At 37.1% G+C, this 72,089-nt stretch overlaps 4 protein-coding genes across 5 annotated transcripts; 3 read left to right on the top strand and 1 right to left on the bottom strand.

The window, feature by feature from the left end:
- The first annotated feature begins 41,639 nt into the window (after positions 1 to 41,639).
- On the top strand, positions 41,640 to 44,341 carry LOC110879705 (probable arabinosyltransferase ARAD1). The gene is made up of 3 exons (XM_022128219.2): positions 41,640 to 41,908; positions 42,008 to 43,123; positions 43,667 to 44,341. Exons 2-3 carry the CDS (start codon positions 42,254 to 42,256, stop codon positions 44,186 to 44,188), a joined length of 1,392 nt encoding a protein of 463 aa, XP_021983911.1. The 5' UTR covers positions 41,640 to 41,908; positions 42,008 to 42,253; the 3' UTR covers positions 44,189 to 44,341.
- A 5,443-nt stretch (positions 44,342 to 49,784) lies between these two features.
- On the top strand, positions 49,785 to 50,972 carry LOC118481835 (protein ANTAGONIST OF LIKE HETEROCHROMATIN PROTEIN 1-like). Its single transcript, XM_035977135.1, has one exon. The coding sequence runs from the start codon at positions 49,785 to 49,787 to the stop codon at positions 50,970 to 50,972; it is 1,188 nt and encodes a 395-aa protein (XP_035833028.1).
- A 3,179-nt stretch (positions 50,973 to 54,151) lies between these two features.
- Positions 54,152 to 55,475, top strand: LOC118481834 (protein RKD3-like). Its single transcript, XM_035977134.1, has 4 exons — positions 54,152 to 54,255; positions 54,350 to 54,510; positions 54,592 to 55,061; positions 55,146 to 55,475. The coding sequence occupies exons 1-4, from the start codon at positions 54,152 to 54,154 to the stop codon at positions 55,473 to 55,475; spliced, it is 1,065 nt and encodes a 354-aa protein (XP_035833027.1).
- A 289-nt stretch (positions 55,476 to 55,764) lies between these two features.
- On the bottom strand, positions 55,765 to 65,029 carry LOC110879704 (MADS-box protein SVP). Of its 2 annotated transcripts, XM_022128215.2 has the most exons (9): positions 64,873 to 65,029; positions 64,562 to 64,771; positions 58,675 to 58,756; positions 57,226 to 57,287; positions 57,024 to 57,123; positions 56,891 to 56,932; positions 56,630 to 56,677; positions 56,393 to 56,538; positions 55,765 to 55,986 (listed from the first exon to the last, which is right to left on the bottom strand). In XM_022128215.2, the coding sequence occupies exons 2-9, from the start codon at positions 64,747 to 64,749 to the stop codon at positions 55,968 to 55,970; spliced, it is 687 nt and encodes a 228-aa protein (XP_021983907.1). In that variant the 5' UTR covers positions 64,750 to 64,771; positions 64,873 to 65,029; the 3' UTR covers positions 55,765 to 55,967. The 2 variants fall into 2 exon arrangements, with proteins under 2 accessions (XP_021983907.1, XP_035833785.1); XM_035977892.1 differs by having other exon boundaries at positions 64,562 to 65,025.
- Positions 65,030 to 72,089: the final 7,060 nt, after the last annotated feature.

Below are 72,089 nucleotides of genomic sequence, written 5' to 3'. Positions count from 1 at the left end.
TAACTAAGGTTATGATTCTTTCACATGTCCGAAATTCTCGTTTTAAATCAAAAAGGGCGTTACGGTCAACTTTTAAGCATTTAACGGAAATGTGTAAAAGACTCGGACAAACAACGAACCGGCCACAGAGGGTCAACTTTCGGCTCCGAACCGGGTCAAAACAATAAATGGTCGGATCAAACAAGCTTAGACTAGTTAGTATACTTATTATCATGTTTTATGAGTGGTCAAACGGGTTACATATCATTTACATTACAGATTATGCAAGAAATCGCAAAATAACATTTCTGTTGACTTTTTCTAAGCACGTTTGACTCGACATTTGGACTAGTTAGAGTGGGAATCAGAGGGTGCCCTTTTAGGGGTTTAAAGCCCACATGATTACCAACATATAACCATTTTTATTCGACAAACCACTTGTCACACCCCCAAAATCCACCTGCGGAATATCACCGCTTGGGAGCGTGACTGACCAGGATCAAGCCACCAATCATATTGAACATGTAACTAATATCAAGTAAAATAAATGTAAACCAGTCATTTAATACGATAGGTGTTCAAAACATAATTATAGTTTCAAAGTGTAGCGGAAGCATAAGTATGAAAACCCGATGTGAATTATAAGTTCAAATGTTTAAATGTTTTAACATGGCATCCACGATCCATGCTCCATAACGACCTGCTCCTCCCTGTGCAAGCTCCATGTATCTACCGACCTGCAAGGCATGTAACAGAGGATCAACAACTAGTTGAGCGAGTTCACAGTTTATAGTTCGGTGTATGTAATAGTATAGTAAGCCTTGTATTCGTTCATTAAGTCATGTATCGTAATAGTTTGTATCGCGGCCCTTCAGGCATGTATGCGAAGATTAGGGAAAGTTCTAAAGTATTCTAGACTAGGTATGTTCGTATCGCGGCCACCCGGCACCTGTGCGAAGTTTTAGTGTATAGTTCGCAGCCTTCCTAGGCATGTGTGCGAAGATTAGTCATATTATCGCAGCCAACCCTGGCATGTGTGCGAAGATCAGTCATATTATCGCAGCCAATCCCGGCGTGTGTGCGAAGATCAGTTCTATAAGCATCACTAGTCTAGCAGTATCTTAACCAATCACCTTCCTCACCCGAGGATCATATCACTACGTTCCATTATCTAGAGAAGTACAAATAAATATATCAATCCCATTCCCACCCTGGGAACCCCATGCCTTGGCTGTGTGAACTCACCTTGGTTTGCTCGGTATGTTATTGCTTCTAGGGTTAATTAACTGTCTAAGTCCGTTACACACGACCTAGGATACATTGCACATAAATCCGAGATAAGTGATTGCAAGCAAATAGGGTTTACAAGTCTTTGTTATTCAAGCAATTGTGTTATGTGCGTTCATTGTGTACGGAATGATATGATAAAGGTTGTTCGTGCATGTGGTATCATTCAGTCAAGTACAGTATCATATAATCACATACAGGTAGGGTATAGTAGCATATTGTTTCTCATACAGGTTTCTGGACTTGACATCATAACCACACAATCATTTCATGTCGGTCAAGTTTCACATACAATCTAGGTCATAAAGTGCTTGATCGTTAATCTCATGAATTGTAATAGCAGTTGATTCGATTCATGTTATACATACTTCACATCCGAGTCTCTCACAGTTTCTCACGTATTCATTGTTCACATAAAACACATTGTCGTACATGTAACGCACACATGCAATCCCATTCATAATAGTTCATCCATTCATCTAGTGCCATCTAATCATCGTTTAACATGTATTTAGCTCAAATGTACAACATACGGACACACATAATATACTCGCATACGCTACAAGTCTAGTTATTAAACATGTGCAGCCCATTATCTATGCAAGGCCCAAACAGGTAAAGCTTAACCCAACCGGCCCAACTAAACTCGGACCCTAAGCTTACCATTCATCAAAATTCGGACAAGAAGTGAGGGGGGGTTCCCTGTTCAAAAAGTCGGACTAGAGGGGAGAGGGGCCATAAACTCGGACCTTAGTGGTGTAGTTAAAGGTCGGACAACATGTGGAGATAAAACTCGGACCATGTGTGTTTAAGAACTCGGATCTCATAAACTTCACAAAGATCGGACAAACAACATCATGAAACTCGAACTTCATGCTAGCATCATAAAGTTCGGACAACATCCATATATACAAAAATTCGGACTAGATCTTAGGTAACAAATTCGGACATCACTATTACAAGCAAAACTCGGACCCTATGCAATATATAAAACTCGGACAAGGTTAACAAGGCAGAAACTCGGACCTTTTGATATCCCATGCTCAAAGTTCGGACATTATTACCAGGCAAAAGTCGGACAACACTTTTATTATCAAAGCTCGGACATATACATTGATAAAAACTCGGACCTTTGTATGTTGTTAAAGGTCGGACTAGCATGATATAATAAAACTCAGACAAGCTCATTCATTCACAAAACTCTGACTTACAATCATGCGTGAATTCCAGTCATTGCACAGAATCAAAAGAATCAAATCAGTTAAGTTCTTGTTTTCATACGAACAAAAAACCCTAATTACAAACACTGGCAACCATTGAAATCCAATTATCAATCACAGTTCTAGCATATCATGTATCTTGACAACAATCAAACCATTACACAACTAATCACCATCATATTTCAATAATCAGAATCAATTAAACAAAGAATAGCATAAGAAGAACTAGGGTTTTCAAGTATTACAAGATTCAAGAATTGATAATAATCAAGCAATCAATAATCAATTACCTTGTACTAATTCTAGAGGAAATGTGGAATCAAGAGTGATGAATATCTTGCCAATGATGATGTGATGATTGCCAGAGAAAACCAAAGAATGAAAGTACGTGCCTTGTTTCTTGTGTGAGGTTTAGTGAAGGATTAGGGTTAAGTATCATATAAGTTTCACTAATAACTCTACACACCCTTAATTACTATATCTTACACAAGCACACCATCTCACATCAATTTCACAGTTTCACCACCAAGTTCATACATTTAACAAATTTATCACAATTAACACATAACCAGGTATAATCACACAATACACCTCATTGTATCAAAACGTATACAATTTCCATAGCAATTAATTGTGCAAATAATTAACTACACAAACAATGAACGTGCAATAAATGCGAAATAGAATCTTGGAAATTCGAGTTGTCACATTATCCCCAACTTAAAAGAAATTTCGTCCCGAAATTTAGCATGCGGTTACTGAGGAAGCTAGGTAAGTTATATCGTTCACTGGTTTTCCTGGGGTGTCACATCATCCCCCCGTTGATTTGGAATTTCGTCCCGAAATTCAGTAGTAGTAGCTTCAGTCTCAGTAGTGGTTGCATTGGTTCCGAATAACTGGGGGTACTTTTCTGTCATCTGGTCTTCGCGTTCCCAGGTGTACTCTGGGCCACGTTTGGAGTTCCAATGAACTCGGACAAGAGGGATTCTCTTGTGTTTGAGGACCTTAACATCCCGGTCCGTGATTTCTACAGGTTCCTCGATGAACTGCAACCGCTCGTCGATGGTGAGTTCCTTAAAAGGAACTATGAGGGTCTCATCTGACAGGCACTTTTTCAGATTCGACACGTGGAATACGTTGTGAACTGCCCCGAGTTCAGCTGGTAAGTTTAGTCTGTAGGCTACCTTGCCTATTCTTTCAGTGATTTCGAATGGTCCAACATACCGTGGATTGAGCTTGCCTCGTTTACCAAATCTAACCACACCCTTCCAGGGTGAGGCTTTAAGTAAAACCCGGTCCCTGACCTGAAATTCCAATGGCTTCCTACGCTTATCCGCGTAGCTTTTCTGGCGGTCGCGAGCTGCCGCCATGCGTTGTCGTATTTGTGCTATTCGTTCAGTAGCGTCAACTACCATTTCTGGTCCTGTAATCTGACTATCCCCCACCTCTGCCCAACAGAGAGGTGACCGGCATTTACGCCCGTACAATGCCTCGAATGGAGCGGCTTGTATGCTGGTGTGGTAACTGTTATTGTACGAAAACTCCACTAACGGGAGGTGCTTTTACCAGCTGTTGCCGAAATCGATAACACATGCCCGAAGCATGTCTTCTAGAGTTTGGATCGTGCGCTCAGACTGCCCATCCGTCTGAGGATGATAAGCTGTGCTCATGTCTAATCGAGAGTCAAAAGCTCTGTGCATTGCTTGCCATAGTTCTGAAGTGAATCGTGCATCCCGATCCGAAATGATAGAGGTGGGCACCCCGTACCTCGAAACAACTTCTTTCAAGTAGATGTCTGCTAATGTAGAGAACTTATCCGTTTCTTTGATAGCCAAGAAATGAGCAAACTTTGTGAGTCGATCAACGATCACCCAAATAGTATCATTCCCACGTTGGGATCTAGGCAGGCCAGTAACAAAATCCATGGAAATTTCTTCCCATTTCCACTGTGGTATCCTGGGTTGTTGCAGTAGGCCTGAAGGTTTCTGGTACTCTGTCTTGACTCTCGCACAAGTCAAACATTCGCCGACGTAAGTTGCAATGTGGGCCTTCATGCTAGGCCACCAATATGTAGTTCTGATGTCGTGATACATTTTATCCGAACCTGGATGTACCGAGTAGCGAGACTTATGAGCTTCATCCATCACAAGTTCTCGTAAACCGCCGTATAGTGGTACCCAAATACGCCCTGTTACATAGTAGGCGCCGTCTCCCTTTTGTTCTAATCGTTGCCTTGAGCCGCGTAAAGCTTCAGCCTTTACGTTTTCTGGTTTCAATGCTTCCACCTGAGCATCTCGTATTTGTGCAGGAGGATCAGACTGAATAGTGAGCTGCAAAGCTCATACACGCCTAGGTAGAGTGTCCTTTCGACTGAGAGCGTCGGCCACAACATTGGCTTTGCCTGGATGGTACTTGATGGCGCATTCGTAATCATTAAGCAGTTCGACCTATCGTCGTTGACGCATGTTCAATTCCTTCTGCTTGAAGATATGCTCGAGACTCCTGTGATCGGTGTAAATTGTGCACTTGGTACCGTACAGGTAGTGTCGCCATATCTTAAGTGCAAAAACAACAGCTCCCAGCTCTAAATCGTGCGTCGTGTAGTTCCGTTCATGAACCTTGAGTTGCCGCGAAGCGTAGGCAATAACTTTATCACGCTGCATCAATACACAACCAAGCCCCTGTATCGATGCGTCACAATAGACCACAAAATCATCCGTGCCTTCTGGCAATGAGAGAATAGGTGCGCTGCAAAGCCTATCCTTTAAGTACTGAAAAGCGTTTTCCTGGGAATCTCCCCAACGGTAGGTGACACCTTTCTGTGTCAGTAGCGTAAGCGGCTGCGCGATCTTTGAGAAGTCTTTGATAAACCGCCTGTAGTAACCCGCCAAACCCAAGAATTGGCGTATTTCCGTTGGAGTGCGAGGCGCTGGCCAATTCCTGATCGAATCTACCTTGGATGGATCGACATGAATCCCATCCATGTTCACTACATGGCCTAAGAAGTGGACTTCACGAAGCCAGAAGTCGCATTTTGAAAACTTGGCGTACAGTTGTTCCTTTCGAAGAAGTTCCAAGATAAGACGTAAGTGCTGCTCGTGTTCCTCCTGACTCTTGGAGTAGATCAGAATGTCGTCGATGAAAACGATGACGAACTTGTCTAGATAGGGTTTGCACACCCTGTTCATAAGATCCATAAAAACGGCGGGCGCGTTCGTAAGCCCAAATGGCATGACAAGGAACTCGTAATGACCGTAGCGAGTTCTGAATGTTGTCTTGGAGACGTCCTCCTCGCGGACTCTCAGCTGATGATACCCTGACCTCAGATCAATCTTGGAGTAGTAACTCGACCCTTGCAATTGGTCGAATAAGTCGTCAATACGAGGAAGAGGATAGCGGTTCTTCACTGTCACCTTGTTCAGTTCACAGTAATCAACGCACATCCTGAAAGTGCCATCCTTCTTTTTCACGAATAATACTGGAGCTCCCCAAGGCGAAGAGCTTGGACGAATGAAGCACTTATCCAAGAGCTCTTGTAGATGCTTTGAAAGTTCTTCCAATTCAGTTGGAGCTAAACGATACGGTGCGCGAGCTATAGGTGTTGCTCCTGGAGCGAGCTCGATCTGAAATTCGACTTGATGATGAGGCGGTAAACCGGGTAAATCTTCAGGAAACACCTGAGGAAATTCGCGTACAACTGGAATATCCCCTATTCTCTTCTCTTTCGTCGATGCATCTGTAACTAATGCCAGAATAGCAGTGTGCCCCTTTCGTAAACATTTCTGTGCCTTCAAGAAAGAGATGATGCCAACCACAGCACCACTCTTGTCGCACTGAACTTCAAGAGGTTCTTGACCAGAACGGGGAATACAAACAATCTTGCTCTTTGCATAGGATCTCCGTTTGCTGTTGGGATAACCAATCCATCCAAATGACGATGTCGAAACTACCCAAGACTAGGGAATGAGGTTGATGGAGCGTGTCTGACCAACTAAGACGAGGTTACAACCCTTGACTACTAGAAGATTGCTGACCAGTGCTCTGATAGTCATCGATCTTTCTCTTGTTGTCACTGGGAATAGCAGAAGTAGTAGTAGTAGCACCAATGCGTCTAGGCAGCTTGTTCTGTTCCACTGCCTGATCTGTGAGGCGATGAGCAAGATGAGTAACATCCTGGATAGTAGCAAGGTTGGCCGATGTCACATAACTTTGAATCTCCGAGGCTAGACCCTTGAGATACAATTCGATACGCTTGATCGGAGGGTCCACCATGGTTGGACACAAGATGACCAGTTCGTTCGACCGTTTCGTATAAGCTTCAATCTCTGACCCCGTCATCTTCAAATGATAAAGCTCTACTTCCAACTTGTGGATGTCATCGCGTGTGCAGTATTCTCGTTTGATCAGTTCCTTGAAATCTTCCCAAGGTGTGGCGTTAGCAGCTGCCAACCCTAGAATCTGTACTTGCGCGTTCCACCAAGTTAGCGCTATTCCTTCGAGAGTGCCAGTGGCGTACTTCACCCTGCGAGCCTCAGGGCATTCACACATTTCGAATACTGACTCGAGCTTCTCAAACCAATGGAGTAGTCCCACTGCTCCTTCCGTGCCACTGAACGTGCTTGGTCGACAGTCCATGAAGTTCTTGAATGTGCAGACAGGTGGCTGAGCGTGTTGACCTGTCGCGTGCGTAAGAGTAAACATACTTGAGCACGAGTGTTGGTTTACGAGAGTAGAATCTAAAGATCCTAGAGTAAGTGGTGATGGCAGGTTACACCTCCTGCCTGGGCAACTGCGAGTGCTGCAGTAACTTGTTCAGTGATCGAAGCCACCAACTGGGCTTGAGTTAGGTTAACGCGTCCACTCATGATCTTGATATCAAGGAGGACATGAGTGAGAGAGGTTTGCGAATAGTGCGATGACAGAAGAGAGTGAGCACACAGGTGTTTCAAGCAATAACAAGTAGTGAGCAATGAAATCTAAGCATACTACGAGCAAAGTTCTATGCAATTCTAGCATGTAGGCAATAAACATAAACCTTATTACCTAGGATGTTGAGTCTTGCACATGGAGCGAAGCGTCGTTGTGGATCGTTGAGAGCACTGTTCTGGTTATAGTCTGGTTTTAATAAAAACGTTTTCCCATTTTAAAACCAAGTTCTCTATAACCAATGGCCCTGATACCAATCTGTCACACCCCCAAAATCCACCTGCGGAATATCACCGCTTGGGAGCGTGACTGACCAGGATCAAGCCACCAATCATATTGAACATGTAATTAATATCAAGTAAAATAAATGTAAACCAGTCATTCAATACGATAGGTGTTCAAAACATAATTATAGTTTCAAAGTGTAGCGGAAGCATAAGTATGAAAACCCGATGTGAATTATAAGTTCAAATGTTTAAATGTTTTAACATGGCATCCACGATCCATGCTCCACAACGACCTGCTCCTCCTTGTGCAAGCTCCATGTATCTAACGACCTGCAAGGCATGTAACAGAGGATCAACAACTAGTTGAGCGAGTTCACAGTTTATAGTTCGGTGTATGTAATAGTATAGTAAGCCTTGTATTCGTTCATTAAGTCATGTATCGTAATAGTTCGTATCGCGGCCCTTCAGGCATGTATGCGAAGATTAGGGAAAGTTCTCAAGTATTCTAGACTAGGTATGTTCGTATCGCGGCCACCCGGCACCTGTGCGAAGTTTTAGTGTATAGTTCGCAGCCTTCCTAGGCATGTGTGCGAAGATTAGTCATATTATCGCAGCCAACCCTGGCATGTGTGCGAAGATCAGTCATATTATCGCAGCCAATCCCGGCGTGTGTGCGAAGATCAGTTCTATAAGCATCACTAGTCTAGCAGTATCTTAACCAATCACCTTCCTCACCCGAGGATCATATCACTACGTTCCATTATCTAGAGAAGTACAAATAAATATATCAATCCCATTCCCACCCTGGGAACCCCGTGCCTTGGCTGTGTGAACTCACCTTGGTTTGCTCGGTATGTTATTGCTTCTAGGGTTAATTAACTGTCTAAGTCCGTTACACACGACCTAGGATACATTGCACATAAATCCGAGATAAGTGATTGCAAGCAAATAGGGTTTACAAGTCTTTGTTATTCAAGCAATTGTGTTATGTGCGTTCATTGTGTACGGAATGATATGATAAAGGTTGTTCGTGCATGTGGTATCATTCAGTCAAGTACAGTATCATATAATCACATACAGGTAGGGCATAGTAGCATATTGTTTCTCATACAGGTTTCTGGACTTGACATCATAACCACACAGTCATTTCATGTCGGTCAAGTTTCACATACAATCTAGGTCATAAAGTGCTTGATCGTTAATCTCATGAATTGTAATAGCAGTTGATTCGATTCATGTTATACATACTTCACATCCGAGTCTCTCACAGTTTCTCACGTATTCATTGTTCACATAAAACACATTGTCGTACATGTAACGCACACTTGCAATCCCATTCATAATAGTTCATCCATTCATCTAGTGCCATCTAATCATCGTTTAACATGAATTTAGCTCAAATGTACAACATACGGACACACATAATATACTCGCATACGCTACAAGTCTAGTTATTAAACATGTGCAGCCCATTATCTATGCAAGGCCCAAACAGGTAAAGCTTAACCCAACCGGCCCAACTAAACTCGGACCCTAAGCTTACCATTCATCAAAATTCGGACAAGAAGTGAGGGGGGGTTCCCTGTTCAAAAAGTCGGACTAGAGGGGAGAGGGGCCATAAACTCGGACCTTAGTGGTGTAGTTAAAGGTCGGACAACATGTGGAGATAAAACTCGGACCATGTGTGTTTAAGAACTCGGATCTCATAAACTTCACAAAGATCGGACAAACAACATCATGAAACTCGAACTTCATGCTAGCATCATAAAGTTCGGACAACATCCATATATACAAAAATTCGGACTAGATCTTAGGTAACAAATTCGGACATCACTATTACAAGCAAAACTCGGACCCTATGCAATATATAAAACTCGGACAAGGTTAACAAGGCAGAAACTCGGACCTTTTGATATCCCATGCTCAAAGTTCGGACATTATTACCAGGCAAAAGTCGGACAACACTTTTATTATCAAAGCTCGGACATATACATTGATAAAAACTCGGACCTTTGTATGTTGTTAAAGGTCGGACTAGCATGATATAATAAAACTCAGACAAGCTCATTCATTCACAAAACTCTGACTTACAATCATGCGTGAATTCCAGTCATTGCACAGAATCAAAAGAATCAAATCAGTTACGTTCTTGTTTTCATACGAACAGAAAACCCTAATTACAAACACTGGCAACCATTGAAATCCAATTATCAATCACAGTTCTAGCATATCATGTATCTTGACAACAATCAAACCATTACACAACTAATCACCATCATATTTCAATAATCAGAATCAATTAAACAAAGAATAGCATAAGAAGAACTAGGGTTTTCAAGTATTACAAGATTCAAGAATTGATAATAATCAAGCAATCAATAATCAATTACCTTGTACTAATTCTAGAGGAAATGTGGAATCAAGAGTGATGAATATCTTGCCAATGATGATGTGATGATTGCCAGAGAAAACCAAAGAATGAAAGTACGTGCCTTGTTTCTTGTGTGAGGTTTAGTGAAGGATTAGGGTTAAGTATCATATAAGTTTCACTAATAACTCTACACACCCTTAATTACTATATCTTACACAAGCACACCATCTCACATCAATTTCACAGTTTCACCACCAAGTTCATACATTTAACAAATTTATCACAATTAACACATAACCAGGTATAATCACACAATACACCTCATTGTATCAAAACGTATACAATTTCCATAGCAATTAATTGTGCAAATAATTAACTACACAAACAATGAACGTGCAATAAATGCGAAATAGAATCTTGGAAATTCGAGTTGTCACATTATCCCCAACTTAAAAGAAATTTCGTCCCGAAATTTAGCATGCGGTTACTGAGGATGCTAGGTAAGTTATATCGTTCACTGGTTTTCCTGGGGTGTCACATCATCCCCCCGTTGATTTGGAATTTCGTCTCGAAATTCAGTAGTAGTAGCTTCAGTCTCAGTAGTGGTTGCGTTGGTTCCGAATAACTGGGGGTACTTTTCTGTCATCTGGTCTTCGCGTTCCCAGGTGTACTCTGGGCCACGTTTGGAGTTCCAATGAACTCGGACAAGAGGGATTCTTTTGTGTTTGAGGACCTTAACATCCCGGTCCGTGATTTCTACAGGTTCCTCGACGAACTGCAACCGCTCGTCGATAGTGAGTTCCTTAAAAGGAACTATGAGGGTCTCATCTGACAGGCACTTCTTCAGATTCGACACGTGGAATACGTTGTGAACTGCCCCGAGTTCAGCTGGTAGGTTTAGTCTGTAGGCTACCTTGCCTATTCTTTCAGTGATTTCGAATGGTCCAACATACCGTGGATTGAGCTTGCCTCGTTTACCAAATCTAACCACACCCTTCCAGGGTGAGGCTTTAAGTAAAACCCGGTCCCTGACCTGAAATTCCAATGGCTTCCTACGCTTATCCGCGTAGCTTTTCTGGCGGTCGCGAGCTGCCGCCATGCGTTGTCGTATTTGTGCTATTCGTTCAGTAGCGTCAACTACCATTTCTGGTCCTGTAATCTGACTATCCCCCACCTCTGCCCAACAGAGAGGTGACCGACATTTACGCCCGTATAATGCCTCGAATGGAGCGGCTTGTATGCTGGTGTGGTAACTGTTATTGTACGAAAACTCCACTAACGGGAGGTGCTTTTCCCAGCTGTTGCCGAAATCGATAACACATGCCCGAAGCATGTCTTCTAGAGTTTGGATCGTGCGCTCAGACTGCCCATCCGTCTGAGGATGATAAGCTGTGCTCATGTCTAATCGAGAGTCAAAAGCTTTGTGCATTGCTTGCCATAGTTCTGAAGTGAATCGTGCATCCCGATCCGAAATGATAGAGGTGGGCACCCCGTACCTCGAAACAACTTCTTTCAAGTAGATGTCTGCTAATGTAGAGAACTTATCCGTTTCTTTGATAGCCAAGAAATGAGCAAACTTTGTGAGTCGATCAACGATCACCCAAATAGTATCATTCCCACGTTGGGATCTAGGCAGGCCAATAACAAAATCCATGGAAATTTCTTCCCATTTCCACTGTGGTATCCTGGGTTGTTGCAGTAGGCCTGAAGGTTTCTGGTACTCTGTCTTGACTCTCGCACAAGTCAAACATTCGCCGACGTAAGTTGCAATGTGGGCCTTCATGCTAGGCCACCAATATGTAGTTCTGATGTCGTGATACATTTTATCCGAACCTGGATGTACCGAGTAGCGAGACTTATGAGCTTCATCCATCACAAGTTCTCGTAAACCGCCGTATAGTGGTACCCAAATACGCCCTGTTACATAGTAGGCGCCGTCTCCCTTTTGTTCTAATCGTTGCCTTGAGCCGCGTAAAGCTTCAGCCTTTACGTTTTCTGGTTTCAATGCTTCCACCTGAGCATCTCGTATTTGTGCAGGAGGATCAGACTGAATAGTGAGCTGCAAAGCTCATACACGCCTAGGTAGAGTGTCCTTTCGACTGAGAGCGTCGGCCACAACATTGGCTTTGCCTGGATGGTACTTGATGGCGCATTCGTAATCATTAAGCAGTTCGACCTATCGTCGTTGACGCATGTTCAATTCCTTCTGCTTGAAGATATGCTCGAGACTCCTGTGATCGGTGTAAATTGTGCACTTGGTACCGTACAGGTAGTGTCGCCATATCTTAAGTGCAAAAACAACAGCTCCCAGCTCTAAATCGTGCGTCGTGTAGTTCCGTTCATGAACCTTGAGTTGCCGCGAAGCGTAGGCAATAACTTTATCACGCTGCATCAATACACAACCAAGCCCCTGTATCGATGCGTCACAATAGACCACAAAATCATCCGTGCCTTCTGGCAATGAGAGAATAGGTGCGCTGCAAAGCCTATCCTTTAAGTACTGAAAAGCGTTTTCCTGGGAATCTCCCCAACGGTAGGTGACACCTTTCTGTGTCAGTAGCGTAAGCGGCTGCGCGATCTTTGAGAAGTCTTTGATAAACCGCCTGTAGTAACCCGCCAAACCCAAGAATTGGCGTATTTCCGTTGGAGTGCGAGGCGCTGGCCAATTCCTGATCGAATCTACCTTGGATGGATCGACATGAATCCCATCCATGTTTACTACATGGCCTAAGAAGTGGACTTCACGAAGCCAGAAGTCGCATTTTGAAAACTTGGCGTACAGTTGTTCCTTTCGAAGAAGTTCCAAGATAAGACGTAAGTGCTGCTCGTGTTCCTCCTGACTCTTGGAGTAGATCAGAATGTCGTCGATGAAAACGATGACGAACTTGTCTAGATAGGGTTTGCACACCCTGTTCATAAGATCCATAAAAACGGCGGGCGCGTTCGTAAGCCCAAATGGCATGACAAGGAACTCGTAATGACCGTAGCGAGTTCTGAATGTTGTCTTGGAGACGTCCTCCTCGCGGACTCTCAGCTGATGATACCCTGACCTCAGATCAATCTTGGAGTAGTAACTCGACCCTTGCAATTGGTCGAATAAGTCGTCAATACGAGGAAGAGGATAGCGGTTCTTCACTGTCACCTTGTTCAGTTCACAGTAATCAACGCACATCCTGAAAGTGCCATCCTTCTTTTTCACGAATAATACTGGAGCTCCCCAAGGCGAAGAGCTTGGACGAATGAAGCACTTATCCAAGAGCTCTTGTAGATGCTTTGAAAGTTCTTCCAATTCAGTTGGAGCTAAACGATACGGTGCGCGAGCTATAGGTGTTGCTCCTGGAGCGAGCTCGATCTGAAATTCGACTTGATGATGAGGCGGTAAACCGGGTAAATCTTCAGGAAACACCTGAGGAAATTCGCGTACAACTGGAATATCCCCTATTCTCTTCTCTTTCGTCGATGCATCTGTAACTAATGCCAGAATAGCAGTGTGCCCCTTTCGTAAACATTTCTGTGCCTTCAAGAAAGAGATGATGCCAACCACAGCACCACTCTTGTCGCACTGAACTTCAAGAGGTTCTTGACCAGAACGGGGAATACAAACAATCTTGCTCTTTGCATAGGATCTCCGTTTGCTGTTGGGATAACCAATCCATCCAAATGACGATGTCGAAACTACCCAAGACTAGGGAATGAGGTTGATGGAGCGTGTCTGACCAACTAAGACGAGGTTACAACCCTTGACTACTAGAAGATTGCTGACCAGTGCTCTGATAGTCATCGATCTTTCTCTTGTTGTCACTGGGAATAGCAGAAGTAGTAGTAGTAGCACCAATGCGTCTAGGCAGCTTGTTCTGTTCCACTGCCTGATCTGTGAGGCGATGAGCAAGATGAGTAACATCCTGGATAGTAGCAAGGTTGGCCGATGTCACATAACTTTGAATCTCCGAGGCTAGACCCTTGAGATACAATTCGATACGCTTGATCGGAGGGTCCACCATGGTTGGACACAAGATGACCAGTTCGTTCGACCGTTTCGTATAAGCTTCAATCTCTGACCCCGTCATCTTCAAATGATAAAGCTCTACTTCCAACTTGTGGATGTCATCGCGTGTGCAGTATTCTCGTTTGATCAGTTCCTTGAAATCTTCCCAAGGTGTGGCGTTAGCAGCTGCCAACCCTAGAATCTGTACTTGCGCGTTCCACCAAGTTAGCGCTATTCCTTCGAGAGTGCCAGTGGCGTACTTCACCCTGCGAGCCTCAGGGCATTCACACATTTCGAATACTGACTCGAGCTTCTCAAACCAATGGAGTAGTCCCACTGCTCCTTCCGTGCCACTGAACGTGCTTGGTCGACAGTCCATGAAGTTCTTGAATGTGCAGACAGGTGGCTGAGCGTGTTGACCTGTCGCGTGCGTAAGAGTAAACATACTTGAGCACGAGTGTTGGTTTACGAGAGTAGAATCTAAAGATCCTAGAGTAAGTGGTGATGGCAGGTTACACCTCCTGCCTGGGCAACTGCGAGTGCTGCAGTAACTTGTTCAGTGATCGAAGCCACCAACTGAGCTTGAGTTAGGTTAACGCGTCCACTCATGATCTTGATTTCAAGGAGGACATGAGTGAGAGAGGTTTGCGAATAGTGCGATGACAGAAGAGAGTGAGCACACAGGTGTTTCAAGCAATAACAAGTAGTGAGCAATGAAATCTAAGCATACTACGAGCAAAGTTCTATGCAATTCTAGCATGTAGGCAATAAACATAAACCTTATTACCTAGGATGTTGAGTCTTGCACGTGGAGCGAAGCGTCGTTGTGGATCGTTGAGAGCACTGTTTTGGTTATAGTCTGGTTTTAATAAAAACGTTTTCCCATTTTAAAACCAAGTTCTCTATAACCAATGGCTCTGATACCAATCTGTCACACCCCCAAAATCCACCTGCGGAATATCACCGCTTGGGAGCGTGACTGACCAGGATCAAGCCACCAATCATATTGAACATGTAATTAATATCAAGTAAAATAAATGTAAACCAGTCATTCAATACGATAGGTGTTCAAAACATAATTATAGTTTCAAAGTGTAGCGGAAGCATAAGTATGAAAACCCGATGTGAATTATAAGTTCAAATGTTTAAATGTTTTAACATGGCATCCACGATCCATGCTCCACAACGACCTGCTCCTCCCTGTGCAAGCTCCATGTATCTAACGACCTGCAAGGCATGTAACAGAGGATCAACAACTAGTTGAGCGAGTTCACAGTTTATAGTTCGGTGTATGTAATAGTATAGTAAGCCTTGTATTCGTTCATTAAGTCATGTATCGTAATAGTTCGTATCGCGGCCCTTCAGGCATGTATGCGAAGATTAGGGAAAGTTCTCAAGTATTCTAGACTAGGTATGTTCGTATCGCGGCCACCCGGCACCTGTGCGAAGTTTTAGTGTATAGTTCGCAGCCTTCCTAGGCATGTGTGCGAATATTAGTCATATTATCGCAGCCAACCCTGGCATGTGTGCGAAGATCAGTCATATTATCGCAGCCAATCCCGGCGTGTGTGCGAAGATCAGTTCTATAAGCATCACTAGTCTAGCAGTATCTTAACCAATCACCTTCCTCACCCGAGGATCATATCACTACGTTCCATTATCTAGAGAAGTACAAATAAATATATCAATCCCATTCCCACCCTGGGAACCCCGTGCCTTGGCTGTGTGAACTCATCTTGGTTTGCTCGGTATGTTATTGCTTCTAGGGTTAATTAACTGTCGTACATGTAACGCACACTTGCAATCCCATTCATAATAGTTCATCCATTCATCTAGTGCCATCTAATCATCGTTTAACATGTATTTAGCTCAAATGTACAACATACGGACACACATAATATACTCGCATACGCTACAAGTCTAGTTATTAAACATGTGCAGTCCATTATCTATGCAAGGCCCAAACAGGTAAAGCTTAACCCAACCGGCCCAACTAAACTCGGACCCTAAGCTTACCATTCATCAAAATTCGGACAAGAAGTGAGGGGGGGGTTCCCTGTCCAAAAGTCGGACTAGAGGGGAGAGGGGCCATAAACTCGGACCTTAGTGGTGTAGTTAAAGGTCGGACAACATGTGGAGATAAAACTCGGACCATGTGTGTTTAAGAACTCGGATCTCATAAACTTCACAAAGATCGGACAAACAACATCATGAAACTCGAACTTCATGCTAGCATCATAAAGTTCGGACAACATCCATATATACAAAAATTCGGACTAGATCTTAGGTAACAAATTCGGACATCACTATTACAAGCAAAACTCGGACCCTATGCAATATATAAAACTCGGACAAGGTTAACAAGGCAGAAACTCGGACCTTTTGATATCCCATGCTCAAAGTTCGGACATTATTACCAGGCAAAAGTCGGACAACACTTTTATTATCAAAGCTCGGACATATACATTGATAAAAACTCGGACCTTTGTATGTTGTTAAAGGTCGGACTAGCATGATATAATAAAACTCAGACAAGCTCATTCATTCACAAAACTCTGACTTACAATCATGCGTGAATTCCAGTCATTGCACAGAATCAAAAGAATCAAATCAGTTACGTTCTTGTTTTCATACGAACAGAAAACCCTAATTACAAACACTGGCAACCATTGAAATCCAATTATCAATCACAGTTCTAGCATATCATGTATCTTGACAACAATCAAACCATTACACAACTAATCACCATCATATTTCAATAATCAGAATCAATTAAACAAAGAATAGCATAAGAAGAACTAGGGTTTTCAAGTATTACAAGATTCAAGAATTGATAATAATCAAGCAATCAATAATCAATTACCTTGTACTAATTCTAGAGGAAATGTGGAATCAAGAGTGATGAATATCTTGCCAATGATGATGTGATGATTGCCAGAGAAAACCAAAGAATGAAAGTACGTGCCTTGTTTCTTGTGTGAGGTTTAGTAAAGGATTAGGGTTAAGTATCATATAAGTTTCACTAATAACTCTACACACCCTTAATTACTATATCTTACACAAGCACACCATCTCACATCAATTTCACAGTTTCACCACCAAGTTCATACATTTAACAAATTTATCACAATTAACACATAACCAGGTATAATCACACAATACACCTCATTGTATCAAAACGTATACAATTTCCATAGCAATTAATTGTGCAAATAATTAACTAAACAAACAATGAACGTGCAATAAATGCGAAATAGAATCTTGGAAATTCGAGTTGTCACATTATCCCCAACTTAAAAGAAATTTCGTCCCGAAATTTAGCATGCGGTTACTGAGGATGCTAGGTAAGTTATATCGTTCACTGGTTTTCCTGGGGTGTCACATCATCCCCCCGTTGATTTGGAATTTCGTCTCGAAATTCAGTAGTAGTAGCTTCAGTCTCAGTAGTGGTTGCGTTGGTTCCGAATAACTGGGGGTACTTTTCTGTCATCTGGTCTTCGCGTTCCCAGGTGTACTCTGGGCCACGTTTGGAGTTCCAATGAACTCGGACAAGAGGGATTCTCTTGTGTTTGAGGACCTTAACATCCCGGTCCGTGATTTCTACAGGTTCCTCGACGAACTGCAACCGCTCGTCGATAGTGAGTTCCTTAAAAGGAACTATGAGGGTCTCATCTGACAGGCACTTCTTCAGATTCGACACGTGGAATACGTTGTGAACTGCCCCGAGTTCAGCTGGTAGGTTTAGTCTGTAGGCTACCTTGCCTATTCTTTCAGTGATTTCGAATGGTCCAACATACCGTGGATTGAGCTTGCCTCGTTTACCAAATCTAACCACACCCTTCCAGGGTGAGGCTTTAAGTAAAACCCGGTCCCTGACCTGAAATTCCAATGGCTTCCTACGCTTATCCGCGTAGCTTTTCTGGCGGTCGCGAGCTTAATTACTATCCGAAAAGCCTTAACTTTCATTGTTGACGCTTTTAACCCCTCGCATACGAATTTGATCATAACTTTCTCGTTTTAAAACGGAACTTCGCAAAATTTACATAGTATATTCTAGTGAGCGTATTTTACTGTTACAAAGCCTCGGGTTCGTCAAAGGGTCACTCAGAGGTATAAATTAAACATGTTGACACAATTAACCCCTGTAGCTTGTAATCTCTCACTTTTTCCCGCGTTTCGCTCCGTACGATCCATGATTTATTCGTTTGAAGGTACGAGCATCATTTAGGGTTACTATACAGTATATTTACCCTTCGTTGACATTTATAACCCTCGAATTTACATACTTTCAAGGTTTGTCAACTTTAGTCCTTTATTTAATATTTAATGCCACGTGTAAACTTATGACACGTGTTAACACATTATTGGACACAAAATTTCGAGGTGTTACATGGATTTAAGTTGGGTTCCTAGATAAACACACAATGTAACGCATATTAGTGTAAGAAACCAAATCAAAATTCAACGATAATCACGAGATCAAAACCGCAACGTATAAAGTCTCACCTTATTTAGGCGGAACTTCAGCTTTTCGTTGCTAGGGTTTTGAATCAATCAGACATGGTATTGTTTCAGCGATTAGGGTTTCGTACACGGAAATCAAGACAGAGGTTCGAGAAAACGGTTTTTTGAAAGCAAAATGAGAAACGAAGAAAGCCCTTGGCCCCCTCTATTTATATCTGGAAAACCTCATCATTGCGCCACGGACGGGACAAGCTTTCATGGTTGTGACACGCGACGGGGCTAGCTAGGGCATAGGTGGCATGAGTCAGTGGGCCTAGCCTTGCCATGTGGTGAGACGTGGCAAAACATGGCATCCGAAGAATCCGACTTTGTCGCGCCACACGCCGAGGAACAAATAATTTTTTTAACTTTTTTTCGTTTTGATTTTTCGTCGGCGTGCGTTCGGGGTTTCGATTACGAGTCGTTCTAGAATCTTTTTGAGAGTTGTTACAGTGAAAAGGTAAGCTATGTTGTTATGGTTCATCATGATGACTTTTCAGTGCATGAGGTAAATGTTATGATACAAGATTTAGGTTATCCAAAAGAGGAAGAAATATTGGCATTTTTAGGATTCATGAGCAAGATCTTGATGTCGATCTAGACAATTATGATAGTTAAGGTAATGATCATGATCATGATGTTGATGTTGATTTAGATGATAGTCAAACTGATTCTTATAATGACCCCTTTAAAAACATTGAAGAACAAAGTAAGGATATAGTAGCAAAACCCTTTATGTTGGGAAACAGTTTTCAAATTGAAGAACAAAGTAAGGATATAGTAGTAAAACCCTTTAATGTTGGAAAACAGTTTTTGAAATAAAGATGACATGAAAGCAAGAGTAAAAACTTATTCCATTAAGATTAGAAGACAACTTAGCATTATAAGAAATGACAAATCAATTTTTCGTGTAGTGTGTGGGGAATAAATTGAATCTTTGTAGGGGTGTCTCTAGTGAGGGAAAAATTATAAATACCCAAAAAGTAGGTGGATCCCAAAGTGTAACTGAGTCCCAACAAGTGAGTGGATCAAAGTTTTTAATTAAGAAACCAAGATAAAAGAATATAATGCCTTGCTTGCACTCAGTCTTTTCACATATCCAACCACAACAAGAAGAGTTCATCATTTGTGAAGACATGCATAAATGAACATAATTATCTTTAAACAAGAGATGTAAGGCCATGCAATAGGAGTTCCCTTATAGAGGCAACAATCATTCCATAATTTGACAAAATAATGAAAGAAGTATGCACCTAAGATCAAACTTTATATGATTGGTTAAACAACTTCCATCACAACTTTGGTTTAGAGCTCATTTTAGTGGTATGGTCCTTAAAATTTAAGTCACTGTGTAGTAGTTAGCAATCTTAGTACATGTATACATTTATACATTTAACTTATTCCAAAGATCAACAAGTGATGCACTTTTAAACAACTTATGTGAGGTAGTTAACAAACAACTAACAAAAGGAAGATATAAGCTTATTATCACGTGTTTTGAGTACATTAGAGAGTACTTGATGAAGTGAATTGTGCTTACGCACAAGTTAATCACTAAGTGTGATGAACCTTTAATTCCTAATGTTACAAAATTATTCGAAACCATAAAATCTAAAGTGTGACAATATTCAGTCATATGGAATGGGTTGAAGATACATTAGATTAGTTTGCCTTTCTTAGACTAATGTGTAGTTAATGTTGAAGTCCATTTAGAAGGTGGGAGTTAAGTAGCATACCATGCCTTCTAAGCATGTAGTTGCAACAGCTAGAACATGGCCTAACATGGCATTAATGTTGGTTATCTAGAAACATTGTTTTGCGGTTTTGTGACTAGAAACTTGGAAGAAAATTTATGCAAATACAACTGAGCCAATCAACAATGAAGTTACGTGGATACCATATGCATGCCCAATACCACTTACATTATAAAACACCACACATGGACACCATAAAACACCACAAACGAGTTGGAAGGCCAAAGAAAAAAAAAAGGAAGAAACATGTTGAGGAATTGAGATAAACGATTGCCAATAATTGGAAAATGGTCAGGCTTGGATACACAACTACATGTGCTAAATGCAAGAACAAGGTACATAACAAAAGATCGTAAAAGGGACAGTGTGCTTCAGAGCTTGCTTTACAAGCGACTCCATAACTAGTATCAGAACCATTATTGTTTTCTCTAATTTTCATGTAATGACGTTTTTGTTATTATTGTTTTCTCTAATTTTCATGTAATGACGTTTTTGTTTGTAATGGTTACGAAGAATGGGCTAATGTCTTTTCAGTAGTTCTAGAACTAATGTTTGTTGTGGTTAAGAACATAAACAGGTATGCCATCATGGTCTTTTATGTAGCTTTAGAACTGATGTTTGTATGCTTCTTGTATTTTAAATGGATGTTTTAAGGTTGAATAATGGTTGTTTTATGCATATAAGTATGCTAATTTTATGCATGAACAAAATAATGAACAAACATTATCGAATTTCATTAACATAAATTTAGTATATGAATAGGAAAGAATGACCTTTACCACATTCCAGGTCCTTTTTTAATATAATATATGACAAAGAACACCCAACTAAGACCTAAAAACAAATCTTAGTCTTTGATTTTGGTTCGATCATTCATTATTTCTTGCCACTACTTAATGATCATTAATGGACCTCCCTAGTCCCATGTATGATTACAACAAACTCTTGGACACATTGGAGTATCCGCACAACCACCCACAATTTTATCTAATCCTTGCTCATGTTTTCCAAAACATTATGTTAAAAAAAGTAAGAAACACACTTATAATTCTAGTTCGCAACATTAGAATCGTCACCCAGGGTTTGATGATGATGTTGGCCTTTGTCGACCAATGCTGAATTTATCATGACTAACTAACTAGGTAACGTCTTTTTTCTATCTTTGATTACAACGTTTAATAAAAGCAGCACTTCTCGTTCTGGTTGCTTAGTTTTTTTGTGGATAGTAATCGGCTCCTTTACTAGAGGTAGTTTAATCAATCTATAACTCTTTTAGAGTAAGCCTTCTACCTTGAGTTATGAGGGGTTTCTGTATCTCCTGTAGCTCTGTTGCTAGCCTGTATAGTACGATCAAGGGGATGTAACGCCTGTTGTCGAGTGTCGAGTTCTGCTGAATTTCTAATCTCATGATCGGGTAAACAAATGTATACGTAAATATTAGTGTTGATTCTTTATTTAATTAATCTATGAAATGAGAATCAATGTTAGAGAAACACATAAATAAATCACCATTTGTTTAAGGATACTCATGGAGTAAATTGGTGTACCTTTGCAAATCAATGTTGACGAATATATAAAAGTTCGACTTAAAATGGAGTAAAAAGTTTGGTGGAAATGTTTAATTTTAGAACGTAAAATGACTAAATGCTCCTTAGGTGAGAGGCACATGGATGATGTTAGATAATATAAATGAATGGTATTAGATGTCTGGCTTTAATTGAGAAAATATGAAACCATGATGATAAAAAAAAAAAGGTCAAATTGAAAACTCAAGGCCTAAAACAATAAATTTGGCCAAATCACATGATTAGAAACCTAATTCACTATATTTACAAGAGTAACTTAGAATTTTTGTCTTTGTGGCCCGACTAAAATCACCACTTTCATTATTATTATTATTATTAATATTATTATATCTTTTTGCATGAAGGACACCGTGATTTCCAATTTTTGTCATTTTAGTTTATTACACTAACACTATTCTACCTTGTGTAAGGTATCAACAAACACCCGTTTCAATGTCTACCCATAAAGAGGAATAGAGAGAAAAATCCACCAAATTGCCCCACTCCATATTCCACATTGACTTGGAGTGATTAATGCCTTTACTCGTCTTTATTTCTAGAATCAAGTTTAGTCATCGAACAGAGAGAGTGAAAACAACTAGTAAACTCATACAGTTTTATAGGTTTTTCTTATGATGGTAAAAGCAATTGATTTACTATTTAAGAATCTTTAAAATTCATGTACATCACAATAGGGTAGTTAAAGATTGGGGATCAATCTATGGAGGGTGAAGATCGATTTGCAAATGAAGACAAAATATTAAGGGAAGAGGTGGGCGTGATGACGATGACAGTAGGGGAGGGGATGGAGTTAGTTCCAAATAGTGATGACGGTGGTGTGAGCCATCAGGAGGGTGAGGTTGGCCATACATGTTTTGGATGTGGTGATGGCTAGGACACGTGAATGAACAAGGGATTAGTTTTTTTTTTTTAACTTTTTTTAGTTTCTTTTTTTACTTGATAAGGGTATTATGATCAAATCACATAACTTTTAATAGAACAACAGAAGGTGCTAGCCAACTCGACTAAAATGACAACCTTTAAAAACCACAATACCTCTTAGGCAAAAATAATAATAATAAAAAGGTTATAAAAGTGAAAATTACGGGCAAATCAACACTAACCATAACATATTGTTTTAACAAAGTTTATTGAAAAATGTTTAATTAATAAATCAACGGATTCACAATTAAACCATATTGATAGTTTACGATTTTGAAATCTTATGTTTACAAAAATCCAACATATATTTTCGTCAAACAACATTGTAAATTAGGATAGGGTCTTAATATCCTAGTTGGATGCACCATTTATTTATTTTATTATTATTTTTTTTAACGGCAAATTTGAATCACTGACGGACCACTGGAGTATTATCGTGCCACCAGCGGAACCACCCGATCATATCCATCTCCACTAGGGATAATGCCTATACACCAATTCAGAAGGAAACCCAATAAATATGGGAAAAACTCCTTTTGTGGGAATCGAACCCAGGACCTATTGGTCTCAAAGTCTTATTCCACCCCCAAGATGCCACTAGGCTATACACCATTTAATTAGCAAGGCTTTCGTGTCACAAACACATTACCTTTACCATGGTGAATGGTGATTGTTTTGTGCATTGGTAAGTGAAGTATTAACTAAGTCGGACAATATCGTTTTTTTTCCTCTTCGGCACTGGGCTTTGCTAGGGCTTTAGCCCATTCCACGTATCATGCTGATTAGAACGAAATGGACCTGTATATAAGCTTACCTGGCCGAGGGTTTAGTAGGGTTTATGTTATTTATAAACTTTGTGTTTTTTAAGTATTAATTAAATATAAGGTTTTATTGAGAGGGAAATTTATATAGTTCTTAGGGTGTAAGGGGTGCTCACCTCTTAGGTGAGTCCCCCCTCTTACACACAACCAATCACATAGTTCCATGTCAACTCCCCTAATACACTCCCCTAATACCGATTTTTGATGGCGGCACTCCCCTATTAGGTGAGTTCAAAATTATTTTTTTTTTTTATTTTTTTTTTTGGTAAAATTATGGATGTTTAAAAATTATATAAAAGACATTTCATTAAATTTAAAAAAAAAATACATCTTCACTAGAAAAAAAAAACACATTGAAAGTAGAAAATAAAAAACACATTCAAAGTAGAAAATAAAAATTACATTAAAACTAGAAAATTAAAATTTTAGAAATCACATGGCCACCCGTACTTGTTAGCGATTTCTCGCTTTCGGGCGAGGATGATCGGCAACATACTTGGCGGAACATCGTCGTGCGGCTTAAGGAAGGTTTTCATATCTCGATCGTAATTGTAGTTTTTCATTGTCTCGAGTTGTGCCGATATGAGCTCGCGAGCCTCCGACTCTCTTTTTTTCCTCAATTCGATCGCCTCCAATTCTACCGCATGCTTCGCTTCTTTCATGGCGGTGTACACTTTGAATTGTGCCGCCAACTCGGCCGAGCTTCCCTCGGACGATGTAGCTTGACGCTTGTCTCGCCGTTGTGCTCTTTGTGGCGAGGGATCTTCGTTCATATCCGGTATCGAAAAGTCCACGTCAACGGGCTTTCTTTTATGTGCCGAACCTTCACCTTCCTCACCCATCAATGGGACTTGGGCCCATTTCTCGTGTTTTCGAACGACCTCCCACGCCTCGATGTGTTGAAAACCGCTTGGAAATCTTTCTTTAAATTCTTTTAACGCGACTTTCATCACGTCGAGATCTTGACATCCGCTTGCTCGTGTGCGATCCTACATGTTATAAAATAAAAAAAATTATAAAGTGTTAAAAAAGTATGAACTTAGAAAAAAAATAAAAAATATGCAATGTTAAAAAAAATATAATTTTTATCGCTTGTTGGTATAGGCCGTTGAAAAAGTTTATTTTCGAATGCATCGGGTTCCATTTAGACCGTACTTGATGAACGGTCCGGTTACTTCCACCGATAGTTTTGTTAAAGTGCTCTAAAATTTTACCCCAAAAACTTTCGCGACTTTGTTGATTGCCCTTTTTTTTGTTGGTAGAACAATGTACCCACGCCTTCGCCAACGCCTCTTCTTGTTCTTTTGTCCATTTTTCGCTCACCGTTTTCCCTTTTTTTTCTCGAGCCTCGTCTTCTTCGTTGCCCGCGTCTTCGTCCACATTATATTCATCTTCCTCGTCGTCGTCGCCCAAATTTTGAGTTTCGGGCACTACCTCATCGTCCTCGTCGTCCTCGTCAATAGGTAGAGGACGTTCGACATTTCCTCGTGTAGAAGGAACTTGTGGAGAACGATAAGCATATGGGTCGAAGGCGGGGGATTGAGGAGGAGCGTCCATTGATAGCAAATTTTGAAAATAGCCGAAATTGGGTTGTTGGGTGTTGTAAAACGAGGGGTGTGGAGGTTGTTGGAAAAAAAACGGGGGTTGTGAAGTGTATCCGAAAGGGGGTTGTGGTTGAGCATTTGCACCGCTCGAACCATCTCGAGACGGTTTCGAGACCCGTCCCTTAGTTTTTTTCTTGGCCTCGCGGGGTCGGTTCTCCATTGCTCGGTGTATAAAAAATAAAAAGTGGAGGGGGTTTGGTTGGAGAGTATAAAAAATAAAAAGTGAAATGGTTGTGGTTGGAGAGTTTAAAAAAATATAGAGAATGAGATGGGTTGTGTATAAAAAAAGGGTGAGAATGAGTTGGGTATTTATATTAGTTTAAAAAAAGTGATTTTTTTTTTTATTAAAAAGTCGACCGTTGTCAACGGTCATCTCCTCGATCCACGCAAAATTTACATCGGTGAACCACCACCCAAAATCAACCCCGATTCGGGACCCCGCGGGGATGGCGGCGGTGTTCCCGATCGGGGAAAGCCTTCACCGAACACCCTCACCGAAGACGCCCCTTAGTTAAGTAGAGAATTAATGTTTGTTAAATAATTAATGTTCCATTGAACCAAAAAGTTTGTTTTGGAAGTAAAATGTTTTTTTTAACTAATTAGAAAATGTTCTAAATCGTAAACTATCAATATGGTTTATAAACGGCAAATTTAAATATAAAAATATCAAGTGTTACAGGGGCTCTCTAGCGCGGACCCTGTAACACTTGATATTTTTATATTTAAATTATCATTTAGTTTTTTTTTTTTTTTTGAAATGTGTGAATTATTCGCGAATGCCGGGAGATCTAGCATATGTTGTCTTAACAGGGTCCGCGCTAGAGAGCCCCCTTGCACAATAGATCCTCAATTTAAACCCCTCAATGAGAAACTCTTATCACGCAGACTCGAACTTGAGACCTGGAGGGAAAAATTCACCCGGACGTATTATAGGTGGAACTTAAATACCCGTGGCCAACACTGTATAGCTTTAGATAAGTTTAAATTTATTGTATAAGATAATACGTACGTACACATATATGACGGTTTCTATGAAATTTAGTTTTTAAATATAATCTCTATATCTCTATATTCATAAATGAAAATCTTTTTTTGGACACGTGTCACTTCCTGATGCTTTCTTATTTTATTTTCCTATTTATCTTTCTTATAATTAATAATAAAATAATAAGAGTTAATAATTTTAAACAAAAATTAGATAAGAAGCTAATATTTTTATTCTTTGACTTTTCTTATCTTATATTGAAACCTGTTGTGAAACAACGATATACTAGCAACCAGCGTATAACTATAAACATAAAGAACAAGTATTATAGAAAGTAAGAGAGAAAGAGAATAGGAGAACCCATTCTTATTCATGTGTATAATACCAATTACATGAAACCTCTATTTATAGAGGCTTAACATTAATATAAAGGTAATAAATATATGGAGGTTACATATGTGGAGAGTCACCACATTATGATGCATTCATTCACCACATTATGATGCATTCATAACACTCTCCCTTGACTATCCACGTGTTGAAATATAATAGTTTATTGTTCTTTTAATACGCTAGGTGATGCTGCCTCGTTAAAAACCTTGCTAGGAAAACCCGGTGGGATAAAACCATAGCTAAGGAAAAAAGAGTGCAGCGCGTATTTCCCCCTGTTACTTTTGGATTAGGTGTGTTGCCTCATTAAAATCTTACTAAGAAAACACATTGGGATAAAACTTAGTTAAGGGAAAAAGAGAGTGCAACTTGAATAAATCTCCCCCTCATTATAATATGTATCCTTTAAGTAAAGTGTGTCTATCATCCTCGAAAGTTGCTCAAAACTTTTGTAGAATAATTTGTCGTTTGATGCCTTGAAGTGCAATCCTTTATATTGAGTAATATTGTAAAATCTTCTTGTGAGACTTATAGTGCTTCCTCTTGCGAACAAATACCATAAGATCCAAGACTATTTGTATTACATTCTTTATATCTACAAGACTAATAGAATTAGCTTTCATGGGTTAGTAAAATATAGACACATATCATTCTTACCTTTAGGGTATCAACATATCTGTTTTACCACTCAAATGTCTCCTCATTGGACATGTGCTATATCATGTTGATAAATTCAAATAAAGAATATATATATATCATGCATAGCTAGAAATTTAAGTTAATGCACAATTGCACTTTAGCCATGGTACTTTTTGACTAAGTAGTTCAACATCCCTTTCCTGGGTTGATAAAAATATTTTTTCTATGTCAAGCGATCAGACAATCGTTCATGTACTCAACGAATGAGCTTTTTCTATATAACATCTTCTAGATGTAGTCAGATTGATGAGCAAAAAATAGTACATATATACTCGAACTACAGGTCGATAATAACTACACTTTGTAAAGGTCGTTCAAATTTTTCCTCTTTAGTTTGAGAGTTCCCTCTCGATGATGTTTACATTATCACTGTAAGAGTGAAATCTTGTTTAAATAGATGTAGCTCATTTTATCAAAATTATACCTCTCTTTTCAGAGTATAGTCGACTGTACCACATACGAGTAGTTTCCTTTAAGATTCATATATATTACACCTATGGGGTTACTGTTTCATAATGCTTTGAGCATTTTTAATCCTTCAGGGGGTTTTCATACAGATGTCATTTGCAATTATCTCATACATGTATATGGTGATGACATCCATAAGTTGTTTTATCTGAAGTCATTCTGAGATTGTGAGGCCGCTTAAACATCTAAAGATTATCGCATCCACTACAGGGGTATACGTTTCCTCGTAATCAACTGCTGGGATTTGGGAAAAATCTTTATGTTAAAATGCGTGCCTTACATCACAAAAACTCATTATTTACGTTTCCTTTTATTTAAAGACGCCCATTTATAACCTACTGGTTTGACGTCTATGGGTGTTTGAACTGCTGGTTCGAAAACGTTTAGTTTGTCGAGCAAATTTAGTTCAACCTTAAGTCATGTAGCCATTTTGGCTATTTGTGTGCGTACACTCTTGCACACTTTCTATATACGTAATCTTTTTTTTCATCGATTATATCTATTGCTATAGCATAATCAAATATATCATTTTATACGTGTTTCATTACGGTTCCATATTGTACTTATTTTGTACATAATTAATCGCGATCTCATATTTGTTTGGTACTAGAGTTTCTTTTAGAACTCCATTAGCCTCTTTTGGGGTTTTGACAACAACCTTCTTTAAGGTTTAGTATGCAACCACTTCTGGGGTTTTGTATGCAACCACTTACGGTGTTTTATGTGCCACCTCTTTTGGGGTTACACTAACTGCGTTAATATGCTCTTTTTGTGTTTGGGGGTTTTATCTTTTTGGAACCGATTTATCTCTCATAATTTATTAATATGATAATCATTTTGTGAGTACTTCCATTCGAGCAGATAAGTTTAAGCTGGTATATGTGACTTTGTCACCTTATTTGTGTTAGTGAATGCATCTTGTATTTCATTTATTATTATTTGCAAATACACGCTCTTTCTTTTGGACTTCAGATTGACCACTTCAGGGGTCGATATATAATATGATGCATTTTTTTATGTTACCAGTCTTTCATTTTCTTGTCTCCCCCTAAGACTGGGAATACGATGCGCATATCCCATTTTATATGTTATGGTGGTGCTATTGGTACATAGGTTGCACAACAAACTATATATAAAAAATGGAAACTTGGTTCTCTTCAGGAGACCAGTTGTAATGGGGAGTATTTGTGATAAGCAGTTGGTTTTGAATTGATATAATCAATCGACGAATTCCGTCTCGACTACGTATGCCTCTCACTATATTTCACATTGTGCCCAACAATGGTCCCTACAATTGGGTTGTCAAAGAACAGTGTTAAACCATGTCAAAAAAAAAAACAACGTTCCATAGTGTTGGGCATATGCTACATACGGGTAGCTAAAAACTCACATGTAACCATGTATGAATGCCACAATCCACACAACTGTACATTTCAATGGTCCTATATGAGAGGGATTGTTTGTAGGAGTTTATTGTTTGGAAGGGCATAAAAGTTTATTTGCCACAAAAAAAACTAACTAGACATATGATAAGGCATTTTGGGAGCAATGTTTTTAGATTACTTAGAGGTGCTAAGGTGCCAGTTAGCATGTTTGATTGTTTAGCATATCATGATGCTATCTTGATGACCTATTTGGTCATGCCATGTGGTGAACGTATAAATATTCTAGTAACTTCTGGTTACTCACCATATCTGATTTAATGGAAGTATCATTTCTAGTAACTTCTAATATAGTCTTCTGGCCATATTTGCTACTCTCCCATACAACATTAATGGTGGTATCATTACAATTTTCTTAGTTATGTATTTGATCATAACCTTTGAATGGATCATTATATCATCGCATTCACATCAGGGAATGGATTAGTACCACAGAACTTCCATGCTTGTTGTTTCAAACTTTATATATATTCTTTAACAATCAATGATATTTGACGATGGAAATTGTTTTGCTCGATGGATTATGATATATATTTTTCTCATCACATGATATAAATCGAGATGTAGTTATATAACCGAGACATTTATACTTATCGGCTTAAAATCTTACAAGCTTCGATAAACTCATAATAAGCTTTGAGAAGTTAGACACTCCAGGTATCTTTTTATATAAACCGTGACCATAATTCAATCGTTTTTATAGCTTGTGATCATATACCACAACTCTTGTCACTTTGATGTCCCCTTCCAAATTTATAACATATGTAACATAATATATACATTAGATTATACAATGCATGACTATATATAACATATCACCAAATAAATAGGTTATGATACAACCCTATAAAATAAGATTTTTTTTCATCACTTGTAAGAAATATATAATTTTTTTATTTAATATATCATCTAAATAAATCAAAGCATATAAAAGACACATAAAATTGCAATAGTGATAAGCCTATATTATAGGTCATGCTCTAATTTATCGAAATCGTGTGCGTTAGTTTTCAATTAGTGGTGTTCCATAAAGGAGAAAGTTGATATATGATGAAAGACACAATAAAATCATACATCTTGATTAATAGTAAGATAACATTTATAAAGAAAGATGAGTAAATCAATATATGATTTTTTTACTACTAAAATATAGCTATAACTTGTCATCAAACGGATTAAAAATTATATGATAACATCTCATGTAATGTCATATAAAACACCAAATTTCTTATTCTTATATATCAAATAAGAACACTATAAACATATACTTATCGTATTGTATTTCTAGTTAAATTGTTAGGAACAATCACATTAAAATTTATATGTCAAATACAAGTTTTACACACCAGAAGTGAATGTACATGAACATATTAAATACTAAACAGATTTTTTCATAGTATAATAATCTGTCAACTATTGTATACTACAAATTCATCTCCATCAAATGTTATTATGGAGAGTCACTTCTTAATGATGTATTCATAACATAATTAATAATATAATTAAAACTAATAAAGAATGAATTAAATGATATTCAATGATTTTAATTTCTAAGCATTAACCAACATGATGGGAAAAATGATATTTAATGATTTTAATTTTAAGCATTAACCAACATTAATATCGTTTAAAGCGTTCTTTAATTTCTTAAGAATACAATTGGTTTATGCATAAATAAATGTATAACCAAATATTTAATCCTATAACATCACTAAATCCATTTAAATTATAAACTATACAAAATGAAATCTAGTACATACATCATTTATATCTTACCACCAATACAAGCAGATATACCTAATACAATTGCACTGTTTAGTCCATAAATATTGAGTTCCATACTTTGTTATATTGAATTTAATTGTTTTTCATGAGTTTAAAAAGCACATATAATATTCTCTAGATTGCAAATTAACTTCCTCAAATCAAAATAATTCAACAGGTTTACTTACAACTTAACAGGGTTAATATTTAACATCCTCAAATCAAACTAATATAACAATTTTACAACTTAACAGGGTTAATAAAGAAGCATAAATATATGATCATGGTGGCTCAAGGAATATGCAGATGAGCATCACTAGATTGTAAACATTTTAGTTTATCGGTAGCGATCATGTGAGGAGATCAATGTTAATAATACTCATATTTATTGGGATAGAAGACAACCGAATTATATTTATTTAAAATTTAGAGATCATGCAAAAATTACTAATTACCGACACCTTAATAATTAATTACCGAAATTTACATAAAAAATCTAGTCCACATTATACGAATCCTATTTTTTTTAATATTGGATCAACATCTACATTTTTTTATAAGGTTGTATCAAATTCTTTCTGATTAGAATACTAAATATATCAACCAAAAATTTTATAGAATCCATTGTTTTTGTTAGCATCGTTTTGATTTGTTCAAAGTAATTAAATAACATCTCAATGATTGAAATCTTCAATATTAATCCAAAAGATTTGTTTTATGATATTCAAAAATTTCTTTCCAATACTTTTATGGTAATATGTATGATGGCTTTTGGATGCTTGAAATTGAAAATATAAATTAATCATCCAAATATTTAATACGGATAAGTAATACAAGATTAATAATTAATAAATCTCATGAATTAAAATAAAACTTACTTGTAGGATAGTCACGCCGACTAATAATCTTTTGAGAACTTTGATTTTTGATGACGACCTGGATGTGAATTACCAGAATTCCGTGTTTAGAGTCTCGTGCTGATAACGTGTTGTGAAACAACGACATACTAGCAACCAACGTATAACTATAAACATAAAGAACAAGTATTATAGAAAGTAAGAGAGAAAGATAATAGGAGAACTCATTCTTATTCATGTGTATAATACCAATTACATGAAACCTCTATTTATAGAGGCTTAACATTGATATAAAGGTAATAAATATATGGAGGTTACATATGTGGAGAGTCACCACATTATGATGCATTCATTCACCACATTATGATGCATTATGATGCATTCATTCACCACATTATGATGCATTCATAACAAAACCATAATTCTTTTGATTTATTGTGTTTTAATTTCTACTCTTAAACGACCATCTTATATTTTAACACGTTAATATTAAATTAATTCAATAATCTAAATATACCAAACTCAAAAGCTTTTTATTCATTAATTAATAATTATAAAAGAATTATTATTTATCTCCAAGTTAATTCTTTATCCATTATTATAATAACTTTATAACTAATATAACATATCATTAAGATTTCATAATACTTTTTTTAGGTTTGGGAAGCATACAAAATTCTAAAGAAAAATGTTATAAACATACTAAAGGATCTTCTGACTACTAACCCCTTATTTCTTTTCTTATTGACTTTATGCACCCTACTATTCTTTAATATTTCAAACAATTTGAGTATTATAAAGATAGAGCTATACTTGCACCTCCAAATGATATTCTACAGGAGTTATTAATGATCGTTTGCTTACACTATTTCTTGACGAAGAAAAAGAATATCTAAGTTCTAATAGTTTATCAGAGTCAGAGTATCTTCATAATAATTTCGATGCAAATTTATACTCATCGGGTGTCCTTAATGGACTTAGACTTTTAGGCTGGCCAAAACATAAATCATTACTAAAGGTTGATGTTCCAATAATGCTATTAAGAAATATTGATAAAATGATATGGTTTATGCAATGGACCTTGACTACAAGTCCTATGAATGGTGATCGTGTTATTGAGGCATGTCACACCCCAAAATCCACATGCGGAATATCACCGCTTGGAGGCGTGACTGACCAGGATCAAGCCACCAATCATATTGAACAAGCATGTAAGTAATTTATAAAATCCAACACAATACAATTGGTGTCCAAACAAAACATACTTTAAGTTGCAAGCGGAAGCATAATGTTTAAAACCAAAACATAAGTTTAAACGTTTCAAATGTTTAACATGGCACACGACTGTCCATGTCCCACAACAACTCTTCCCGCTCCCATGCAATCTCCGTAGATACCTAACGACCTGCAAGGCATGTAACAAAGAGTCAACAACAAAGTTGAGCGAGTTCACAGTAGGTGTTTGTTTTAAAGTAGTTCCTCGAGAACTAAGAGTTCGTTTGCAACTATGGTAAACCAACTTTCCTTGTTTTCCAAACCATTATCAGTGGGGGCTACCCCGTTTTATAAACCACTAGACTAGATGCATATATTGGTGTCCTTCCCAATCCGAGGACAGAGGTATGTATAAGAATACGCAGGTTTAGCGCAGGCGTCCTTCCCAATCCGAGGACGGAGGTACGTATAAGAATACGTAGGTTTAGCGCAGATGCCCTTCTCAATCCGAGGACAGTGGTACGTAGTGAGTGCGTAGGTTTAGCGCTGGCGTCCTTCCCAATCCGAGGACGGAGGTAAGTAGTCTAGTAGTGGCGAAAGTACAAGTTCCGTCTTAGCTATTTAATCCCATTCCAATCCACTGGGAATCCCATGCCTTAAGAGTGTGAACTCACCTTGGTTTGCTCGGCAGATACACGAAAAGGTCACTTGAGATATATGTGGTCAACCACGTCCTAACATGGTTACCATACAAGTCAGGTCTAGGTTCAAGTAGTGCACATAAGTTTTACACACAGCCTAACATGTTACAACACGTAATGATCATGGCAAACACGTATAATCACGTTAACAGTCAAGTACACACAAAATGCCCAAATTGTGCGACTTAGATGATTGGGTCGTTGAGCTTGTGCGAGCCCAATCATCTTGTGCGATTTAATATTGAAGCCCAATGACAACCGGCCCAACCTATTGTGCTATCCACATAACTTGTGCAATCCACAATGGGTTGTGCGATTCGATCCAAACCCGGCCCAAATAATAAATAAGCCCAATCATATTTACACAGCCCAAATTATAACAAACGTTGATCTTGTGCGGCCCGGATGGACTTGTGCGATCCGGATAACTTGTGCGACCGGGTTGGGCTATTCTGCCCAATAATCCCTGTTCATTCTAACTAGGGATGAGCATATGCCACCGAATACCGATCCCAATCCCGAAATACCGATACCGAATTTTTTCGGTATCCCGATCGGTATCCACTTTTTGGCGTTTTCGGTATCGGTACCGGTACGGTACGGTATCGGTATTATACCGATACCGACCCTCAAAATACCGATACCGTACCGTACCGATACCGATACCGAACCGACATGTTTCGGTATCGGTACCTAGTTTGGGTGAAATTCGGGATCGGTATTAGGCGGTATCGGTATCGGTTCGATATCGGATACCGCTTTGCTCATCCCTAATTCTAACCACTGTGTGTGTGGCCCAAGACTTGTGCGATCGGCACCGGCTTGTGCGATCCACTAGTCTTGTGCGATCATGCATATCCTAATTGTACTATGTGCCTTGATTAGTTGTACTCTATCTTGTGCGATTAATCCCTTACACGAAATAGGTTTCGTGTAGTTCATGCAGTCTTGTGCGAATCAGGTGTCGTGTGAGTTGTGCGATTAGTTATTTAACATCCTAAAATCATGCGAATCAGTTACAGTAATTTGAACAGTTTCTTGTTTTACAATTATTCAATCAATCAACATTAACAGTTTCCAAATCATGTTATCATCGATCAATCATAGGTTTTATCATCAATTTTCTATGAACTCTAATCATGTTCAAAACATAAACGACATAACATCCAAACTATCAGATTTAAAGTTCTCAACATCATCAAGCAAACAAATCCGAAGAACAGAAAAATGACAACCGATTTACATCTATTCGGTTCTAGATCATTAACATGCAATCTTGTTTACATAAACATCCAGACCAACATCAAAGCATTCATCAATCCTATGGTGATCGAACAGTTTGTTCATCATAACACTTTAACATCCAATCTCGAATAGCATATATTAAAACATACAACAAGCATCAACCATAACAACAATCAAACAATGATATGACACTAAGGAGGGTAGAACGAGAATGATCCGAATAAGAAGGTCTTCGATGGGTAGGGGGTGTTTGCCGTCAAGTTGAGAGGGAGGGAGAGAGATTTAGGGTTTGGTAAACTTTGTGTGACTTGATAAAGTGTGGGATTTATACTATCACCCTATATGTTATTCGAACTAAGGGATTGGGCCGCCCTTCATGGGCTGCTCTTATGGTTCGAGTACAAGAGTGTGGCCCGAATGGGCTTGTGCGATCAGCCGTGTGTTGTGCGATCGGTTCGTTTTGTGTGATCCTATTACATACATACATGCACTACACATATTCACATAACATAACAACATAACATTTCATTAATCATCAAAGTTCACATAATCACGTAATGCTTAAACATGTTACACTAAGCACAAAGATAGGTTCTGAAATACGAGTTGTCACAAGGCACAAATCTTATTTGGAACTAAAGTTGGTGCTCAAAGGTTTATCACTAGATTTCATTTACTATCGTCAGATAAAATGACTACGTTTATATTGAAAAGAAGACAGCTTCCTCTTCCCGTATATTTTGACATTACGATAAATAAAAATCAAGGACATTTACTATGTAAGGTTGGTTTGTTTAAAAAAAAAACAATCTTTACATATGGCCAACTATATGTGGCATTGCTCAAAGTAAAAAAAAATCCAGTTATGTAAACTTGTGCAAACATTTTCTATCTTTAACCCGTGTAATACACGGGTCTAATAACCTAGTTAAAAATATAATATCTAAAACATACCGATATAGGGGAAGAGTTTAAAGAACAGTTTTTTCATCTAAAGATATTTAAATACATATACACTTAATATGTGCATAAAGTGGTCATAACACGTGATTTAAAAGGGGTCAATACATACATAAATAATAAAAGATGACATTTTGACAAAACCTAGCTATATCAAATCGAAGCCTTCCATTACCTAAACGCAAACATAAAATTCAAATCTTATTAAGGGGTGTAAATGAGTCGACAAGTATACTTGCAAATATTAATAAGTTCCCTACACATACCCATTGTAACAAATTTTACCCATTTTAGGCCACAGGGTTGTGACTTAACGCCATCCCGCCACCTTATTTACGATGCCCTGGGACGCCAATCATCATCCCGTCGTTGTTAAGAGGGGCGCTATAGGCCTTCCGCCATGGTGCTAACGCCGGTTAAAGGGGAAAGAAGGTGGGACCCACTCTTTTCAACCAATCAAATTTCTTCTCTTTATTTATTTATTTTTGGGTTATTGGATTTTATCACCCCTAACTATTGGCTATTGGCCGCTGTCACCCCCAACTATCACTTTGACGTCCGTCACCCCCGACTTAACACTTAGTGTGTTCTATCACCACATCGTTAACTGATCACTAACTTTTGATCCTGATACTATACTTTTGGGAGTGTCATAGGGATCTTACGAAGGTTTTAGGGATCTTAGGACACCCCAAATGTATAGTAACATGATCAAAAGTTAGTAACCAGTTAACGACATGGTGACAGAACACACTAAGTGTTAAGTTGGGGGTGGTGGGCGTCAAAGTGATAGTTGGGGGTGACAACGGCCAATAGCCAATAGTTAGGGGTGATAAAATCTAATAACCCTTTATTTTTTGTATTTTGTTTAATATGGAGCTTTAAACTATTGAATGCAAGTTAAATTGAGAGACTTTAAAGCCCACTATGTGACAAGACATTGAGATGACGTGATAAAGCCTTTAGGAGCTTTATACCACACTTTTATCCTTATAAGACATACACTTACACTAATCCTCATAGTTCTCACATTAGTGGAGAATGATTCCCTGTCTCACGAGTCACGACTCAAGCCATCGACAAACACGTTTACTACATGTCACCTCTCTTTAAAGAATTCCTTCACACACAATAATTCTTTGATAATGTGCGCAATGTTTTTACATTGGTTAAACATTTCGAATCGACTCTTTGTCTTTCACTTAATTTTCCGTTTACCAGTATTAAAAGCATTCTACTTTTACTTTGTTTAACTTCTGTATATTTTACTAATAATATAATAATAACAATAAATAGATTATGTTGTATGTTAATGCCTTTTTTGAATAAATAAATTGCTAAAAAGTTAAAAATAAAAGTTAAGATGTTACATTCTTACCCTATATTATTAAAGAAATTCTTGACACAATTACTATACTAGAAAGGTTATTATACAAAAGATTGGAATGTATGATATGAGAAAGGTTATTATACGAAAGATTGGAATGTATGAAGTGTATGAGAGACTTTTGGCTCTTGATTTGTAAGATTAACGGTTAAGATTTAGTAGGCCCCAAATTTAGAATTCACGAACTGAAAAGAAGGGAAACAAGTAGGAAAAATAACAAAATAGAAAAATCTAATATTAATGACTCATAAACTCACTTCCCCATGATTTTCAAATGACTATAATCTTTTCATATCATAATATTTTATTACACCGTATTAATGAGCATTTCATTATCTTTAAGTTGAGTAAACAATTGTTATTGTTTTCTTAATTTTAAAAACTTTTAGTTTACAAGCCATAAAGTTACTTGTTGCCCGACTACCTGTCATTGCTTTGTAATTGCCCTTTTTCGTGTGGAATGATATTGTTTATTCAAGTTTCAAAAAAAAAAAATAATAAAAATAAAGTTACGTGATTGTGTAATGTTATATGATTATGTTCGAGTACGTAATTACGTATTGAAACATAATCAATGAATACTTAAATCACGTACCATATGCGCAAGCAATGCAAATTCTCAATGTGACACAACATCTATGATCATGTACCGAATGATCAATGAATACCCAAATCACGTACCAGACAATCAATGTATATCTAAATCTATAATCACGTACCATGTGTGCAAAATCAGTAACAAATGCTCAATAATAATCACATACCATGTATGCAAAAGCAGTAACAAAGCTCAATATAACACTACATCTATAATCAGGTAACGGCTTATATTACAGATCTAATCACGTAATAGCATAAAAACATTTTTTTTGAACGGCCAACAGAATCAATCCCGAGTACTTTCGGGGCACCCACTGGACCAAACGGAGTACTTCGAGAGTACCTTGGTCCACCACCAATTTCGGGGAAAACCCGGTAACCCACCCGCCTGTAGGCACGACGATGAAGTTACCGGTAAAACTCGTTTGGCTCAAGGATCCAACCCAGGTTTCCCTGGGTCTCCTATCATTGCCTACCAATGCCTCACTCTGCAACAAGTGGGAGTTGAACTTGCATCTCACAAGAGAAATGTAAGTCTTCCACCACTTGATCTAGAGATCATTGGCAGCATAAAACATTTAATTCTCATTATATTGAATGTATAATAAGCATAACTTTAGTAAAAAAAATATAAAGTAAAAAAACTATAATAAATTACGTACTGATACATAATCACGTGACATTACACTTATATGGTGCGTGATCATAGATGTAGGGTTTCATTGAGCATTTGTTACCGCTTGGACATATGGTACGTAATTACGTGCTAGAACGTAATCACATAATGTTACACAAATTACGTAACTTTATATCTTGTAAAATATATATATTTTTTTTAAATTAAGAAAACTATAGCAGTGTCTGCTCAAATTAAAGAGAATAAAATGGTCATTAATACGGTGTAATTCTTTTTAAATATAGCGTATGGAAAAGCTGTAGCCGTTTAAAAATAGAGGGTGAAGTAGGTTTAAGGAAGAATGACCATAACACCGTTCTCTCCTTAAATTGAAAAGGACACTTGTCAATCTCATATTGTCTCCTACACTTCTCACGGAAAATCCCACTTGTACATGATCTATTATCATTACTATTATTTCATATATTAATAAGCAACTTATATGTGCTATCATGACTTGTAACTTGTGCTTAGGGAGTGTTTCAAAAAAAAACTTAATTTTTCATTTCTAACCCAAACATTTCATATTTTACATTTTAACCCCTTTTCATTTTTTACTTTTAACCCAAAGTTTTCCATCTTTTATAATTTAACACAACACTTTATTATCTACAACTTTCGTACCCCATACTTTTTATCCTTCGCAAGTTTTTCGTTTTACTTTTTGTTCTAAATTTTGCTAACATGTCGTAGCGTGCATGTGAGATTCAACGTTTTTGCTCTATTTTTTCATATTTGACAGACCCGTTGCAACGCGTCCATTTTTCCCCTTTTGAAAAGTTCGCCGCAACGGGCGGGTCGTAGATCGACTAAGTTATTATTTTCTACGTTTTACGTTTCTGGTTAATTTCTTCGTATTAAGACACTGTAACGGGTGTGAGTGGTTCAACGATTTTAGTCTGCTTTTCGTTCAGTGTAATTTTTACCATTTTATCTATTTTATTTTTACGATGTTGAGAGTCGATGTGGTTGTGGCATTGGTGCTACTTGGCACGGTTTTACGAATGTTTTTAACCTATTAATTTTTTTTAATAATTTTTTGTTACGGTTTACCCCTATACTTCCTTTACTTAAAAACTATTTTTACGTGCATATTTTATGTACGGGTATGCGTAAATATGATTTCTTCTACATTCCGACGTAAACCTTTTTTTTTATAGACGAGTCAGGTCAAATATAATACGTTTTCGTTTAAAGAAACCATTTTTACGTGCATATTTCTATGTACATTTTTGTATAAATGCAAGTTCTACGTTTCGACGAAAACTTTTTTGAGAAACGATTCAGGTCAAATATAATATGTTTTCGTGTTTATTTTGTGTACGTTTCGTAAAGTTTGTTTCGAACCGAGTGGAGTCAAATTATGGTTTCTTTTTCTCGCCTTTTTTTGAAAGCTCTAACTAATCCCTTTCGATTACATGTGCATACTTTCCTTCATACCCGTTACGTTTTCTTTGTATAAGTTCGGTCACATATAATACGTTATGATTGTTCGATATGAATTCCATTTACTTTACGTTTGATCCAATCACAATGCTTATACAGGTTACACTGAGTTCAACTGGATACGTCGAAATGTGTGTTTTCATATGGTTTATGCATCATATAACGTTTGGACTAATCCATTCAATGTTTACGATGTACTCGCGCCGCAACGCGGGCGGGTCTTAACCTAGTTATTAGTATATATATTAAAGACTAAATTGCTTTTTGAATTTCAGTGTTTTAGTGGTTTTAAACGCTTGAGTACAAAAATAAAAAAGTTTAACGCTCCGAGTCCTTAAGTGCTCATTTTATAATATTTTGAGTCCATATGTTTTAGTGGTTTTAACCAATTGAGTCCAAAACCAGAAGTACAAATGTTTAAAAAGTTAGACCAAAACATTATAAAATGAGCGATAAGAGACTCAGGGCGTTAAACTTATTAATTTTGGATTCAAGTAGTTACCACTAACACATAGAGACTCAAAAAGTAATTTATTCAAAAAGGAACATTGATGAACAAAAGTATTATTATTTTTAATTTATAAAAATATTTCATTTATCTTATAGTTAGATTTTTCTCTAATAACTTGTGTAACCTTAAAAAAAATCAAAATAGACAACTAAGTTTAACATTCTTTTCTACATTTCGATATAAATTTTATTGCAAACATGGTTACCGATATAAAAAAATTTAAATACACAACTATATTTAGCTGAATACCGGGTATTTATATCGCTCTAACTAATATCAACGAACAACATTGATACCGGTACCGGTATTCAATTTTATAGGTTCCGATTCCAATAATATTATATTTATCACTAAATTTGATTTTTAACATGTGTTCATACCAGCCAATGATCTCTCGATCAAGTGGTGGAAGACTTGTATTTTTCTTGAGAGATGCAAGTTCAACTCTCACTTGGTGCAGAGTGAGGCACTGGTGGGCAATGATAGGAGACCCAGATAAACCGGGGTTGGATCCTTGAGCCAAACAGGTTTTACCGGTAATTTCGCTGTCGTGCCTACGGGCGGGTGAGTTGCCGGGCTTTTCCTGGAATTGGTAGTGGACTTGGGTTACTCTCGGAGTACTTCGTTTGTTCAGTGGATGCCCCGAGAATGCTTGAAATTGATTCTGTTAGCCGTTAAAAAAACATGTGTTCATACCTATACCGTATTGGTACACTATCAAACTATAATTAATGTGAACTGAACACAACTAGACTTGTATTGGTATTTATATTTATATTTATGGCTTTTAATCGGTGTAAATTCTGTGTCAACATTCTTTTAAAAGAAAACTTTTATGCAACTAAACAATGTTTTAAAATCCAGTTTTTATATCGTACCGGATTTGACTTAGAAACGGTTTAAACGGGTGTATCGGACGGTTCAACCCGATGTATTGGACGGTTTAACCGGTTTTACCAGACAACTCAACCGATACAACCAGCCGGTTTGAACCGGTTTTTAAAACATTGCAACTAATTGTAATACGCTATAAATAAAGCCCTTTCTGATACGACAGAAATGAAATTTATAAAGAAACAATATCAAGATTGAGAAAAAGGTTCGACCCTAAAAAATCAAAGTCGGTGTGATTTAAATCTCAAAACTTAAAAGTGGTAGTTTCAATCAATCCTAATCCTGTACATACATAAATGGACAGAACTCATCACGTTCACCTACTCTGTAAACTCAATTTTTAATCTGTATAAATACATCCCCCATAGATCCAAGAGCCAAACTACGAATTTTAATACGCATCACGATACATTTTCCCCCGAATGTTACTTGAATCTCTGTTTTATATTCCATTCATGACGGCACCAGATCTCATCTTCTTCAGGTATTATAATAATACATACATACATACTTTACTTTACTTGCATTCGCATCCTCTGTTCATCGATTCTTGATTTCATTACTTCATTACTCTGTTTTTCAGGCTGCTTCTGTGCTATTGAATCTTTAATTGAGAGCTTCAAATCGAATGACTGGTGGGTTTTGTTCATTTCTTTGATTTGATTCAACCCCCAATTCATAATTTCATATCATGTGATTAAATCTCCAAGATTTGGATAGTGTCAGCTTATTAGGGTTTCAAGAAAGTTGGTAGTTTGAGTGAAATTAAGTTGCTTTTGTTAAAGGGCAGCTTGCATTCGTCTAATCGAACTTGATTTGTGTTGTTTCAATGACTTCAATGTATGAGAAGCGTGTGTTTTCGTCAAGATTGCTGTCATGCTTGATTGCAATCTCAATGTTCTTTTTAATTCTTTCGTGTTCGCTTCTGTTTCGAGTTGGGGATAATTCGTTAGTCCCCAGATCGATTTATAATCTCATTGTTGTTGACCGTGGGTCGATTGAGCCCGAATCGGATTCTGGGTCCAACCCAGTTAAGGCTGCTGGTTCTTGTGATCCGAATCAAGCTGTGTTGAAAGTCTTTATGTATGATTTACCACCCGAGTTTCACTTCGGGTTATTGGGTTGGACGGGGAGCGCGAACCAGTTATGGCCGAATGTTGGTAATTTTAGTGAGATCCCAAGTTACCCGGGTGGGTTGAATTTGCAACACAGTGTTGAGTATTGGCTTACGCTTGATCTTTTATCATCGCTTATTCCAAATGTTCGTAGATCTTGCACTGCCGTTCTTGTACATAATTCGACTCAAGCAGATGTTGTTTTCGTCCCGTTTTTCTCGTCTTTGAGTTACAATAGGCATTCCAAGATTGAAGGGACGGAGGGAAAGAGTACTAACGATATATTGCAAGAAAGATTGGTGGAATATTTGAACGGTCAGGATGAGTGGAAAAGATTCGGAGGGAAGGATCATGTGATCATGGCTCACCATCCAAACAGCATGTTAATTGCTAGATGGAGGTTGGGTTCGGCTATGTTTGTGCTTGCAGATTTTGGCAGATATTCTGATGAAATTGCGAATATCGATAAAGATGTGATCGCTCCTTACAGACATGTTGTCAGGACCGTTGATGCGAACAATTCGCCTTCGTTTGAAGAACGACCCACCTTGGTGTACTTCCAAGGAGCGATTTATCGAAAAGATGTGAGTTATGTTCTACAATCTTAACTGGTGTTTGAAAGTGATTTATCTGATTATTATATTTCAAATCACATAGTTTTTGTTTCTAGTGTTTAGGTATATTATGAAACAGCTTCTGTTTGTCTGATTATTTAGGGGATTAATTGACAGTTAAGCAGTAGCTGCAATAAAACTTTTTCTGATTATCTAACTACTTAGGGGTCATTTTACGTTTAAATAATTAGATAATCAGATTGCCAAGCATTCAAACAGCTATTATAAGATAATCAAAACTTTGTAGTACAAGCATATCCAAACACATTATCTCGCGATCTTTTTTGTTACAGCTAACTATGCAGTTAATATCGATGATATATCGGTGGTTATCGGTCCCCATGTAAAATATCGGTACCAATATTATCGGCGAGATTGACCGATATTTCACAGATATTTGATCGATATATCACCGATTTTCCTGATATCAGTACCCTTCCGATTGTTTAATACTACACCCCTAATGGATTTTATAAAACTATTCAATTTACACGCGTTTTGATTTGTGAGCAGGGTGGTGTAATTCGTCAAGAATTATACTATTTACTTAAAGACGAAAAAGATGTGCATTTCACATTCGGAAGTGCGGGTGGAGGTGGGATCCGCAAGGCGTCGACAGGGATGGCAGCTTCAAAATTCTGCCTCAACATTGCAGGAGACACACCTTCTTCAAATCGTCTTTTCGACGCAATCGTTAGTCATTGTGTTCCCGTTATCATCAGTGACGAAATCGAGCTCCCATACGAAGATCTTCTCGACTACTCCAAATTTTCCATTTTTGTCCCTGCATCAGACGCATGCAAAAACGGGTACCTTATAAATCTTCTCAGAGGCGTTAAGCGAGAAAAATGGACCGAAATGTGGGAGAATTTGAAGCAAATTGCACCGCATTTTGAGTACCAGTATCCTACGAGGCCCGGTGATGCTGTCGATATGATTTGGAAGATGGTTTCAAGAAAGATTGATCCTTTACATTATAGAGCTCATAGGAAAAACAGATACAATATGTCGCAACAATTCTTAAATTCTCGTTAAGTAGTATGGTTTTTGTCCCTTTGGGGGATCGACATTTTTAGCTTCTGAGAGGGGATATATTATATATAGATCGCAGTCGAATGTAACATATTTGAAACTATGTGAAATCGAGTAATTTGAATCTTTTGAATGAAAGATACTGCTTTATACATACACTAGAAGCAAAACATGTTTGTGTGAAACTGTGAATGTGTGTTAGCCAAACAAACTGATAGAAAACAAACCGAAACCATAATTATCAGCATTTGTTATGAATAGGATCAGACCCTCTTCGAACTCTTCGTTTGCTCGATTGATTTGGATCGAACATTGTAGAAGGTGTTGGTGCTATCATCTCCTGGAAACGCGATTCCCTCGTAGACAGTTTTTCTTCGCTCCATTTTAAAGCAAGATTGATGCTTCGCAGCGCGCAAACATTTTCCGAATGAATGGATAGGAAGACGATACACACGAGGATCGATAATGTGTTACACGTAGTTCCCATGGTGTTGAAGATGGTAACTGACAGAAGGATCTGTTTTTATATGGAATGTGACTGTTACATAGAGAGAGAGAGGATAGTTTGATGTTTTATGGGATTTGGATGAAATAAAGGAAGAAAAGCATAGATCAATCATAAGCAATGATGTGGTGTTGAAGCCAATGGCACATATACATATAATCATCAAAAGGGTGCACTTTAAGAAGAATCTAAGAGGTTTAGAAGACTGGAAACTGATTTGAATTTGGATTTTTTATGTGTGAAGGGGAGCCTTGGCTGCTAAAGCTCAAGAGATTGCTACAGATGCAAGAAAGCTAAATAAAGTAAAAGCAGAGTGTGGTCTTTTTTCTCTTTTTTATTTTTAAAATTTTTGTTATAGTATAATGTGTCTTCTTTATGCTTTTCTTTATTTGCCTAAAATCTTTAAAATATACAAGTGTTTGCCCCCCAATACTTCCCATTCAAAGTTATAAGCAGACTAGATTGCCTCTGGTCTTCAAAAGAAATAAAAATGTGGGCTTGAATTATTGTTTGATATAGTAAAAGCAAAACATGTGTATGTGAATACTCTTACTACACAACTAATTTAGGTGACTTATGATCTGCATAATTATTGACTGATTTATATAACATTATAAAATAAAGAATAGTAACATTCAGAATGAATTCTGTAAAAACTGAAAAGTTTATTAACAGAAAAGTATCTATAATAGCCAAAGGTAATCTTAATAGTATTTTATTTTCTTATATTTATTTCCTTTTTTTTTTTCAAAAGTAAAGTATTATAACCATGGATGATAGAAAAACCTGAAAAATTGGGATGGATATTCGGTATGGGACCGTTTACAAGAATAGCTATAAAAATCTGGGGATCGCTATTCGATAACATGAAAACCGATTTCATTCTTGTTTCACCCATTACCCATATAGGAACAAAGTATATATTAATATAATTTAAAATCTTTAAAAACCTGGACCTATTTAAAAAAACAAAGTCGTTAGAAGGGTAGTTTAGTATTTAATATTTTAAGTCGGTAAAAGGTATGTAAAATAACGAATATAATCTCAAGTTTTTTTTTCTTTTTTAAGAAATTAAGGGTTGTAATTTAGCATGTATAAGTCACATTTAACATAAACTAGGTTTGTGTGTTTGAAAAATCAGGATTAATCGCCGACTATCGGCGATTGATTACTAGTTGGCCGACCACTAATTAATTTTTAGGTAATCGGTGAATTAATCGCTTTTCGACCCTAATCAGCCGGAAATAGGCGATTCCGGTAAGATTCCGACCAAATTACGATCAAAACCTGTAAATTTTGGCGTTTAATCTTGTATACCTAATATGAGTAGAGCAGGGGTTAGAACCTGTATACTAAAAAAACTTACATATAAAATGTCTATATACGTGCATAAAAATAAAAATCACATATAAAAATTTTCAATACAATTAATCACGACTAATCCCGATTAAACGCTAGTCGGTATCCCACAGGCGCCTAGCGAATCTTACAACCTTACTTTATACCGCACATGCACGTTGCGGCACGCTAACCTGTGTCGTTTTCTCTTTGAACATGTTACTCAATGAAGTTGATACAAAAGGTTCATATTTTTCATATAATGCACCCATTATGCATGGCCTAAGTGTTGTCTGTTCTATTCCTATAAGATTGGACATTGGCGTTTTAGGAGTCCATTTAGCGAGTGTGTGAGTTTTCCCTCATTGGCGAACCCACTCCTCTCAACGGGGTGGCGAGCGCACACCTTGATAAAAAAATAATTTAATGTTAAATATAGCCGAGAAATCCCGACCGCACCCGTAAAATTTTTCAAAGTACATATTATTATAATTTAAAATCTTTAAAAACCTGGAACTATTAAAAAACAGAGTCGTTAGAAGGGTAGTTTAGTATTTAATATTTTAAGTCGGTAAAATGTATGTAAAATAACGAATATAATCTCAAGTTTTTTTTTTTCTTTTTTTAAGAAATTAAGGGTTGTAATTTAGCATGTATAAGTCACATTTAACATAAACTAGGTTTATGTGTTTGAAAAATTGGGATTAATCGCCGACTATCGGCGATTAATTACTAGTCGGCCGACCACTAATTAATTTTTAGGCAATCGGTGAATTAATCACTTTTCGACCCTAATCGGCCCTATTCGGCCGGAAATAGGCGATTCCAGTAAGATTCCGTCCAAATTACGGTCAAAACCTGTAAATTTCGCCGTTTAATCTTGTATACTTAAAATGGGTAGAGCAGGGGTTAGAACTTGTATACTTAAAAAACTTACATATAAAAATGTGTATATACGTGTGTAAAACTAAAAATCACATATAAAAATTTTCAATACGATTAATCACGACTAATCCCGATTAAGCGCTAGTCGGTACCCCACAGGCCGACTAGCGCCTAGCGAATCTTACAACCTTACTTTATACCACACATGCACGTTGCGGCACGCTAACCTGTGTCGTTTTCTCTTTGAACATGTTACTCAATGAAGTTGATACAAAAGGTTCTTCTTATTTTTCATATAATGCCCCCATTATGCATGGCCTAAGTGTTGTTTGTTCTATTTCTATAAGATTGGACATTGGTGTTTTAAGAGTCCATTTAGCGAGTGTGTGAGTTTTCCGTCATTGGCGAACCCACTCCCCTCAACGGGGTGGCGAGCGCACACCTTGATAAAAATAATTAATGTTAAATATAGCCGAGAAATCCCGACTACACCCGTAAAATTTTTCAATCGCACCCCATAAAATTTTTCCGCCAACTAAAACTTTTGAAACCGACCTCTAAGAAAGATTATTGTATAAATGTATAAAAAGTTTTAAAGAAAAATGTGAACACTAGTTAATTAATTTAATTATTCCATATATAACTTTTCAACTTTTTTATGCATTATTACTTGTACATTATGCTTTGGGTAGTTTTTAAAAAAAAATTTGATTTTTTTTTATTTTCAACCCAAAGGTTTTTACTTTTTACAATTTTAACCCTACATAATTAGTTGTTTTAACTTTAACCCAAAACTTTTCATTATTTGCAATTTAACTTTACAACTTTTGTCACTTATACTTTTCATCTTTCGCAAATTTTCGTTTTACGTATAGTTCTAAATTTTTCGAGTTAATACGACGTAACGTGCATGTGTGGTTCAACGTTTTTACCTCTATTTTTCCATGTTTGACAGGTTCGTCGCAACACGCATATCCTAGGTCGAGTCAGTGTTGGTGGTCGATTACGGTTGTGTGACATTAGTACTATTTGACACCATTTTACGCCTCGCCGCAACACGGGGTGTGCTTTGTGGGGTTTTCAAAGAAAAAATGGTTATGCATATGTTTGTTGTAACGTCGACTTTGGGGGTTTTCCAAAAAAAAATGATTTTTTTTTTACTTTTCACCCAAAAGTATTTCATAAATTACTTTTAACTCAAAACTATTTTTTTTTTACTTTTAACTCAAAACTTTTTATCTTTTCCAATCTATTCTCATAACTTTTTTTTACTTTCAACTTTGGTCCTTTATAGCTTTCATATTCCGCAAATTTTTCGCTTTATGCTTGGTTCTAAATTTTGTGACTTAAACACATCGCAACGTGCGTCTTTGGTTTAACGTTTTTTACGTTTCGTTCTAAATTTTCCGAGTTAACACGACGCAACGTGCGTGTGTGGGTGAACGTTTTTACGTCGTCTATTTTTTCCCCGTTTGACAGGTTTAACATAACGTACGGGTCCTAGATTGACTTAGTTATAACTAAAGAATCCCCGCCGCATTACGGCGGGTCGCAATCCTAATTTATATAAATTACTAATTAGCCCATTAAGGCATTACTCCAATCCATTGTCCAATCTCCAATCCATTGACCAAGCCTATTATATCAGCCCAACCCAACCCACTCTTTTTAAACTTAATAAAAAATAGGGAGGCTTTTCACTTCCCACCCAAAGATTCCATCGACGTTACGTTTCCTGTTGCATTGTTGTCCATCCCCCATCGACCAAAATCCGACCACCCCTGCCACCATATCGCCAACGACCACAATTTCGACCACCCCAACCATCATATTCCGACCAAAGTTTGATTTTTTCACCCCCATCTCCATGTTGTTTTATACTTTTATTTGTTGTTTGATTTGATGAATGATGATTAGGGAGATTCAAAATTAGTTTGTTTGTTTGTTTATGTGATTAGAACTAGAGTTAAAACATTGTTTGTTATGTGATTAGAATTTATATTGAAAATTAGGGTTCGAAAATTGAAACTAAAACATTGTTTACGTTTATTAGATATTAACATGACCCAACCCGATCCGATGATTATACGAATTTTAGTTTGATTATCTTTTTTATATTAATTATGACCCGATCTAACCCGAAAAAGTTATCATATAGCAAGGGATTATACCGCTAGAAAAAAATTCTGATGTTGCAAAGCAAGGGATTATACCGCTAGAAAAAAATTCTGATGTTGCGTTGTTGGGCTTTATATAAAACAAAAAATATAAGTATTTTTTTTCTTTTTTAATTCATGGTTTGCTACCAGTACTTGCAAGTTGCATCCACTAATAGGTCCACTATTTGCAATTATGAACGAAAAATGAATACGTATTTATTTTTATTTTCATATTTTTACAAATGATTGTAACTCCCTCTAGTATTAATACTTCCTTTCTTCATTATGAATAGAACGTTACTTTAAATCAATGCGACAATGCTTCTGAATTTACTAAGGGTGTTAGGAGTGGTATCGGTAAAGGGTGCGGCAAAGGGTGCTGTCGCGCCACCGCCGTTAACCCTTTGCCGAGGCGGTGAATTGTGTGGTGCGGGGAGTGCATGCCGACGCGGGGAAGGAGAATTTTGAACGTTGGGGGACGAGTTAACGGTAATATTACCGTTTAAAATAAAAAAAAATATTTTTTCTTTTAAAAATTAAACTATAAATAACAAACCAAACCATAATCAAATACCTTCAAATTTATATCCAATCAAACCAAAAAATACCACCAATTCTTCCCAAACATTTACAAAACAAAAGTAGCGACGATTCATCCGATAGTAGCATTCTTTTTTCTCAAAATCTCATCGAAGAAGCCGAACTTCAAGACATGGGCACATCTAACCGAAGGAGATATATTGAACGTCAACGTGAGGAGGGGCATGAGACACTCATGGCAGATTATTTTGTCGAAGACCCGAAGTACAACGAAAATATCTTTCGACATAGGTTCCGTATGTCGAAACGTTTGTTTCTAAAAATTGTGGCCGACGTGGAAGAGAACGACCCGTGGTTTGAAGAGGCCCCCGATGCGCGAGGTAGGAAGGGGTTTACGCCGTTGCAAAAGGTGACATCGGCTATTAAACAACTCGCAACTGGTAACGCTCCAGACGAGAACGATGAGTACTTGTATATGGCCGATAGAACTTCCCGCGAGTGCCTAGAATATTTTTGCGACACGGTTTGCAAAATATACGGTCCCGAGTTCTTACGTAGACTGACAAGCCACGACATGACACTTTTATACCAAGCTCATGAGGAAAAACATCACCTTCCAGGTATGTTCGGTAGCCTTGATTGCACCCATTTCGTTTGGCGATATTGTCCGACAGAGTATCGAGGCCAATTTATGCGAGGAGATCACCGATACCCGACTGTTATGCTCGAAGCGGTTGCTTCTCAAGACTTATGGTTTTGGCATGCTTTTGCCGGTCCACCGGGTTCTCAAAACGATATCAACGTGCTACAACAATCTCCTTTATTTTTAACGGAACGAAATGGAACCACGCCAAATTGTCCATTTTATGTTAACAACCATTTATACAAACGTGGTTATTTGCTCGTGGATGGAATCTACCCTTCGTGGTCCGTGTTTGTGAAGTCGATCCCTTACCCTCACGAAGTAGACCAAAAGAAATTCAAGAGGCAACATGAGGCGGCAAGAAAAGACGTCGAACGGGCTTTTGGTGTTTGGAAGGCGAAATGGGGTGTATTGAGTCGACCGATCCGTGCAAGATCCGTTAAAAAAATTAGGAGTGTTGTGTACACGTGTATTATTTTACACAACATGATTTTGAAAGATGAAGGAAAGGCGATAGCACCGGTGCACATTCGGGATCCTCCGGTCGAGCCCGCTCTAGACGATACGGTGTTGGGCGAGTTGATGGATGAAGACACGCATTGGAGACTAAATCACGATCTCATAGATCATCTCGCAAGTCAAGATTTACCCCACCTTTTGGTCGATTCCGACGAAGACTGGTTTAATTTATTTAAGTTTATTGTTTTTTTAATTTAATGTATTAACTTAAATATTAAATAAACTAGTGTACAAAAAAAATAATAAAAAAAGTTTACCACTTCAGCAAGTGTTTAAAACCATTGTCAACACTTTTCAGTAAAGTTTAAACACTTTTGACTGATTGACATGACGCATTCTGATTAGTTTTTTTTTTTTTTTTTATTTTTTATTTGCCACTCTAAGGTGTTTAAACACACTTAACACCCTAATGTTTATGTCACCCCTCACAATTTTAGTCTGCTAAGGCATAACGCATAGAGCCCTTCCAGATTTATACTTGCACAATATAACACCCTTAAGTCTTAAAGTTCGAACTTTATTCCATTTCCAAAATGCTAGTCTCACACGAGGGCATGGGCATAATGATGAAGTGTATATCCTTTTTTTACACCAACTAACCTACTTTTAAATATTTTTATACATACAAATTTACAAATTGTAGGATTTGAATATTCAACCTTTAGAATAGAGCGAAGGCACCTTATAATCACCACACAATATCTTTTGGCCGTTTTGGGAACTGATGAAGTGTATATCTACAATGAGTGTACATCGATTTCATACATATCGATCCATGATTCATGCATGTGGTTTATGCTCACGTAGTTGTAACCAGTGGCGGAGCTTGACCAAAAGTTTCGAGGGGGCGTAAAGTGACGGGACCCAATATTTTTTTTTCCTATCGTTATGTTTCGAGTCGGGACGGGTTGGCTATTCGATTCAAATCAGGTCAAATAATAATAGTTCCAAATAAAACAAAGTGTATATTTACCAAACTACCCATCATTTATATACAAAGTTTATAACTATTTAGGATATACAATTTAGGAAAAATAATCGGGGGACGATCCTATATAATTTTAAAATTTTCGGACAAAAAATCGGAACTTGTACACTACTAACCGAAATATTGGGGTGGGCGGGTGCACCCCCGGGCACCCACAATACTTCGCCTCTGGTTGTAACTTTTGGTTGCTTAGATCGATCATAAAAAGATATAAGTTCTATATGTAAATATGTAATATTGATACTATAAGAGATACTATGTGTTATGATATCAGCTACCATCAATTGAAAATGGTCAAAATAATCATATGTCGGTCACACATGACCATGTTACATTAGATTTGTCACAGTTTTGGTTCTTTGCCTATTATAACATCACGGCGGACTCAACATTTCACAGTTTTGGTTCTTTGCCTATTATAACATCACAGCGGACTCAACATTTTTGCAGATGTAAATTGCATTACAATATTGCGGCCCTTATCGTAAAATAAGTAGGGTTTTTATTTTTAATTTTTTCTAAGGATCCTAATATATGTAATATAATAACACAATATTTTTGTATACTAATTCTAAAAGGCACACAATTGTAAACGAGCCGAGCTAGACCCAGCTCGAGCTCGACTTGAATTCGATTCGAGCTGGCTCGGCTCGAGCTCGAATTTCAAATCGAGCTGAGATTTGAGGCTCGAGCTTGACTCGATTAGAATTCGAGCTAGCTCGCCTCGGCTCGATCTAGCTCAAACTAACAAAAAACCGCAAAATTTACTTCTTAAAAATGAATTTCTTCATAGACTAAGGGCCATAATTGCCATTTAATTTAACCATATGGCTAAATATGCAAGTATAAATAGTTAATTCACTTTGTACATTGTCTTTACCTTCTTTTATATGGGGAATACTCTCTTAGTTTTTGTTTTCTAAGTGATGTGGGACAAAAAAAATGAAGGATGTAAACCTTATCGAGCTAGCTCACGAGTCGAGCCAGACCAAGCTCGAGCTCGGCTCGTTTACAAACCGAGCCGAGACGAGTTGGCTCGTTAACAACCGAGCCAATTTCGAGCCGAGCTTTCTTCGAGCATTTTTCGAGCGAGCTACGAGCTACAAGTTTTTTGAACACCCCTGTAAATGATAAAGTTTGAATGAAGTATTTGTAAAATGAAACCTTATAAGTATAATGATTCTTTGTTATGTCAAAACCTAGACATTAAACGAAATTAAACCAAAAAAAGTAGGCGTCCCTTAAATATGGAACCGCTATGGAGTTTTTTTTTTTTTTTGGAAAAGTGAACTTCATTAGAAATGACACCGGCCCACAAAACGGGGCGGCCACACAACGAAATTACATGATAACGAATTTACACCAATTGTCCCAACTTAAAGACTTCACTTTAGATCTACTTCTAGCCCAAAGAAAACCAATCGACTTAACTTCCGAAATAATATCTTCTATCCGCGGATTCTTGTTGGAAAATTTACGCTCGTTTCTAGCTCTTCAGATACTCCAGCAATCAATGATAACAATCCCTTGAAAAATACCTTTGGCCGGCTCTTTTAACCCCACATGATTGTGCATCTCCAGTAAATCCTTGAAAGAAAAGGCGAAAAAATTCGCGACACAACACCAGGCGCTAATATGCTACCAAACGACTGAAGCAAACATACACGCTGTGAATAAATTATCTACCGACTCGTCTTAGCAACCACAAAAGGGACACGGAAAATCTTCAAGAACAATGTTTCTGCTTCTAAGTGCCATAGCCGTAGGAACCGCTATGGAGTTGGCGATGGATTTCTTGCTATGGGTTTAGCGACCACATTTTTGCTATTGATTTATTGACAAATTTCTTGCCATAGATTTAGAGGCCAATTTTTGAATGTTGTGCATGTTTTATGCAGATTTAAATTAAAAAAAAATTGATTTTTGTTCATCCAACTTATTATTATATCTTATAAATGCATTTCAAATCACATTACATAAATATATATACACACACAACTCAAATCAAGAATTTCTATTAACCTTTGCAACAGTCCCTTGACCCTTGTTATACTCGTTTTTTTGTCGTAGCGAGATCTGCTATAGATATAGCATGATGATGATGATGATAAATAGATACATGCATGATAATGGGCTAGAGCGGTTAAATCATCGGGACGGCGCATGATCTTCACAGCACTCATTATATATTAAATACTTTCACATTATATCATCAGTTTAACATTCGAAATACTTTAACAGAGCATTAACTATCCATTATTACTCTTTCTATCCAATATAGTCTTCTCCAATTCCTATATATCCCTTCGTTAACTTTCCCTCTTCCCCTTCTCTAACACTCCATGCAAATTGAAAGAACAAAGAACACAGAACCAGAAACTAAACAAGCATGGCAAGTCAAAACTCTATGACAAGTTGGTCAATCTATGATGTTAATTCTGCGAAAGAAGATGTATTTTCTATTTCAAATGAATTGCCTCCTTTTGAGCTCGGGTATTAGTTAAAGATAGAAGATCTTTTTGTTTGTTTGTTTGTTTGTTTTGTTGTTTTATTAATACTTGTTTGTGTATGTATTGTATATATTTAGGTTTCCGGATGAAGGACACAATATATACGATTTGCAGTCCATGTCTTTATACCAACATCCGAGTGGATTTGAACCTTTTTCTTTGATGGATATCATCTCAAAGGATCCATTCTATTCATCTTTAGACATTGTACCAAGCTACAATCAATGTTTTCTCCCAGGTTGTATGGTTAACTAGTTGTTTTCATAGGGTATGTATATTGTGTTAAATTAGTTAATAATTATATGTAGGTTATTTGTAGATTCTACGACATATACACCGGTAGATGACTTCTTGAATGTCTATGGAAACAACAATGGTTTCTCTTATCAGAATGAAGATATGTCAAAGGTGAACACATGTGGGCTTGCTGTTCAAAACCCACCACTCTTGATAACTTATACAGATGATGAGAATATGGGAAGCATTATGAACACTAATATGATGCAAGATAACCATGATGTTAAAGTGGGGGAGATGGTGACTCTAAGAGGTCCAAGAACAATGGAAAAAGAACATGGTGAAAATGGTAATGGTGATTATAGCTACACTTCGAAAACGATGTTAAGTCGGGAAACGATATCACAATATTTCTACATGCCAATTACAAAAGCTGCAAAAGAGCTTAATGTTGGATTGACTCTTTTGAAGAAGCGATGTCGGGAATTAGGCATTCGTCGTTGGCCTCACCGCAAACTTATGAGCCTTCAAACCCTCATCAACAATGTTCAGGTTACAGATATATTTATTTTTGTATATATTGTTGTTGAGGTATTGATTTAAAGTTTATAATTAACTTAACATGCGGTGCAACAGCAATTGGGGGAAGATGCTGATGAGACGGCAAAAGAGAAGATGAGGGAAGCAATAATGTTACTGGAGAAAGAGAGGAAAAAGATGGAAGAGATCCCAGATTTGAAACTTGAAAACAATACAAAGAGACTGAGACAAGCTTGTTTTAAGGCCAACTACAAGAAAAGAAGAACAATGGGTGTGATGGCATCGCCTCAGACATCCGTAACTGGTCCTCCACAGAAATCAATGTCTTCTTGTTCTAGTTCTTGCAGCATAAATCCTGCTGGTTATGGGGCCTTAGATGGTGATGATGAACAAGAAGAAATGAAGTCAGTGCTGTTTTTAGACTGACACTTTGTTCCAACTACAGTTCTTTTGTTGCAAATGTGAATTTACACCACACAATGATAAAAATAATATCCTTTTTCAGATGTTTTGCACTTTGAACATACACTACAATCATATGTTCAGTATATTTGCATGATCACCAGGTTTCATGGTCATTAAGTGGACTAATTCTGAAAAAGCTTCATATATTTTTAAGATAAGATAAGATTATCAGTTGTGATGCATTCAATCTAATCTTATCTGTGTTTTTTGCATGCTTTGTACTCAGTTTGGCAGTGAACTACAACCAGTCTAGGAACTTTAAATCACAACTTCTTAAAAAGCACATAGGTTCAATTATTTCATGAAAAGAAGCACAACTTTACCATCCTTAAACTATTTTGGCTGTACTTTCATCAAATACAAGAATCTATGAGAGATTATATAAAAGCAAACATCAGCCGGCCAATACCTTGTGTCACATGATGAATATCTTTGAATTCATCCTTGTTCGATTCAGTTAGAAAAAGGTAACCTGAAATGGGTTTAAAACTCATAGATTGAGAAGATTAAAATTAAATCGCCCTTTGTTGTTTCTTTTAGGCTACTCGGTATGGGTGAGGCTCATCCTTGGAGGATGACTCTCCACGTCAGCGTCATGTAGGATGGGTGTGAGATGGGGCAAAGAGGACGGACCTAAGGAAATGGGGGATGAGCCTAAAATATATATGAATATGTTGTATGTATATGTGTGTGTGAGAAGAAGATGCACAAATTTTTGACCTTTACCTCCCGTCTCCATCGTCCCACTGCCGACGTTCACGACGAGGACGAGCCACCCGGGATGGTGTTTGGGGGCGTCGCCGGGCCTGGACGACCCCCACACCGAGTGGCCTTATAAAACATACTACATTTGGATTGTTGGGAATTGATTTTCTTACCCAAGTTTAAGGCAGGTATCTGAGTTGCTGAAATTGTTGCTGTGAGAAGGATCCCTTGAGCTCAGGTTGCTAATTGTTAACGTTAATGAATGGTGATGGCTCCGGTGATCTTGAGTATCCGTTTCACCAACACCTGTGTCCATAATCTGATTCACAAGTTTGAGCATATAGTAATTCTGCTGCAAGAAAAAAGAAAAAAAACTACAAAGATAATCAAATAAATGTAGATGCTTTTACCAACAATTGTTGTTTCAAGCGTGCGTTCTCTTCCAGCAATTGAGCTTCCTGGATATCGAAGTTATACAGTTAGGATATATTTAATCATTCAACCAATAACACAAATCTTTGATACTTATAGTTATATGAATCACTCAAGTTTTTTTGTATTGATTAATTAGTATTTTAAGTTCCCAACACCTTAAACTTATGCGATCCCTTCATAAGTATATATTAATATGGAACTTGAATTAAAAGGACATAAAGGTTTAGCTTCATGACCTTCTTCTTGAGAGTGCTGATCTCTTCCCACATTCTTTCACCCTGAAAGAGTGCATTGAACCGAAAAGTTTGCAACTTTTTTGTGATAACAACTAACCAGTTAACTGAAAAAGAGGTCTACACAGTACCTTACCTTTGTTTTTACTACTGCAGCCAATCCAGATTCAATAATGCCCTCTAATTTGTTTAGGTCTTTGAGGTTAAGTCCCTGGAGATCTTCTCCTTTCATTTGCCTGTCATAATATATATAGCATTGACTTAGTTTTAACAAATCAACTCAAACCTAAAGAGTCTAGAATTAATGCAAGAATAAGGAAAGAAACTGCAATTTGTACCTCAACTCAGAGGATTTTTCTGCAAGTTCTTTGCTCAAGATGGCAGATCTTTTAAGTTCGGCCTGTGACAGGAACATTCGGAAACTTTAATTTAGAACTTTTCTAACGATCATGTGAAATAAGAACAATTTTTAAGGGTATGCTCTCACAAGGTCTGTTCTATTTCTAATTTTAACTTATGTCTCTCCAAGCTACAAAATACCTATGATGTTGAACATCTTAAATGAGACACATTGATTGTATGGTTACATGAGACTGTTAGTAGTCATAGTATAGATTATGTCAACATTGAATCCTTGTATAAACTCTAAGATAAAATGTTTAATAAGATTTTTTTATATATTGTATGATTGAAAATTTGTGTGTGACGTGAATCACTATTTTATTTCAACAAGTATAAGTGATAAAAAAAAGTTTTGGACTGATCAGATAGTAATTTCATGCTACAAATGCATGTCAAAGTATGTTTAATTGGAAAAAAGAAAGTTTTGGACTAAATATATATTCTAGATCCACTAGTCTCCCCAACTAGACTTCATTCATCACCAACATGGTAAGGACAACTAGGGGGTACTATAGTTGACCATAGGGATGATCTTCACCCTCTTTCAGGCTGGTAGAGCATCTTTAATATTATCTCTATGCATAAATATTTTTACATTATGTTACAAAAATATTGCATGTTTTTCTCATAGTTACGGTTGTAAACGAACATGAACTGGGCCGTTCATTAAGGAAGGAACATGGTCATCAACAGTTCATGAATGCTTACCGAACGAGATTTCTTGTTCGTGTCCGTTTATTAAGGAAATTAACATGTTCATGAATTAAACAGAGACGAAATCACACGAACACAAACAAAGGTTCATGAACATAAATGAACGGTACATATTCATTTAAAAATGCAATCTACATTTTTCATCAGAAATATTACCAAGAATCCACAAAATAAATAAATAAATAAATACTTAACATAAATAACACAAAAATTAAGAAGTTTGTCAAGTTTTAACACAAACTAAAATTGAAAGAATAATGCGGGATGTTAGAAAAGACATATAATATAACTATAGTTTCAAAATTTGAAAACTAAAGCCAATAAAAATATATATAACATAAAACAACCTTTAAATGAACGAACACAAATGAACACATTACTGAACATTCACATATATAAATGAACAATTTACCGAACGTTCACAAACATAAATGAAAGAACGCATGCTCTATTCGTGTTCGTTTATTTAACTTATCGAACATAATTATTTGTCCGGGTTTGTTCATTTATTAAACAAACGAATATAAACGTTTACGACTCTACTCATAGGTCAAATTTCTGGGTCAATTATTTTATTCCATCTTGGGGGGGGGGGGGGGGGAGGATCTAGTAAGTCATCAACAAAATAGTGTGACAGCTGCGTGTTAAATGACAATTTCGGAAGTGCATACCTGCATCTCCTGAGATGTTTGTTGTGGTTCTTCACCGTTCTTGGATTGCAGCAGTCCACGCCTTTCTAGCACTTGATTAATACTTTTAACCGAAAAATGGATGTTAGGAAGGAGGTAGCTTACTAGGCAAAATACTTGCACAATCTAGTATTTACTATGTGTTATGTATCAACACCAAATTAACTGGAACAAATTTGTTGTGCATAATTATAAATTAGAAATAATACATGCTTAATTTCAGTTGATGAAACAATACGATTAGCTATAAAATACCGTATAAACATTTAATAGCATCTATGAATTTCAAATCATGTATAATCTAAATTTATACTGAAGAAGATATCCAAACTTGTCGGGTAAATTTAAAATCAACTACTGTATTATTGCTTAATTTCAGTGTAAATATGCAGATTTATTAAATTGTTTCAAATAAGAAAAATGTATATTCCGGATATTTAATACTTTGTTGAACAATTTAGTATAATATAGCATTTAAGAATGAGAGAATACACAATACGAAACGATTATATTCATGCAATTATACAATATTCCGGATAATTAGGACTATGTTCAACAATTAGCATAATACAACATTAAGGGGCTGTTTGTTTACCTCTTAATGAGGTTCTTAATGGTTCAGAACTCTTACTGGTTCAGCACTTAATGGTTCAGACTGTTTGTTTCACGAGCAGATGTCTGAATGGTTCAGAGATTTGCCTCTGAATGGTTAAGATTTATATAAAGTCTGAATGGTTAAGACATCTAATCTGAATTGGTCAGACATTTGCCTTTGAACGGTTAAGCATTATACAGGCTCTTAATGGTTCAGACCTCTTACTGGTTCAACACAATTAATGGTTCAGACCTCTTACTGGTTCAGCACTTAACGGTTCAGACCTCTTACTGGTTCAGCACTTAACCATACAGATGTTGCCAAACAGCCCCTAATTATGAGACTAGAATACACAATACTAAACAATTATATTCATGCAATTACAATATAAAATGATAATGCCTGCAATGGCAAACCCATGATATATTTTCTGAGGAGGTGATCAAAGGGATTTATCATACATTTAAGGGGGTCAATCATGATTTCTGCCAAAATGATATACTAATTTTTTTAGGGGGGAAATTGTCCCCTCAAGCTTGGCTGTAGGTCCGCCCATGAATGACTGAACTTAATTTACAAATTACGGTCGGTGATTCTTGATTAGATCATCTGAGGGTTAAAGGTAGATTCCAAGCATTCAACTTTACAAGGTTTTATTTGATAGAAATAATTTTGATCAATAATGTTTAAATGGTTTTTAAATATGTAGAGTTTGTGTTATACTATCTTAATGGTTTCAGAACAAGAAGAGTTTGATGTTAATTCATTATTAGTCAAATTAAGTCTATATGTACTTAGTGATAGTTGAGGGTAGATTCTATAACTTGGGTAATGGGTATATACCCTCCTTGTGCATTGATTTTGTATAAGAGGCATCTTTTGGCTCTTTGGTTAATCGAGGCACACAAGCTTTATTACCAGTCAAAATCGGAGTTGGAGCTTAGAAGGAAGCTACATTTTGGCAATGACCTACCCACAATTGAAGAACACACGTGCCACCTTTGTTCTACCATTGATGCTTCCACGCTAATCGGAGCAAACAATTGCCACCTCTATTCTACCGTCACTGTCTCTGCAACTAGATCTTGCCGCCAACAAGTGCTCAAAATCCTGATATAGATTGCCAGTACCTTTTTTGTAACCTTTTGCCTACAACACGGCCACCTCATCGCTTCTTTTGTAAACCCTAAGGGTGAGCCGAGTGGGGTGGTAAACCCACTCGGTATCGAACCCCCATCCACCGCCAACCTTTTGCCGACACCCCCTTTACCGATTTTTGGATTCAATTTCGGTGAACCTTCACCGAGTCGGTGAGAGGGAGGGAAGGGGGAGAGAGATGAGTGTGTGATAGGTTGATTCCTTCTCAACAAATCACACATTTTTCCTTCTTTTTTTTTTTAAATAGTTTACCTAAACCCTATTAGGTAAACCACCGTCAACGTTTTTGAACATTAGGTAAACAATTTAGGTGAATTGATGTGGCACTGTCTAATTGGATGAATGGGGAGTTTAGCTATTCCAAATAGGTAACCACTCCCTTCACCCTAATCTTTGTTCTTTACAACTCTCACATGATATCTAGACTCGCACATGACATCTAGACTCTCGCACAATACCCGACTCTTGCGTCTAAACTCGCACAATACCCGACTCTCGCATATAAACTCTCATGCTGGTTAGAAAGTGTGATTCTTTATTTTCATCAAAGGTTCCAAATATCTCACATTGATAAAGTTTTCAACTTTAACAATTTTCATCCACAATGTTGCTAGACACACAAGACTAGTCACAACCAATGTTGTAGAAGGCGCTAGGCGCTAGTCGGACGGTGAGGTACAGCCTAGGCATCTCTCACTAGATTTACATTAATTGAGAATAGGGCTGTAAATGAACCGAACGTTCAACGAACAGTTCGTGAACCGTTCGACGAACAGTTCGTGAACCGTTCGACAGGAAGTTCGTTTATGTTCGTTCGATTAGCTTAACGAACGAACACGAACAAAAATTTTCGTTCGGTTAGCTTAACGAACGAACACGAACACAGGTCTCGTTCGTTCGACTGTGTTCGTGAACATTCGGTAATATGTTCGGTTACGTTCGTTCCTGTTCGTTTGATTATATTAAAAAATAATAAATAATAAACATTTTATATAAACATACTAAAAACTTGAAACCCTAAAATTTGGACATTCTATGGCATTTTTAGGGATAATTATGTCTAAGTTAGTTAAACATGATTCATCATCGTTTGGTGGTGTAGTAGACTTCTTATGTTTTGTTTTATCATTTAATGGTTGTATAAGCTACTTATATCCAATGTTTAAGGATAACAATATTTTTATTTTTTATTTCAAGTTAAATGTTCGTTTGCGTTCTTTTTTATTTGGTTGCGTTCGTTTGTGTTCGAGACCAGTGTTCACGAACTGTTCCTGAACAACTGAATTTCCTTAACGAACGAACATGAACATAAACTTATGTTCGGTATGCGTTCATGAACAGTTCGCGAACATGTTAATTTCCTTAACGAACGAACACGAACATGGCCTTGTTTGTGTTCGTTCGGTTCGTTTACAGCCCTAATTGAGAAGGCATCACACAATTTACAAAATCTACCCTCAACTATCACTATTTACATATAGGCTTAATATTCCTTCGCAAGTAAATGATGGGTAGCAACCTACGGCTTGGAACGTGAAAATGCAAATCTATGAGTTGACAACAGTTTTATAAAGTTGTCTGCACTATGTTTCCCTGTAAATATAAATGACACACATACCTTTCCTTTACCAACCCTTTCTCGTACAAAATGAAAATCAGCTTCAACATACTTTGTTCTCACATAAAACAATGGATTAGAAGCAAGACAGGTTGCACCAAGGTTATCACACGAGAGAGTTGGAGCAAATTTTGTGTGCGTCCCAGGTTCTCTTAGAAGAGCTTCTAACCAGGTTAAGTCAACAGCTGTGGTACAACTAGGGCCTTATATACAGTGGCAGATCTAGAAAATCCGCCAAGCCGTAACGTTTTATAAAAAAGCCGTAACGAAATCGTAAAAACGTCAATTTTTTCCAAAATTTACACTAGTTTTACACTACCGCCGGAGCGCCAAGCCGTAGCGGAGGTTGCCCCTTCTTATATGCTAGGTCCGCCTCTGCTTATATAATAATTTTGTGGATGACTGAGAGAATGTTTTCTATTTCGTGCGATCCAGAATATGAGGTTGGAACTCATACAACAACAACCATACCCAGTAAATTCTACAAATAGCATAGCTACTTATAGGGTCTGAGTAGGGTGGGATGTAGACAGACATTGCCTCTATCCCTAGCAGTAGAGAGTGTGAGAGAGCAAGTATATGTTTTTAATGCTTAGCAGGTTATTGTTGGATGTAACTCTTAATGCTCGACCCTTTGCTACCAAGCATAAACGACACCATTAGGTTCCAACAAGCAATTTGTAGTTTTTTTTCTTGGTGAGATTGATAATGTCAACTAGTGACGTCCAGTCTAAGATGGCTATGACTTCTGGGGTTTTGGTGTCAGGCGTCCATGGATACTATGTCATTTGTATGCCTAGGCTTCTCTAGATCAATATTGTAAGCACTTGCCTCGTAATCGCTACAAGGTACGGTGTCAAGACAGTTTCTTCAACTCCAGCTAATTACTCAGAATCGATCAAACAACCTTGCCCGAATTGGATTTAGTCGATCAACTTAGGACAAATTTGACTTAATTAAATATAACACAATTTCTTTGTCTATAATACTAGTGAATGAATATCATTTTTCCGAATATCATTTTTTGAAATATTTAGGTAGTTGAACATGCATCTTTTTTATTTATATTGTTGTTCACGTATTTTTTTCGTTATAAATATTAGTAAAATAATGATATTTGATGTGTGTGTAATTTACTCGCAACTCCTCATTCGACCTACTTGGGAGCGCTTAACCACTTCTATAACCATGGTCTGGATGTTCGGACGTTCTTAGCCGCTATACATGCCAAGTACGTAACCGCGGGGGGGGGGGGGGGGGTACCCTATCATTTATTGCTTTCATCACCTTTACACACATACATGCCTTAATTTTACTCCTAATTCTACAACAATGTCTACTATGAGTCTCGACCCCTCAACCTCATGAGAAGGGGAAACGAAGAAGCATCAACATATTAACATCATGAGGATATACAAGCATCAATTTGTTATGCATCAATATATATAAACTTCACATGTAAGCATCAATGTATCAGTATATCAAATCCCCAATTCAACTACATGTGATGTTGTCGAAAACACAAGATGAAGCAAAAAAAGGCTAATATGAACACCAAAACAGAAGCTACGTTTTATTTTCAGATCAACACTACTAAATATGCAGTTTACACCAAAAATAAGCAATGTTGGGTATGAGGATGTGACTTGTGAGGATGAAGAATTACGAGGTAGTACTTTAGTCAATGGAATATGGAAGTATAAAAATTATAAACTAAAGAACATGTAGTAATACTTATTTTAACCGAATTGAAACTTTAATATGCAAACCGAGAACCTAGTAAGCCAGACGGTTTCCCCTTTAGGTCGACCCATTATTTGGTTTTTGTTTTTTTTTTTTTCAACACCCCTAAATAAGATCTTTACACTGTGACTGCTAACCAAGGACAACTAGCTAGCTAGGTCTCCTGTGCATATATATTTGGTAGCTGAAACCCTAGCTTCAACCAATAAAATCTTGATTTGATATACACCTACCATATATATATATATATATATAGTGAGAAAGATTAATTCAAAGGTGATGACTGTTTTGACTTAAATTAGGGATTAATACATTGTGATAGATCTAGAAGTACACATGAATCTTTCATATGTCATGTATATGCACACACACAAATGTACCTGAAGACTGATATCTGTATTAAAATAGCAACTTTGTACCTTTGATGATGCACTTTTCCAGCTATTACCAGTGCTTTTAAACATCTTCATTGATAATATATGTCCTTTTTATCATATTTTAATTGGTTTAGAGATTATATTTCCTCTTTCAGAAAGAATTACTAGTTACTTGGTTGTTGCGGTCACTTATAGTGCTCAGTACTCGCATAAAATATTTCATAATTTCTAATCTCCTTCATACAACACATATGGTAGAGAGTTCACAAAAGATTTTATCTCATTTAACAGTTCAAATTTCTAGCTATCACTTACCAGATCTGCTGGCTCTAACATCAAATAATATATACATATATGTATAGAGAGAGAGAGAAAGACCTTGAGGAGGAGTAGTGAAAGAGTTTTCCGGTGGCGGAGAAGACGATGAGAGCAACATCAACATCACAAAGGGTAGACAACTCTTGAGCCTTTTTAAAAAGGCCTCTTCTCCTCTTTGAGAAGGTCACTTGCCTTGCTGCTAAGTTCTCTATCTTTCTGATCTGAGTTTTCTGTCTCACCATCCTCATCGATCTACTTTTAGTTGTTGACCTTCAAAATACAATTTAACCTCGAAAGATTAACAAAACCATATATTATGAGCAACTCAAAGCCTAAAAACCAAAATTATAAAGCAAGAGTATTAGAGAAACCCTTTGCTGAGGTGAGAAGAACTTTTATGGTAAGAAATTAGCCCTAGCTAGCACAGTAATAGCAAAATCGGAAAGCATGCACCTTGTCAAAAGAAGAAAATACTAAGAAAAGAAAAAGGCATATATTCAATACTTAACAAGTGGAGTCCTGTTAGTATAATATCTTTTTTTTTGAACGGTTGTTAGTATAATATCCACTCCGCATTTCTATATTAGTGCTCAAATACATTTCCTTTTCTAAATATGTACATCAACCGACAATCAAGTTTATCTCTTTTAGTCTCTTTTAGTTGTTTTGTTCAATTATTTCGAAATCTCACCGGAAAGTGAATTATTCCACTTACTGATTCACTATTTAACGAGATTTAAGTATCAGATAACATCATATATATAATATAAAACTAAATATGAGAAGGGTATGCTAAAAGGGGGATCGTTTCTAAGCATCTATTATCTAACAAAACAAAAATTTAGGCAGAAATTTTATAAACACATCATTGGACAATCCTTATGCAGCGTTGTAGAAAAATCATGATGTATCATTCATTATACACACAATTCAAGATGCGTTAAAAATGTTTTTCTAATATAGCAACATAGGCTAAGCGGCATGGTCATGGATCTTGCACTTTAGTTATATTTTAAGAAAGGGAAAAGAAAACTTGAACAAATAAGCTCTTTTTATTTTTAGGAGTTGTTTATTTAGCTCTTAATGAGCCTCTTAATAGTTCAGACCTCTTACTTCAGTTCTTAATGGTTTAGACTGTTTGTTTCGCGAGCAGATGTCTTAATGGTTTAGACATTTGTCTCTGAATGATTAAGTATTATAATAAGTCTGAATTGTCAAGACCTCTAATCTGAATTCGCCAGACATTTGCCTCTGAACGGTTAAGCATTACACTGACTTTTAATGGTTCAAACCTCTTACTAGTTCAGCACTAAATGGTTCAGACCTCTTACTGGTTCAACACTTAATCGTTCAGAAGTTGTCAAACAGCCCCTTAGAGACCTAAGAAAACCCTAGTAGGCCGCTTCGTCCTTATATCCTAGAGTTACCTTAGCTTAAGGAACTCTTCTAACTTCAATCAATTCCACGATTCTATCCATCTTGTGAGACTTTGATAATAACTTATCTCCTCATTCTAGCAACACAAAATTATGTTTCTTGACCAATGTATAAGGTATGGAACTATATGCGTGAACAAGGAGAAGGTCCGTGCTATCACTGGGTGGTAAGCCGTGACAAAAAATGTGTTTCGGTTCCGATCTCTTTGCCCAAACTAAGGAAGGGAATTAAATTAAAGTCAGATAATATTGAAGTTAAGGATTAAGGATTAAAGACTATTGCTTTGGGCTAGTAGTGAGATTGTCTTTCGAAACAACCACGGAACTAAAGTCATATTATAGTCAAGTTAAAGATATATACTACTTGATTTTATGATGTAATTTGTTTACGTATAAAAAGTTAAAAATAGGTGTTAATTACTAATTTAAATTTGGAAAATTGGATTTTAATAATCTCATCTAGAGATGTTTGGCCGCGTAGATGCATTAAGGCTATAGGGTGTGGTCATGACCCTCATGACCACCATGACCCTCCATGTTAGTGCCATGTAACTAATCTTTAATCCACCATCCAAAACCACTACCCTAAGGGTATGGTCATGACCCAAACCATTAGCCCCTTATTTATTATCTTTGTCTAAACAAAAAGGAAATGATTTGTTGAAAAATGGAAAGGAGGACCATGGTTGCCATGGTTTAATCCATGCAAACCATGGTGGATCAATCAAGGGGGTGGTGTAGTCTTCCATTCATATTCCTATGTGGCAAATCATGTCCCAACCATGATCCCCACACCCTATAGCCTAAGAGAAAAATGCTTAAAAATTGAGACTGCCAATGGTAATATTTCAAAAATGAAACTACATAACTGACATTATTAAAATCTAACTTTCCTTAAAACTTACGTGATTTTGATGTCCACGTGTCACTTCATTCATCTTGACAAATGATAACCCTTGATTAACAATCCAGAATTTTTACTAAACTTTTTAGACGTTATAGTATTTTTTTTTTACATAATACACATTCAGTATAAAAATAATTTAGGTTTTGGTATGGATTTACTATTTTAAGAAAATAAAAACTTAAAGAAATACATTATTTGGAACCTAAAGTACTAAATGAATCATAAAATAAGATTTTAATCAAAGGAGAAAGAATTGGTTTGACCACCCGGTTCAATTAAGAACACTTTGAAAGACATAACTGGAACGGGAAATTGCCTGGTTTTGGGTCCAACTATCCGTGCCCTGGTCTTTTTTTAAACGACGTACAGTTAGGCTGTCGCTAATCGAGTTAGTAGTTAATATGTTAGTATCACCAAGTTCCTCCAAGCATGAATTTGAATCCAAGACCTACAAGAGAAGCAAAGCTTCTCATCTCCCCCTTGACCACTAGGCCAAGAAATCATTGGTCAGATACCTTTTCACCCCTTAAATTTATTTTACACGTAAAAGAAAATCTAAATAACATGTTTTTTATATAAAATTTTATTTTATATATATAAGAATTAAACAACTATATTAAACTAGTTAAGAATTACATTACAATCGAAGGTTATATGACTCATAAAATGATGAAATTTAAAGTGATTAGTTAACTCTAAGTAAACCCTAAAAATGAGTTTTTTTTTTAAGAAATTAAGTGATCCCTATATTAATTATGGAAAAGCCTTTATAATACAATACGTAGCTAATTTTTTTAACAACAAATGTTACTCTACTTTACATCAAATAATACAAATTACTTCATTGCCTATGTTAAAGCCTGGGAACTCCTCTCTAAGGCCATGTGTAGTCATAAAGCACCTTTGTGAGCGTTATGCGACACGTGACGAAATGCGTAAGAGGGGGGGCTTTAATAACCCCTTCAATTATTAATACATATGTATGTATATATATATATGTGAGTGGAGGGAAACAAGCCGGAGAATATCACGCCGCGAAGGAGATCACGCCGGAGAAGAAAAACCACCCCATAGCGCCTGCCATAGTGGTGTTGGCGGCACTATGGGGGCACTATGTTTGATTTGGGCGGTATATCACGCTCCACTACGCATGACCTAAGAGACAAATATCTCTACCAAGTGAGCTAGCTCCACATTGATTCAATACGAAACTCATTGATCCTTACAATTTTACCTTGGTATCTTAACTAATGTTATATAAATCACCCTATATTAAAAGAGGATGACGATAGCTAATCTCTCTTCAAAATCAAAACAACATGACGACAGTTAAAAATGATCAAGTGGAAAAAGCTTTATTTAAATATGAAGAAATACGTGTGATTTCATATTGAAATGAATAAACAAACATAAAAAATGATTAGATATATATTAAACAAAGTTAAAGGGGGTTAAGAAACTAAGCCTATTGGCTAACTTTTCTTTAAGTTTACCTTTTAACGATATTAGTGTCGTTTGTGCTTTGTGACAATGAAGATCGATACTCTCAGGACCACCATGCACCCATCACCAGCAGCATCAAAGTATGGTATATATAAGTCCATGTGAACGAGGCAAACTTAAGGCCAAAAAGTCTTTACATCTTGTACTAACACATAACTAGCAACTGATTTTTAATTCATAACTTTAAAAGCGTTTAACTAATAAAGTTTCAACTAACTATACGGCCCAACTTATGTCAATTTGTGTTGATTTTTATTAAATCTATCTTAAATACTGACGTCCTTTGTAAATGATTAGTGGTACATATATGTATGTACTAATATATATGATTTTTTTTTTCAAAATTAGCACGTGTTAACTAGTGTTTCATAATATCAGTGTACTAGATTATCTTTCGGTAAGAGGGCATATATTCGGGAAACTTCCCAAGTTAAATGTTTTTTTTTTCGTACAAGTTTGCTGCTTGAGTTTGACGGTGCCCAGTCGTACGGACAGGCATCTTTAATCACTTTGAAGTTTTCGTTTGAGTAAACTGCCATTTTGGTCCCTGTGGTTTGGGTACTTTTGCCATTTTAGTCCAAATCTCAGACTTTTTAAATCTGGGTCCCTGTGGTTTTACTTTTGTTGCCATTTTAGTCCAAAATCCAAAAACTCTCTTTTTTGACTGTTGAAAGCTGGATGTTTTGTCTTTTTGTGTAGGGGCATTTTGGTCCATCTCAGATTTTTTACAAAATATTAATTATTATTAATAAACTAAAAAAGAGTAAATTGCAATCATCTCTTAACTCCTCTTTCCCTCAATTCATCTCTCTCTCTCTCTCTCTACCTCTACACATCCCCATGCATCTTCATCTTCTCTACCAAAACCCTAATTATTCCATTTATAAATAAGCAACAACTTTGTGCATATGTGAGTTGTACTATGAGCTTAGGGGGTTCTCCAAAATTTTTTTTTGATTTTTCACTTTTAACCCAAGCATTTTCATATTTTGTATTTTAACCCCTTTTAGTTTTTTACTTTTAACCCAAACTTTTCCATCCTTTATAATTTAACACAACACTTTATTATTTACAACTTTGGTCACCCATACTTTTTTATCTTTCGCAAGTTTTACGTTTCGTTCTAAATTTTGCAAGTTAATACGTCGTAGCGCGCTTATGAAGTTCAACGTTTTTTGCTCTATTTTTTCATATTTGACAGACCCGTCGCAACGTGTCCATTTTTTTCCTTTTTGACAAGTTTGCCGCAACAGGCGGGTCCTAGATCGACTAAGTTATTATTTTCTACGTTTTCTGTTTTTGGTTAATTTCTTCGAATTAACACACTGTAACGTGTGTGCGTGGTTCAACGATTTTAAATCTACTTTTCGCTCAGTGTAATTTTTCCCATTTTATCTATTTTATTTTTACGATGTTGAGAGTCGATGCCGTTGTGGCATTGGTGCTACTTGGCACTGTTTACGAACGTTTTTAACTTATTAATTTTTTTAATAATATTTTTTTCGGTTTACCCTTATACTTCCTTTACTTAAAAACTATTTTTTACATGCATATTCGGGTCAAATATAATATTTTTCGTGTTTATTTTATGTATGTTTCGTAAAATTTGTTTCGAACCGAGTGGAGTCAAATTATGGTTTCTTTTTCTTTTTTCGAAAGCTCTAATTAATCCCTTTCGCTTACATGTGCAGATTTTACTTCATACCCGTTACGTTTCCTATCTATGAGTTGGGTCACATAGAATACGTTATGATTGTTAGATATGAATTTGATTTACTTTACGTTTGATCTACTCACAATGTTTATACAGGTTACATTGAGTTCAACTAGATACGTCGAAATGTGTGTTTTCATATGGTTAATGCATCATATAACGTTTGAAACAATTCATTCGATGTTTACGATGTACACGCGCCGCAACGCGGGCGGGTCTTAATCCTAGTTATACTTAAAACACAAAGGCATATACTATCACAGCAACATTCATTCTATAATACATTCATTCTATAATACACTCTAAACTGTTAACAGCTTACATGAGTCAACACCATCATAATCGAACAGAAGAGGACCACCACCTCTGATGACGGCCGGAGGTTGTCTTCACCGCCATCGGTCGCCGATAACCTCCCGACATCACCTGTAAATGTGACCGCCCGAAATAACAACGTCGGAACCTTGTCATCGGTCACTCGCCGGTCTTCCTCTTCCCCATTCATGCTTCCTTGCACGTCGATCTCTCTCTCCTTTCTCTCTCTTCTGATCTCGTCGCCGCCACCACAGTGGTGGCCGGCCATATCTGCAGAAATGGAGGCATGTGGGTGTGGGTGTGAGAGTGTAAGGAGAAGAGGGGATTGAGGGATCGTTGTGTGGGATCGTCACCAACAAAACGAGGCGCCGGAGAGATCGCCGGAGTGTCGGCTCTGGTCATAAGCTGAAAGGGGAGAAGGAAGTGAAAGGGGTGTGCGACTGTAATCTCTATGCAATTAGGGTTTTATTTGTTTTTTAATAGAAATGGGGGTGAGATGGGTATAGTGTTTTACAGAAATGGGGGTGGTGAAGGTGACGGTGAGGGTCATGGCGGTGGAGGTGGAAGTTGTTGATCTGGGTTGATTTCTTGTGTTAGTTCTTGATCTGGGTTTTTATAAGATGATCTACTTTGAGTTCTTGATTTGGGTTTTTTTTAAATATCCACTTACCCTTTAAAAGCAGTACAACACATTATATTTATGAAATGACCTATTTACCCCTGAACTAAAAGACAAAACATTCAGCTTTCATCAGTGAAAATAAGGAGGCTTTTGAATTTTGGACTAAAATGGCAACAAAAGTGAAACCACAGGGACCCAGATTTAAAAAGTTTGAGATTTGGACTAAAATGGCAAAAGTGCCCAAACCACAGGGACCAAAATGGCAGTTTACTCTTTTCGTTTTGTTTTGTTTTCTTTATTAGTTTTGGAAAATTACACAAAAAGATGCTGTTTAATCTCAATTGAGTAAATTTCCATTTTAGTTTTTGAGTTTTTGTCTAAATTGTAATTTTAGTCCAAATACTTTTTTTTTCTTCTGACTTCCTGACTTTTCCTTTTTCTTGTCATTTTTATCACATTGTCTAACTTAGTTTAAAAATCAGGTTATAATCAGGGGTATTTTTGGCATTAAACTATTATGAGGTTTATAAATTATGTTGTAAACTACCCCTGGTTATCACTACACAATAGTTGTGCCAAAAATACCCCTGGTTATAACCAGATTTTTAGACTAAGGCAATGTGATCAAAATAGCAAGAAAATAAAAAAGTCAGGGACCCAGACAAAAAAATTTATTTAGACTAAAATGACAATTTAGACCAAACCTCAAGGACTAAAATGGCAATTTACTCATCTCAATAAAATAAAAGTCATCTAAAGAACAAACCATTAGGGCTGCAAACGAACCGAACGAACACGAACAAGAATTTGTTCATGTTCGTTTGTTAAAAAATATATGTGTTCGCGAAGCGTTCACGACGACTCATCGAACGAGATTTTATGTTTGTGTTTGTTTGTTAAGGAAATAAACTTGTTCGTGTTCGTTTGTGTTTGTTTGTTAATTTTAGGCAACGAACAAAAACGATCGTAACACAAATGAGCACAAACTAATGTTCATAAACACAAATGGAAACAAACGAACACAAACAATCGTTCATGAACAAAATATATAATACACTAAGATTTATTAGATATTTAACTTGTCAGAATTT

The sequence above is a fragment of the Helianthus annuus genome, chromosome 9 (assembly GCF_002127325.2).
Source record: "Helianthus annuus cultivar XRQ/B chromosome 9, HanXRQr2.0-SUNRISE, whole genome shotgun sequence".
NCBI classification, from domain to species: Eukaryota; Viridiplantae; Streptophyta; class Magnoliopsida; order Asterales; family Asteraceae; genus Helianthus; species Helianthus annuus.
The sequence above is the reverse complement of the archived record's forward strand: the minus strand, read 5'-3'. Positions and strand labels throughout refer to the sequence as shown.

Excerpts from the sequence above, each read along its gene's own strand:
- LOC110879705 (XM_022128219.2), top strand. The coding sequence starts at position 42,254 with ATGACTTCAATGTATGAGAAGCGTGTGTTTTCGTCAAGATTGCTGTCA. Across the intron at positions 43,124-43,666 it reads GAGCGATTTATCGAAAAGAT|GGTGGTGTAATTCGTCAAGA; the intron begins GTGAGTTATGTT and ends ATTTGTGAGCAG.
- LOC118481835 (XM_035977135.1), top strand. The coding sequence starts at position 49,785 with ATGGGCACATCTAACCGAAGGAGATATATTGAACGTCAACGTGAGGAG.
- LOC118481834 (XM_035977134.1), top strand. The coding sequence starts at position 54,152 with ATGGCAAGTCAAAACTCTATGACAAGTTGGTCAATCTATGATGTTAAT. Across the intron at positions 54,256-54,349 it reads TTGCCTCCTTTTGAGCTCGG|GTTTCCGGATGAAGGACACA; the intron begins GTATTAGTTAAA and ends GTATATATTTAG. Across the intron at positions 55,062-55,145 it reads CCCTCATCAACAATGTTCAG|CAATTGGGGGAAGATGCTGA; the intron begins GTTACAGATATA and ends GCGGTGCAACAG.
- LOC110879704 (XM_022128215.2), bottom strand. The coding sequence starts at position 64,749 with ATGAGGATGGTGAGACAGAAAACTCAGATCAGAAAGATAGAGAACTTA. Across the intron at positions 57,124-57,225 it reads GAAAAATCCTCTGAGTTGAG|GCAAATGAAAGGAGAAGATC; the intron begins GTACAAATTGCA and ends ATATTATGACAG. Across the intron at positions 56,678-56,890 it reads TCAGCACTCTCAAGAAGAAG|GAAGCTCAATTGCTGGAAGA; the intron begins GTCATGAAGCTA and ends TTCGATATCCAG.